The sequence below is a fragment of the Ictidomys tridecemlineatus genome, unplaced genomic scaffold, assembly GCF_052094955.1.
Source record: "Ictidomys tridecemlineatus isolate mIctTri1 unplaced genomic scaffold, mIctTri1.hap1 Scaffold_231, whole genome shotgun sequence".
Classification (NCBI taxonomy): Eukaryota; Metazoa; Chordata; class Mammalia; order Rodentia; family Sciuridae; genus Ictidomys; species Ictidomys tridecemlineatus.
Window position 1 is genome coordinate 310,827 of NW_027521991.1, and position 72,089 is coordinate 382,915.

General features: G+C 45.9%; 1 pseudogene; it reads right to left on the reverse strand.

The window, feature by feature from the left end:
- Positions 1–385: 385 nt before the first annotated feature.
- LOC144373093 (endothelin-converting enzyme 1-like) lies at positions 386–40,461 on the reverse strand (annotated as a pseudogene).
- Between the last annotated feature and the right edge of the window lie 31,628 nt (positions 40,462–72,089).

Consider the following 72,089-nt stretch of genomic DNA (forward strand, 5'->3'; position numbering starts at 1 on the left):
AGGAAGAACACATGTAAAAGCCAGCAGAGGCTGTTTTTTGGACCTCTTTGAATTTCCTGCCTGCCCTGCCCAAGCATCTGAGATCCAGAAACTCTTTTGCTCTGAGATAATGGAAAGATGATGTTGACCAGGGAGCCCCTTGGGCCCAGGCCATGAGATGCATCATTCTCACGGGTAGGGGGTGCACACAAGCCTGCCCATGAAGCCCGGCTGGCTGTGGGGGTGCCGGCTAGGTGGGTGCAGGCAGGAGGAAGCTCCAGCTGTTCCTCAGGGTCCAAAGCCTCTTCCTAGTGAGGCTAGGGTGGGCCGCTCTGGGCTGGCTGGGGCTTTCTTATGGTTCCAAAGGATGCACGGAACCCTGGAAGGACACTCAGACACAAGTGGCTCTCAATACAAGTACTTTATTTTAATTACAATAGTGACACACAAAACTACAGTAGCACGAAACATAATACAAAAAATAGATTCCCACCTCCAAACCCCACACCCATGTGCCCACAGAGAAGCAAGCCCGAGGCTCCCCTGGTCTTGGGAGTGTAGCTGCCCATCTCCCCTTGGCCTTGACACTGTGGAGGGGCAATGGGAGTGGGGATGCTGCCTCTGTGTGGGCCTGGACTTCTCCCCCTGCCCCGCACATCCTGACGGGGAGTGCCATCTCCATTCCCTCTGGCTAGACTCCAGCCCAAGACACTTGTATCTGGCTGGTAGTACTGACAGTTTCCTGGACCACCCTTCCTTGAGGAAGGCAGGAGGGTGGGGCAGTGTAGGCACAGGGAGGCGCAGGGACGGAAAAGGCCCAACTTCCAGGTGGCTGGCTCTAGCTCCTTCCCTGGTTCCTTCTTCTCTTTCTCCCAAAGAGCTCCCAGGCCTTGAACTTGTTTGTGAGGAACAGGGGCCTCACCTGGAGCCCACTCACAAGCCTCCTGCTGACCCGAGCTGTCTGTGCCTCTTGGACAAGGCTTCCTCAGTAAGGGGCGTGCCATGGGGCAGGGTCTGGTCTTTCACAGGAGCTGCTGTGCAGCTGCAGTTGGGTCCACCTACCTGGTGGAGCCTGAGCATCCGCTGTTGGGAGGAGCTGTGGCCTCTAGGAAGGGGTGACTTTCTTGGTCTCTTGACTCCACGGGCCAGACTGCGCTGAGGAACCCTTCCCTTAGCCTCCTGTCTAAGGAGGGGAGCCTGTCCAGCTGCAGGGGCCGTCCTGATCTAAACCAGGGGGCATTGATGGCTGGAGCCCAGGGCGAGGGCAGCGGCATCTACCTTCTACTACCCAGGGCCACAGTCCTGCAGGCCAGAGCTCCTGGGGGATGAGGGGTGGCCCTGTGAGCATCAGGAGTGGGAGTATGGCCTTGGGTTCCAATCAGGACACTTGGGGGCTCCACTGAGGAGGCCAGGGGCCGCTGGGGCAGGGGTCATCTCCTCAGCACGGCCCAGGCCACAGCCTCAGATAAGGCACTAGAGAACTGGTCTGGAACCTGACCAGGCTGGGGGCTGAGGACAGAGCTCAGGGGAGGATCTGGACCCTTCTGCAGACAAGAACGGCAGTCTCTTTCCTCTTTCCCTTGGGGGAGAGGGATCCTGCAAGGCAGAGCCCAGAATGGCTGGGGTGGGGGGTTGCTACAGAGAAGCAACAGGTCCCGCGGGGTGACCTGAAGAGGAAGGGCCAAAAGAGAAGGTCCATGGGCAGCTGCGTGCATCTGGTGCTGGAGGGCCCTGTGCTCCAGATCCAGGGCGCTTGGGTGCCCTCAGACTATGCTGGGGACTCTGACCTGGCTTCATCTGCCATAGCCATCAGTCCCCTGCTGTGACTGTGGGGATGAGATCTTCCTTGCTGGGGTTTCCATGGTTGAACTCTGGGGGGCAGGGGCAGCAAGCTGAGAGCAGCTGGCCATAAACTGGGCCTCTGCCTGGCTTCCACATTTCCTGTCTGTGGGTGGCCATGCAGTAGTCACCACAGTCAGAGGATTTGCTTAGTGGCCTGGGGCAGGTGTGTGTGTGTCCCTGCCTCAGCCCAGCCTTGCAGTGAGGGGGTAAATCAGTGGGACTTCCTTGTCCACAGGTTATTTAGGAAAAAAAAAAGAAAACATAATAAATATAACAATCCTTCCTGCAAAAAAAAAAAAAAGTGTTTTAAATGCATTTTTCCCTGAAGATTTCCAGTGTATTCCACAATGTTTAAAAAATAGTTCCCCCCAAAAATATATCTTAAAGCATTTGACACAGTGGTAATTGTGGTCTATGTGGTGCTGGATGTGGGTGAGGGGGCTGTGTCCCCTGGCCCTTGTTGCTGTGGGGCCCAGGCCTGGTGAGCCACCAGCCCAATACCCGAATGCCCACTGGAGCTGGTGCATGCTGGGACGCCGGTCTGCACAGGGGAGCAACTTGGGTATGCGGAGGACCCCCACCTGGCCCAGTGCTGGCTGCAAACCCTCCAGTTCGGGGAAGGGGCCCTGGGCGGCCAAGGGGCTGGAAGGAGGGGCGGACTCGGCAGCCTCCCCTTGGGGCTCGTCCTCAGCCCCTTCCTCTCCTCCGTCTTGGCTCTCTGTGCTCTGCCCTTTACCAGACTTCACATTTGTGACGAGGGTTCATGGGTGACCCAAGGGGGCAGTGGAAGTGTTCTGAGAACTCTTTGGAATTGGAGAGGGAGCCGATGACCCTGAAGCGGGAGGGGCTGTGGGGGTCGGTGATGAGGCCTTCGTGGGAGCTCTCGGGCGTACGGACAGAGCACCAGACCTGGGGGAGGGGACAAGGGGGAGAACAAGGGGGAGAAGCTGGGGTCACTGTGCAGGGGTGGAATAAACCCTCGCCTGGTGCTCACACCCCAAGGAGTCAGGAAGGCCCGTGGGTGGGTCGGAGGGGAGGCTGGTGTGCGCCTGTGCCCCTCTCTGACGCAGGTGTCACTGAGCTGTGTCTCTTCAGCCAGAGCCGGGTCTCTGTCTGATGCCAACGTACCAGGCTGGGATTCTGCCCAAACTCTACTTTACAAATCTTGGATTTAGTCCAGATCTCATCTTTCCTGGGCAGGACACTCTCTCGAGAAGCAGCTCTGGGAATCAACTGAAGGCCAACTCAAGTGCCGACCTGGTGGGTCTTGATTTCTTTCTCCCCTGTTTCTGGGGACTGAACCCAGGGCTGCTCTCTCACTGAGCTACATCCCAACCCTTTTCATTTTCTATTTTCAGATAGGGTCTTGCTAAGTTGCTGAGGCTGACCTCGAACTTGTGATCCTCCTGTCTCAGCTTCCCAAAGAGCTGGGATTATAGGCATGCATTACCGTGTCTGGCTATGTTAAGAAGTTTCTAGAACCCCAGAACCAGGAGGGGCCTACTCCACTACATATAGGATACTAGTATTCTTTCTTGGCCCTTCCTTGAATCTCTCTAATGACAGGAAGCTCACCTCCTCACAGGGTAATGACCTGAAGATGGTCTGATGAGTTAGGGAGCTGGTGATCGGAGGGGACCTGTACCTGTTCCCCTAATGAACTCACCTGTGCAAACCCCAGGAAGAAGAGCTGGTTATTGGTGAGACCCAGCGTGGGCAAGGTCTGCTCCTCCCCATTCTTCTTTACCCAGTTCTGGTAAGCCTGGGAGGAGAGAAGGCCAGAGGTTGAGGGCAGCCAAGACACAGGGGCGAGGGGCTAGTGTGCAGGCTGGGGCTGGTTTCTGGGGTTTGGGCTTCGGCTCAGCCTGGAGGATCCCTCCTCTTTCTCTGCTCCCTCCCTAAAGGGGAGTGCAATCTACCCCAAGGCCTAAAACGCCATACAATGCCCATGGCTCTCCAATGTGCACTTTGGCGCCAGCCTCTTCCCTGATCTGGATATTCAACTGCCTTAGCAGGACACCCAAGGTCACATCCAACTCAGCATGGCACAGAAGGAATAAGTCACATACACGTACCCTCACCAAACCTGCCACCATACGATGGCACCACCACCCTCCTAGTTACTCAGGCTCAAAACCCAGAGTGCCCCCCAACTCTTCCAGCCAAGCCAAACACTCAAATCTGACCCTCCTCACCCTTCCCCCTGTTCCACACGGTCTCTTGCCTGGGTAACCACACAACAGCTTCCAACGGGTCGCCCTGACTCAGAGGAATCAAGGACACAAGCCTGGTCCCCTCCTCATGTGGCAAACCATCTAGGGCAGGTGTTGGCAGACCTCCTCTGTGAGGGCCAGAGTAGATGTTCCAGCTTTGGGGCTACCGGTCCCTGTTGAACTATCCTCCTCAGCGTTCAGAGTGCAAAAGTAGCCACAGGCAACCTGTGGACACAGTGTGGCCAGGTCCCCCAAACCTACAGGGACAGGCTGGGGCTGGATTTGCCCACGGGCTGCGGGCTTGCAGACCTGCCTTAAAGAAGGATTTATATCATGTCTCTGGTTTGACCCTGTAGTGGCTCCCACTGTCACCAGAATAGAACCAAGCTCCTTTCTCAGTGACAGAGGCCCTTGCTCCCCACTCCTTCCACCACCCCTTGCCCCTGGCCCTTTTTCCTTGGTGAGTTGCCAGGCTGCCTCTCGGGCTGGGACCTGTATGAGATTCACTTGCTTTCACCTCTGGCCACCTGAGGGTGAAGGTCAGGGGCTCAGAGCCAAGCCAATGAGCTCAGATGGTAGCCACTTACTCTAGACTAGGATCAGAACCCAGAACTGGCTCTGTGCTCAGAGTCCTCCTGGGCCCTGCTGCCCTACCTGGCAATGGGTTCCCCCTCAAAGGTAAGAAGGGGCCAGTTCTGCAGGTGGACCCCACCCTGGCTCTCTCCCGGGTCTCTCAGGCAGGTGGTCTCCAAGCAGAAGGCCTTGGGCACCCGGCTCAGGCTCTGCATCCACAGTCAGTGCTCACGTCCTCCCCATCCCCACCGACAGATGAGGAAACTGAGGCACAGCACTCCTGAAGTTTGCCAGGCGTCTCTACGCTGACCTACTGATGAGGCATGTGGACAGATGTGGACCTGGACAGGTGCACAGGGGGAGCAGACCCACCTGATAGGCCGCCTTGAGGCCCCCATTGTCTGTGATGTTCTCCCCAAGGGTGTGGCGGCCGTTCTTGGGCTCCCCATTCATGCTGTAGCTGCTATACTGCTCCACCATGCACTCCGTCTGCTGCTTGAAGGCCTCCACAGAGGAGTTCTTCCACCAGGGCCGGAGGTTCCCGTCCTTGTCATACTTCCACCCTGTGGTTGGAGCGCAGGAGTGGCACCGGGGGACCTGTCCCTGCTATCGCTCTTCTTCCCTCCCAGTGACAAGTGGGTTCCTCTGTCTGACCCCCACCCTCCAGCCTGCACAGGGACAGGATGTCCATCAGAGGGCCAGAGGACGGGCCAGACCGAGTGGGAGAGGGTGGGGGAAAGTGGCCAGGCAGGCGGCCGAGCAGCTGTGCAAAGGCTCGAGGCGCGGGGTGGATCTCCACTGGCCAAGGGCCTCGGATCCCAAGGAATGGAGGCCAGCAAGGGGCCAGTGGAGTTGACAGAATCAGGAGCACATGACAGGCCTGGTCTCCAGGGTCTCTGCCACTTCCTTCTTCTCCCAAGCAGGGGGCAGTTGAGGAAGACCCTGGACATTAGCTACTGAGGAGGGTGTGACTTCCACGTCTCTGATTCCCACTGAGCACCGAGCACCCAGCACTCTGCAGAAGGTGCTCGCTATAGTCTTCACACGATCCTCTCCACCCCTACCTGGATCTGTTGCACCCATTTTGCAGATAAGGAGGCTTGGAGAATGACATAACTTGCCGAGTTGAGAGCATTTGGCAAGCGGCTGAGCCAGGGTTTAGACTCTGGTCCTTCTCTCAAAAGCTAAGTCCCAGGGAGCAGAGGCAGCAGGGCTAAGAAGCTGATGGGCTCTGTCTGGAGGGACCCCAAGGAAACTGTACCTTGATCATCAAAAGCGTGAGTCAGCTCATGGCCCACGACGACACCAATGCCACCAAAGTTTAAGGCCCTGGAGGGAAAAACACAAAGTGAGAGCAAGGCCTCTGGCTCCTGCCCTGTCATGTGGCCCTCACTTCTTGGGCCTGAGATGTAGCAGAGTCTCTCGGGGCTCTGTGGGACACAGCCCTGGAGACAGTGGGAGGCTGGGCAGTCTAAGGGAGCCAGCTGTGCCCTGTGGGTGATATGCACGTGCTGGACACTCTAGAGGATCACTGTCCCCTCCCACAGACTAGCAGTTAAGCTTTAAAGCAAACAAAGCCTGGGAATGGGCCAGCACCTCTTCCCAAGCTCCACACGGTCATCCCAGGAGTCCAGCTTCTAAGACAGCGCCCTTTCCTGCCAACTCCCTGGCTGTGACTGCTCTAAGCCACTGTCACAGCAATATTTCCCACATGGGGCTCTTGACTGCACAACTGTGCCACGTTCCCCAGTTGCAGGAGCTTTCGGCCCCAGAGACCCCTGGAGGGAAGGCAGGGGACGGGGGCTGCTGCATTCTGCACCCACGACGCTGCAATCCTAGGCCACCTGTCCACCGGGGCGCAGATGGCTCAGTAAGATGGCTGTCAGGGTCAGCTGCAGACACAGGGCTGGCTAAGGGGCAGGGGACCCATTGGGGCACCAGCACCAGAGATGGCCTACTTGGGCAAGGAGCGGGTGTAGAAGGGTGCCTGCAGGATCCCAGCTGGAAACACGATCTCGTTCTTGGTGGGTGAGTAGTAAGCGTTCACCATGGGTGGGGTCATGCTCCACCTGCAAGCAACAGGTGCGAGAGAGCCCAGGCGGTGGGCAGAGTGGAACTCCAGTGGGTTCTCCTTGACCCCAGGCCCAAGTAAACACAAGGACATCGGGCAGCACTGTTTCTGAGGGGGAAACTAGAAAACACCTGAATGTCTATAAATCAGAGATATCACCTCAGAGGATGCCACACCGAGGCGCTCACAGACAGCAAGAGGGACCATCAGATATTGAACTGAGGTTATTTTTGAGGCTTGAAATGTGTCTAGAAACTGTTTAAAGGTGTGGTCTGTGGACAGTCCCCAAGATCCTCTGGTTTATGATGTCAAAACTATCTTCATTATAACACTGAGACACTTTGCCTCTGCCACGTGTTGAGATGTGCATCATGGTACAAATGCAACTGTGGATGACACTGCTGCCGCCTAGGCAGGAAGCCAGGCAAGTCCTAGCGGCCACCTCTCCTTCCCCAGAAGGTGCTCCAACCAAAACAAACCAGCCAGTCATTTTCATTGACAACACCCAGGAAAAAGTAGCCTAACTATTAATTCCATTAAATCTCAGCTCCCAAGTACCAGTCTTTAATATCTCGTGTGACCAATGGGGGAATACCCACGTGGTGCTTCAGGCCTCTCTCATCCTCTTCGGATGACTGACCAGCCATGGAATTTTGGACTTGGGCAACTAGGCAGACATATTCTTGAAAATGAAAAGGGAAGCTTAGCACCTCAGGGGAAATAATTCACATTTTGTCATTTACTACCAATGATAAAAATCTGAGGTTTCAAAAAAACTAAAGTTTTAAAGAAAAATTAAAATTTTGGAAAAGTTGTATTGACCATCATGAATTTGATAGTACTTTAAGACTTTTCTCAGGAGGTCAACTATGTTAACTAATGTGAAAAAAAATTTTTTTGGGCTGCAGTATATGAGAGTGGGAAATCTGTAAATCTTAGTGGAACCACGATTTTTTTTCTTTTCTGTTTTTTTTTTTCATACTGGGGACTGAACCCAGGGTGTGTAACCACTGAGCCACATCCTCAGCCCTTTTTAATATAGTATTTAGAGACAGGGTCTTGCTGAGTTGCTTAGGGCCTTGGTAAGTTGCTGAGACTGGCTTTGAACTCATGATCCCTCTGACTCAGCCTCCTTAGCTGCTGTGATTGCAGGTGTGTGCTACCATGCCTGGCAAAATGCTATTTTCCAAAGGACCAATGCATGAGGCCATGATTATGTAAAAATCCAAAAAGTGCAAGACAGATCAATGATTTTAGTGTACAGGGTATGAAAAGTTCATGGATAAGTTTTCAGATTTTTCATATTGTATTTTTTGGAAGGGGGGGCAAGGAGGCTAATGGGGATTGACCTCAGGGCACATGACCACTGAGCCCCAGCCCAGCTATATATTGTATTGTATTTAGAGACAGGGTCTCACTGAGTTGCTTAGTACCTCACTTTTGCTGAGGCTGGCTTTGAACTTCTGCCCATGCCTCCTGAGCCACTGGGATTACAGGTGTGCACCACCACGACTGGTTTAGATTTTCCACACTGTATTAATCTTTCATTCCTTGGGGACTGAACCCAGGGGTGCTCTATCACTGGGCTTCATCCCTTGCCCTTATTTTTTACTTTGCTAAATTGCCTAGGCTGGCCTTGAACTTTGGCTCCTTCTGCCTCAGCCACCTGCGTAGCTTGGATTGTAGATAAATACTGCTGTGTCTGGCTAGAAGATAAGTTTAAGTGAAAAATTTTAATCTAAAATTTAAAAATCCGGGTAAATTGGCAGTAGTGTCTGTGCCATATTCTGAAGGTGAAGGCCCACCTACCTTCTTGTTTGTTAGGGGGACCCTGGTTGACAATAGAAAACTTGGAGGAAAAGGATGTTTGAACCTCCATTGCCCACAAGAGGGCGCCAGAGGCAAAGAGGACTTGTTCTGACTTTTGGTAAGATTTATCCTGTTTCAGGAGTGGAGGGAGTACTGGGCTGACTATATCTAACTTTCCTGGGGAGACCATTTTAAAAAGAAGGGTCTTTCTCCAGATTATTCTGACTTAAGATCTGGGGTAGAAGTTAGGCTATGGCCAGGTGCAGTGGTGCCCAACTGTAATCCAGCAATTTGGGAGGTAGAGGCAGGAGAATCACATGTTCAAGGCCAACTTCAGCAACCTAGTGAGGCTCTCAGCAACTTAGTCAAACCCTGTCTCAAGATAAAAAATAAAAAAGGGCTGGGAATTTAGCCCAGTGATAAAGCACTCCTGGGTTCAATCCCCAGGAACTCCCTACCCCCACTGCAAAAGCCCCCACAACCAAACACCACCATAACAACAACAACAAAAAAAACCATCAGGAGGCAACCCCTACACCCACACCCACATTTTTGGCAGTGCTGGGGAGGGAACCCAGGGTCTCAAGTACTAGGCTGTACTCTACCACTGAGCTACACCCTCATCCTAGGAGACTATTTTTGAAACTGCTCCCTAAGGAACACTGATGCACAGTGGGATTTGCAGTGTTCATGTGCTTGGTTATTAGCACCCATCTAGAACCTTCCCCAGCTCTCAAGGAGACAGTGGGAGAAACCACTGCTCCTGTTTGTGAGGAGTTATGGGACATTCACGCATGCGGAGGGCCTCCTCTCAGGGCCTGGCTCTCCCCAGTTCCCACACTGGATTGCTTTAATGACCCCAGAACCACTTCCCTTCCCATCTACTTCGAAGATAATGAAATGAAGGCTCTGAATGCGGAAGCCATGAAGCTGGGATGTGGTGCCAGGCCTCCTCGGCCTCAGAGGCCAGGTTCACTCTGCCAACAGGCTGGGCACTGCAGCACACAGACTGGGGCCAGGATGGGCTCTATTCTGGCTTTTTTTTGCAGAGGGTTCTGGGGATTTAACTCAGGGGCACTCGACCATTGGGCCACATCCCCAGGCCTCTTTTGTATTTTATTTAGAAACAGGGTCTCACTGAGTTGCTTAGCGCCTCGCCGTTGCTGAGGCTGGCTTTGAACTTGCGATCCCCTTGCCTCAGCCTCTTGAGCTGCTGGGATTACAGACATGGGCCACCGTACCCAGCGGCTTTTGGTTTCTTAATTTGAAAAGAGGGCCTCTGTGACAGTCATACCTGGCACCTGATAGTGGGTGGGGAAGGCAAGCTCAGCGGGGTGCATCCCCATGGTGGGGAACCAAGGCCTTCCTGGACGGGCCTGAGGGACTCACTGGTCTCTGTTGGGGGCTTTCCTGAGCTGGTCAGCGGTGACCCTCCATGAGAAGTTGAAAAATCGCATGGCGGTCTCAAAGTAGAGGTCTGGAACTGCCTTGTACTGAAGAAAGAAGCAGAGACACAGGATGGGAGCATGCCCAGAGGAAACTCAGAAACAGACCCCTCGAGGTGAAGGGATGGGTCAGCAGGCCCAGGGCCAGAGTGTGGGCTTGGAGCTGCAGGCTCTGCCCCTCCGGAGCCTCTAACCTGCTGGGCCCAGCAACAACTGTCTCCTTCAGGCGCCTGACAGTGTCACAGTGCTGCAGGATGCCCCAGTAGTGGTTCCCTTGGGCAAGAAGTATCTCCATCACTGTCCTGCAGGACTGTGACGATGGGTGTGTTCTCCGTGTATTCTATACCCACCCTGGCCAATATGGTAGACCCTGGTGACAGGTGGCTACCGAGCATCTCAAATGTGCTAGTGTAATTAAATTTTAATTAACTTAAGTTTTGATGAATTAAATAGCCCCCCCATGGCTGGTAGCTAACAAATTGGACAGCACAGTTTTAATGAACCACACTGGAATCTAGCTCTGAAATGTAAGGGGACAGGTGTTATCACACCCCCACCCCTGGGCAAGGCCTCTCAGCTCCTGACAGGTGCAAAGCCCTCCCCCAGGTCCACTCCAGATCTTTACGGTGTACCCAAGGGCTGCGATAAAACACTGTCCTGTGGGCCCTGCCTGAGCTATCTCCAGGAGACTCTGGGTCTTGCATCATGATGACCCTGGGGTGTCTGAAATTATTCTCAAGAAACATGGCTGTGGAATGAGTCTCCTATTCTCAGAAGTAATTTTAATAGTCTTAGGTTTTAAATAGAACCATGACGAGAGGTTATTATAATTTTAAAAATGCCTGAATTTCAGAAATTTCACTCATGAGAAGATAGGAAACTATCATTTGGGGCAAAATCACAACCCACTTAAAGGGGTGATGTGCCGAAGGTTCTGGCAGCATTCTGGCAGCAGGGAGGCAGCAATCCCCCTCCGCCTCAGTGGAGTGTCACCGTGCATTTGGGATGGCTGCCTCCTCGTTCCCATCCCCATCTCACGGTCAAAATTTGAGGTCCAAGTTTTCTCTGAGGAGGTCGGGGTACAACCCTGAAGACTGGTGGCCACTCTGGGGCAGGAGCGGGGTGTGAGGAGCTTCACTTTCTACCCACCCCATGGTGTTTTAGGGCCGAAATGCTGGCCAGCTGACCCCAGCCCTGTGGGCTCTGGGCTCAGGGTCAGGTGGTGCTGTACCTTTTAGGATCTGCTTCCCCAAGACCTTTTTTTTTTAAATTTTTAGTTGTAGATGGACATAATATCTTTATTTTCTTATTTATTTAATGTGGTTCTGAGGATCGAACCCAGGGCCTCACGTGTGTGAGGCAAGCACTCTGCCACTGAGCCAACCCCAGCCCCCCTGCCCCCAGTTTTATGTAGTGCTTGGGTTGAACCAGTTGGAGTCATGATGCAAGGCCAGCGTTCTCCCACTGAGCTAATCCCCTGATGGCTGTCATGATGCCAGGTCAGCCTCCCTGCCTCCAGAAGCCCTGGGCATCCCGCCCACCTTGGCCCCTCCCCAAGTGGGCACTTGGGATGGCAGGGCATAAGCCACTCACGTTGTTGAACACTTTGTCCAGTTCCTTGGGGTCCATAATGAAGTTGGGGTAGCCTATCATGTTGTAGATGGCGTCCACCTAGATGGGAGGGACACAGAACTGAGCACCTGCGATGCTGGCCAGCTGGCCCCAGCTCTGTGGGCTCTGGGCTCAGGGTCAGGTCAAGGGGCCGGGGATCAGGCACCTCCCCACTTAGGACTTTCACATCTCTTTTTGGAAACATTCCCTCCTTGCCTAACTTATCTTTTTTTAAAAAAATATTTATGTTTTAGTTATAGGTGGACACTATATCTTTTTTTTTTTTTTACTTTTATGTGGTGCTGAAGATCGAACCCAGTGTCTCACACAGGCGGGGCGAGTGCTCTACCGCTGAGCCACCACCCCAGCCCCCAGTTAATCTTTTGAGTTTCTGATTAAATGTTGCTTCCCCAAGGGAAGCTGCTATGGTCCAAATGTGTCCCCAAAATTCAAGGGTTGGAACCTTTGGCAGGTGATGAGGTTCTGAGGCTCCATCCCCCACTGCTGGGGAACTAGGAGCTGTGGAGTGAGCAGGCACCACAGTAGCTTGGTCCACCTCTCTTGCACGTGCTCTCCTGCCTGTCCACCCTCAGCCAAGAGATGTGTGACACTAGGATTCAGGCTGTGCCCCCAGCCTACTACAATGGTCACAAGGCAGGACAGCATCCATGCGTGCCCAGGGGACAGGCTAGTCTCTCCTGGCCCTGCTCTCTCTCTGCTGCTCTCGCCTGGTGCAGGAAGCCTGGGTGCCCGAGCCCCTGGGCGGCCTTACCTTCTCCTTGGCTGACTTCTGGGTGTCCTCATCCATTCACTTCAGCGTGCTCAGGCTCTCCTCAAAGGCCTTCTTGATCTCCAGGATTATCTCGCTGGCCTGAGGAGACAGATGTTGCACCCTCAGCTCTGGAGACTGTCCCCCTGGATGCAACCAGTGCCCCAGGCAGGATGACACTGGACCCGAGGTCAAACTGAGCCCACGCTCAAGGCCTCGGGTTCTGCAGAGCGGGCTAAGAGGGTGGCCACGCCTGTGCTTCCAGACCATGTTCCTAACATGGACATCCCGTGAGACAAGACGGGCTTTCCGCGCACTGGTCTCTGTGGTTGAATGAGCTTGGATGTGCCTTGGGGAAGCAGAAAGGTTCACAGCAGGACTTTTCAGAGCCTTTAGCATGGTGGAGTGCTCGTTTGGAGCCATCCAGAAGACATGGCCTCTCCCAGGCTGATGGGATCCTTTTTGATGGAATACAGCTTTAACACCCAGAGAACTTGATCTGAGGAGCACTCAGAAAGGCCACACTCAGGCGCAAATGGCAGCTGTTGAGGGTGACGGTGCACGGGCAGACCCAGGGGCCAAAGATAGAAGATGGAAGGATTCTGGGGAAGGGGAAGGCAAGAGCCGTGGGGTTGGGGCCAGACAGACCTGGATTCAGATTCTGCCTCAGCAGATGTGATAAACAATTGCTGCCACTGACTGTAGCTTATTTTGGGCCAGGTGTTCTTTACGTGTCGCATCTCATTTTGTTATGGCCAGGCTTTGTGGGCAATGACCACACAGACTCCATTTTGCCCTGAGACTCCACATCATGTAAGAAATGCTTCTCCCATGGAAAAGCTCCGCCTCTGCACCCATCAGCGAGCGGTTGCCTAGCATAGCATGTTAGGCGACACAGATGGCAATTCTTATACAATGTAAAAGTGTCCTCTCTTCAGTTCCCATTTTTCTTGGACAATCTACCCTGTCAGAGGTGGACTGTCTAGATGTTCGTAGCCATTCTTTAACTTGTCCTTGACTAGGGACGTTTTGGCCCACCCTCTTTACTGCTTATGATTTTAGATCTTATGATGTTTGTTTATGGTTTTGGGTCATAGCAACAGCCACTTATGCGTTAATATGGTTTTGGACTACAAAAGGTGTGCTCGAACCCTGGGAGGGGGTGGAAGGGTGTGGACTAGCAGCCTGGCCCTTGGCCTGTCTCTTGCTTTAAGATCGACTTGGTGATTTATTGCAATCTCACCTTAACAATTTAACACCCCTCTGCAGAAGGGACAGCCCTACTTTCATGTCCCAGGTGAGGGGAGAACACCGCTCAAGTCACCCAGCCAAGTGACAGAGCCAGAATCTGAGCTGGGGGCTGGCTGTCTCCCCAGCACTCAGACATGATGATCCTGTACCTGCCCGAATAATTCTGTCACCCTCAGAGTAAGAAAAATGTCACTTCCAGGTCAACATTACCTGGTGGGGTCCTTCACAGCCCCAGGAGGTGGAGATGGTTGTGGTAGCCTCGTGGGGTCACTGGGAAGATCAAATTAAATAACACAAACTGGCCTGGCGCTCAACCACGGAAGTCATTTAGTAAGTCATTCCCTGCAGCCTGAGAAGACGGCCTCTGAGTTAAAGAAGGCCCCAGGATCCTGTGGCCTGGAGTAGGAAAGGCCCAGGGCAGAGCAGAGTGTGGGCTGTCAGGCTGGCGGCAGGGTGGGGGGTGGTCCAGCAGATGTGATGCCCACTCTGTCCACAGGGGAGGTACTCACTATGTTCTTGCTGTCCTCGGCGAAGGTCGCTTTGACAAACATGGGGCCCGGGGCAAAGCCCAGGTTGTTTTCCGTGTCACTCATGCAAAACTTCCAGCAAGGAAGGCAGGTCTGGAAAACACGAGCGCAGAGGGTCACTGGGCCCAGTCCTCCTTCTCCCAAGGCCTGGCTGGGAGGTGGCGCCATAGGAGGCCTATGCTTTCCCCCAGAACTCCAGGGAGACAAACCTCTTCTGGCCACAGAAGTTACTTTAGGCCACAGACACCCCTCATGGCCACCATCTACTGTCTCCTGAGTACCAGCCTCTGTGCTTGGCAGTTCACGAAGGTCTGCCACTGAGCACCCCTAGCAGGCAGGGATGGGCCACTGGACAGACAGGAAGCAGAAATTCAGTAAGGGCAGTCACTGGTCCAGTAGGTGACAGTGGGTAGGGGTGCCACAGGGATGGGAACTCTGACATGCCTGGTCCTCCATCCGGGTCTCCCGCCAACTCCACCTGGTCCTGCCTCCTGGAGGACACAAAGAATCTTGGAGGCGCAGTACCTCGGGAAGCTGCCCGTCCACCTGAGCAACGGCAACCTTCCCAGAAGGCCAGGGGCCCAGCCCCATTTACAGCCTCCTAGAGAGAGAAGGCTACAGTGACATCACAAAACTTCAATGTCGGCTTTTTTTTTTTAATGTTCTAAGGATGCCAGGCAAGCGCCTCACCACTGAGCCGCATGCCCACTCCAACCCTAGCTCTTTCCTTATATTTTATTTTGAGATAGGGTCTCTCAATGCTCATTGCCCAGAATGGCCTTGAATTTGCAATCCTCCTGCCTCAGTCTCCCCAGCAGCTTGGATCACAGGTGTGTCACTGCGCCAGGCTTAATTTGGTTCTTCCTCAGTCTCACCCACAAGCAGTGCTAGCCCACAAGACACCTCAGTAGGAACCAGAAATGGTCCTTGAGCTGCAGCTCCCCAGAGCATGGGCTGATAAAGAGCACCGGGAGGGTTTCAGCCTCGCTGTCCCCCTGCCCGGCCATCCCTCCATGGACAGTGTGTATGACCAGGTGTGATGACCCTGCTTATGTAAACCGGTCCAGCTGCAGGGTCCTCTTAACCCTGAGGAACAGGCATGACAACCAGCTCGGGGCAGCCTGCTTCACACCAGCCCTACTTTGAACAACCCAAATGCCCATTGGCAGACAGATGGATAAACAAAATGTGGTGTTTTTCTACAGCGACATACTACCTGGCAGCACGGAGCACCAGCTACTCAGAGATGCCACAACATGACGAATTCCACAGACTCACTGAGACAGGCGGCCAGGCAGACAGTGTAGGACTCGGCTGCCCATCTGCAGCACCTCAGGGAGACATAGGAAGGGGCCCGAGGGCATGTGGGTAACTGGGTCCCGGAAACCTTGTTTGTCCTGACTGGGCTGGTGGTCACACACACGACTTCATTGTCACAAATCAACCAACTGTATCCTTCACCCACACTCTATGCACATGTGTGTGCATATTGTTTTTAAGTGCTGGGGGTTGAACCCAGGGCATCACACATGCTAGGCGGGCTTGCTTTCTTAATGGGGTGTTATAGATGGAACCCAGGGCCACACTAACACCACACTAAACTAGTCTATGTCTCAAATTTTTATTTTGAGACAGGGTCTCCCTGGAATTACCAGAGTGTGCCACCATGGCCAGGTATACTGAATACTGTATTGTATGTAAATTATGACTTAAAACATTTTTTTTTCTAGTCAAGAAGGAAGGAAGGCCATTCGAGTCTAAGTGTAGCCCCTGGATTCTGCTTAGCTGTCCCAACCTGTGTCCGTTTCAATGGCTGCTTTCGGCTCCCCCCTCCCTCCTGCCCGCCGCCCTGCCAGCCACTGGGCAGCCCACAGCTGGACACAGACTTGGCCTGGATATGTTGAGGCCAAGCACATACTGGGTCACAGCTAGGGAGTCTCCAACTTTGAGGCTGGGCAGAGGCTCTGATGGCTGGATCATGGGCAGATTCTTATTGTCTTCTGCCCAGCGTCTCTGGAGAAGCCCATTGACTTTACACACACGTATTTGTCCCCTGAGTGACTCCCCTGCTCTGCTCGGGGACTGTGCCAGGTCTCAGGAATTTAGAGCTGAATCAACGGCGGGCCTGCCCTTGAGGACTCTGTGAAAATGCCCAGAACATCCAGCAGGAGACAGAGGTGCAGTAATGATGTCAACAGCCGTGACAGCACCGAGTGCCTGAGAGCCCAGGGTGTGCAGCCCGCACACCTAGAATGCTCCAGGGAGACTAAGGGAGAGAAACGAGGCACAGAGAGGTTAAGTCACTGGCCCAAAGGGAGCACCCAGGGAGTAAGTGCTGCGGTGGGCTTGAGCCCAGAGAGTCTGGCTCCAGTGACTTCCCGCAAAAAGGCCACTCTGACTGCCTATGACAAAGGTTTTGGAATGAGGAGAAAACTCTTTGAAACAAGAAAGGGTCAGGCAGGTTCATCTGATGTGGGGGCCACCTCCGGGCAGAAAAGGAGGGGCCAACAGGCCCCTGAGTAGGCTGTGTGACCTGTAGCCTCTTCACCGTAACCTGAGGAGCACCAGCAGGGAGTGGAGAGGGGTCCCTCCTCCCCACCAAGATCTGCGGAGTGTAGGCAGGTAGCACGAGGACAGCTGGCCAGGCGTGCAGCAGAAGCTTCCGCCTTTGGAATCGACTTTACGGCCTGAGGAAACGGAGCCCAGGGATCACCTTTTCACAGACGGGAAGACCAAGTCCCTGCCCCATTTAAGTGACCCGCCCAAGGCTGTGTGGTAAGAAGCAGAACCTCCCATTCAAATCTCTGCCCAGCCTCCCCTGCTCTGCAGCCGGGGCACTCCCAGCCATTCTCTGAGCCTTAGGTACATGAGGGCAGGTCAGCCCTGGCACCTCCCAGGCAGGCAGGGCTCCTGGGCACAGATCCATCCCACCCATCTTGGTATTCCCACACTGGGCTTGGGGCCTGGCCCACAGTGACAGTGCAGGAGTAACTGTTTGTTGGATGCGTAAGTGAGATGGGGAGGCCTCATTCTTGGCATCAGAATTCTTGGCATCAGCTTCCCAGGCGAGAGGGAGGGAGGGAGGCCTGGAAGCCTCTTACAAAAGGAGCCGCAGAGGTTTGGGGGCACTTAAGATGGGTGGAACCTACTGGATCTGGGGCCTGGGACTCCTGCTCCCTGAGAGAACCTGGATCTGGACTGGGTTCCCCTGACCACAAACAGGGAGGATAAGAATCAGGGAACCCTCGTGAGCAGGTGTTTGATGTGTTTGATGCTTCTGGGGAAGAAGTCCCCACCTTTAGAGTCACAGTTACATAAGGAGAGCGCTGACATCTCCACGGGGAAGCAGCTGGAGGGACAGAACAGAAACTACCTTCTCTGCAAACCAGCTGAGTTGCTAAGACTCCTCTTTGTGCTTTGGCTTGGCATAACCACCTTCTTCCAGAAGCCTCTGCCCACCCTGGGGGCCTAAGTCCCCATCAGTGTTCCCATGACCCCAGATGGACCCTCAGTGGCCTCTTCATTCTCCTCCTAGACTCAACCCTCGTAAGTGCCACAGCCCTGAGGGTACAGTGGTCTTACCAGCCCCAGGGCAGAGCACACAGTAGGTGCTCAGCATGAACCCAGGAATCACTGTCGCCGCTCACCTTCTTGGTCCCATACATGACTTCCATAACTTCTTGTCGGCGTCCTGAAAGCTCTGGTCAAGGAAGGAGCTCGTTTTCCGCACCAGGTTCCAGATCATGTAGTTGTTCAGCAGGCTGGGGAACAGGACGCTGGCTCAGAAATGCCCAGGGCTCCCGAACAGCCTCACCCCGGCCTCCTTCCTAGCCTACCTGGGGCTCGGTTGGTGGCTGCCTTCCAAGCACATGGAATGTAACTCTCCGAGGAACGCCTGGTGCTCCGCCTAGAACCCCCCAGTGTCCGGTGCAATCACTTGCATACCAGCAGTGCTCAATACATGCTGCTGCTTAGCTGCTTTGTGTCTGAAGCTGTGAAGCTGCTGCCTAGAGACTTGCCTGGTGGTGTATGCTACAGTTGGGAGGAGGCTGCCATTCCCTGCTGAAGGCCAGACAAGAAGTAGAGGCCTTAGAGCAGCAGGGGCAGGAAAGGAAGCTCTGGCCAGCCAGGTTTCATGAAGACAATTCCCATGTTCCACCCACAGGGCACAGGGAACCTATCTGTGGCTGACCAACTGACCATGCTGAGTCAAGTTTGCAAAGATGTTACCTTAGTACAAAGATGTTCGCTATATTCAACATCTAGCCTCAACCGGAATCACCCTGAAAGTCTGACTACAGGGGAGGGTATGGCAAAGATTGCATGTACAGTTGATGGAATACTATGCAACTATAAAAATGATCCTCACAGAGGGTTTGGGATGGCACTGGGAAATATTCATAATGAAAGTCAAGGCAAGGCTTGGAGCGGTGGTGCATGTCTGTAATCCCAGTGGCTCGGGAGGCTAAGGCAGGAGGACAGTGAGTTCAAAGCCAGCCTCAGCAACAGCAAGGCCCTAAGCAACTCAGTGAGACCCTGTCTCTAAATAAAATACAAAAAGTTTGGGGATATGGCTCGGTGGTTAAGTGCCCCTGGGTTCAATCTTCAGTACTCCTCCTACTAAAATAAAAATGAAAAGTCAAGGGAAAAGTAGATTATCCATCTAGTCACATTAAGGAGAAAGAAGAACTATGGATTGGAATCCTCTCTTCCCTCACACCTTCTCTCCCTGATATGCACACACACACAAACACCCCCCAAAATGACCAAGAGTAGTATTTTGAATAATTTTACATTTTTCCTATTTTCTGTATTTTTCAACATTTCTATAAGCCTTTGAAATAAAAAAATAAAATAAAATAAAAATCCCATAAGTATTAATCAAAAAAGTGGTATTGGCAGCGTCCCGTTCCATGCTAGGAACGTGTTAAAACATGAATCATTTTGTGTGATTCTCACGAATCCCCTGCTTGGTAAGTGCTATCTGCATCTCCATCTTATGGGTGACAGTATGACCCCGACAAAGGACAAGGGACATGCCCACAGCTACACAGCTGGCTGAGGGCAGTAGGATTTGAAGCTGCCCAGGGGACCAGCAACCTCTGCTGCCTCTCGGGGAAGCCCACCAGGGTGTGGCGCCCTGTGTCCGGCCGCCCGGCCGCCCTGCCCCTCCTGCCCCTCCTGCCCCTCCTGCCCAGCAGGGCTGCCGGCCTCACCATCTGTCCATGGAGTTGATGAGGGCGGAGACCTGCTCCAGGTAGTCCTTGTCATAGACCACGATGGGCTCCGACGCGTTGATCTCCACGGGGTGGAAGATGGCGTTGAGGAAGGGCAGCCAGTTGATGGCCGGTGCCAAGGTCTGCAAGGGAAGGGGACAGCGTGCAGCTGGAGGGTGGCTTCTCCTCAGCCCCGTCTTCGGGTGTCCCTCAGAAGGCATCATTGTGCCTCTGCCCTGGGACCACGGTGCAGATGGAGCTCCAGGCAGAGGCTGGCTGGCTGGTGAGTGCTGCTGTGGACTACGTCCCCAGGAGCCAGAGGCAAACCACGTCTGAAGCGGAACCAGGGTGGGATGAGAGGCTGCAGCAGCAGCAGGCACAGCAGCCACCACCATCACCATGCCCTTCCCATGCGGCATGTGCCACTGCCCAACTGACCAAGCAGTGGCCATAATTATCCCCATTTACAGAGAAAGACATGGAGCCTCAGACCCCTAACTATTAAGAATCAGGAGATGGGCTAGGTAGCTTTCCTGGTGTAGCTTTCTTGCTTATGAGCTGTGCAACCTTTAATAAGTTAATGTGCCCATCTGTGCCTCAGCACCTCATGTGAAAAACAGGGATCATCATGACAACGAGTCCCGTATATCTGGTAACTGTGAGGGTCACACACAGAAGCCAGCACTGTCCAACTCAACAAGGGTGTGGAGAGAGAAGGGAAAGCATATGGAAATGGTAGGAGACCTTCAATAATACACAAAATTATAAGAGGTTATGAGGGGCAAGGGGGAGGGGAAAAAAGGGAGAGAATTGAACAACAGCAGAGGAGGTAGAGAGGGAAGATGGGAGGGAAGGGGGGAGGGGGGATAGTAGGGGATAGGAAAGGTAGCAGAATACAGCAGTCACTAATATGCCATTATGTAAAAATGTGAGTATGTAACAGATGTGATTCTGCAATTTGTATTTGGGGTAAAAATGGGAGTTCAAAACTCAATTGAGTCAAATGTATGAAAGATGATATATCATGAGCTCTGTAATGTTTTGAACAATCAATAAAAAAGGAAAATATGAAAAAAAAACAAGGGTGTCAGCAGCAGCAGTCTGCTGCAGAGGATCCAACATTCAGGAGGGCCAGTGTTGTGGGGTAAACTGTAGTCCACAGGTGAGGCTGCTGAGGGGGGAGCTGGGACAGCAAAGTCGGTGATGACTGCAGCAAAAAGGGAGAAGCCTGCAGCTCAGCCCTGCACACACCAAGCCCGCGGCTCTTTGTGCTTGTTTGTTTTGGGGAGTTATTGGGGTCTGAACTCAGGGCCACTTTACCACTGAACCACACTCCCAGCCCTTTTTATTTTGAGGCAGCTAAGTTGCTTGGGGCCTTACTAAGTTGCTGAGGCTGGCCTTGAACTCTTGATCCTCCTGCCTCATCTTCCCAAGCCTCTGGGATTATAGTAGGCATGCACCATCATGCCCAGCGGCAGCTCTGTTTTTTTTTTTAAGTATTTTTTTTTGGTGGACATGATGCCTTTATTTTTATTTATTTATCTTTATGTGATGCTGAGGATTGAATCCAGTGCCTCACCCCGTTAGGAGAGCGCTCCACCACTGAACCACAACCTCAGCCCCAGCAGCTCTGTTTTAAGGACCTAATATGAGAACCTGTACCCAGGGCTTTCCAAAGAGACACTTGGCTTTTCATAACTATCAGCTCCCAACAGATCTCACTTTCCCTTTGGCACCCCAAGGTACCCTGCTCAGAGGTGTGTCCCCCAACACCTCCACATCACGGCCAGCATCTCCTGCATCAGCAGCCTCCAGCCATGCGAGCTATCCCTCTTGAGGTGGCAGATTTTTGTTATGAAGTCCTACAACATTTTAAAAATAAATTGTGGTAAAATATGCTGCACATTTGTAATCCCAGAAACCCAGGAGGCTGAGGCAGGAGGATCTCAAATTAAGGCCAGCATCAGCAACCTAGTGGGACCCTGTCTCAAAATGAAAAATAAAAAGGGCTGGGGATGTGGCTCACCCAGCTGCAGATGACTTTTGCAAGACTTGAACTCTGTGCTTTCCACTTCCCACCCCCACCTGTCTCTGTGAGTCCGACGCTGGCCCGAGCGGCCCGGCTTAAGTGCAAACACAGAGATTCGGGCTTCAATGCTGGTGTGTGTCCCTTGGTGTCAGTTCCTCAAGCAGAGCTGCGCAATGTGTCTGCTCTGGCCCTGTATTCCCCACACGTTCAGTTATTTTTAGTGTGCAGTTTTACAGAACATGAGGCTTTGGGCTGCATATCTCGTCTTTTAGCAAAGACACCTCTACATGTCAATCACTTGGATGGGCATCTGACTTAGCCAGCAAATCCAGAAATTACGATCATCGCTTAAGACCTTCCAAAAGTGGCCCTGGGCCTGGCAGATTTCAAACTCCATTCTCTATTCTCTTGAAAGGGCAAAATGTAAGACAAATACGGGAAGTGAGAAATGCATTCCCTTCATACAGGAAAACCGTACCCATAAAGCCACCTAAGATCCATCCCCGCCTGCTGGGACAGGCAGTCAGTCACAAGACCCCCAATTCACAGAGGCTGAGTTTGCTGATCAGGGAAGGTGACTTTCCTGAGGTTATATGGTTTACTGTGGGGGTTAAATAAAACTCAGGGCACTCGTCTCTGGGTGTATTTGGCGGGGTGCTGGGGATTGAACTCAGGGCCTTGAGCAGGCTAAGCACAGGCTTTACCACTGGGCTCCACCCCAAGGCCATTGTTCCTGGGTTTATTTTTTTATATTTTTAAATTTTTTTTGGTTGTAGATGGACATAATACCTTCCCCTATTTATATGTGATGCTGAGACTTGAACCCAGTTCCTCACACGTGCAAGGCAAGTGCTCTACCATTGAGCCACAACCCCAGCCCCTGCTCCTGGGTTTAAGTGGACATCTAATCCATTGGGGAACAAACATCTCAAAGGACAGATGAGGCTGGGGATGGGGCGGGGGCAGCTCCCAAAGGCGGTATTGTGCTGGTACAAGTCATCGACCAGTTCTCAGTAGGGGGCTGACTGGCGTCATCCCTGGGTGAATGTTCCCACCAACACCGATGGCAAACCCTCACGAGGCTGGGAAGAGAAGAGCACAGTGGGCCCCGAGCCGGCAGGCACCAGCACAGCCCTGCGACATGAGCTGGGTGACATGAGCTGGTGACATTGAGCTGGGCGTGAGGAGGCCTATATCAGAGTCCCCAGCAGGAACCAGGGGCACTGTCTATCCTTTCCCTAAGATGGGGTCAGTGACCCTGCCCCCAGAGCTGACTGCCGCAGGCCTCTCAGCCTGGCCTCCCCCGTGGCCCAGAGCCTCCCCTCTCCCTGGCAGGAGACCCTCAGGCCAATCTCTACATTTTTGTGGCCACAGAATTCAGAGGTGTCTGATGAGACCTTCAAACTGGGTTCCACAATCAGGGTCACCTGAATGCATGGCCTGGTGGCAAAGACCCTGGGAAAGTGGGTTAGTTTACTGAATGTCACCAGTTACAGGGCTCACGAGAGCTTTATGAACTGAGGTGGCGGATCCCTGGTGCAGGGTGAGGCATCAGGTGGGGAAAACCCTACTACTCATCACAAACCTGCTCATTCCAGGAGAGCAGAGTCCTGACAGGGCAATTCTCACAACTCGGAGATAAAGAGCCTTATGCTGACAGCAGGACGTCCACATTTCAGTGTCTTGCTTTAGTGAACTCCTGAGACGCAGGTGCCGAGATCCATCTCCATGGATGTGGAAGTTTTGTTTGTTTGGTTGGTTGGTTGGTGCTGGGGAATTAAACTCAGGGTGCTCGACCACTGAGCCACACCCCCAGCCCTATTTTGTATTTTCTTTAGAGACAGGGTCTCACTGAGTTGCTTAGCACCTTGCTTTTTGCTGAGGCTGGCTTTGAACTCACTATCCTCCTGCCTCAGCCTCCCGAGCCACTGGGATTACAGGTGCGCCTGGCTAATGCAGCAGTTTTAATGGACTAGGACAGTCTGCCCTGACTCAAATCCCCTAGAGGCAGGCCCGAGAGCTGCTTCCCACACCCAGAGCCTAGGAGGACCGGTGGGCACCAACCAACTCAGGCCTGAGGAGTGGGAAAGATGAGGGTGCTTTTGGGCTTCATTTTTACAGGAGAAATGGCAGAGGATAGGGCCGAGGCCCAAACAGCCTGCGGGACGGGAGGTCCTAGAAAAGAATGAGAAGGCCCCCCTCCACCCCTAGAGCAGCAGAAGGTGGTCCGACTCATGGCTCTGAATCCGAACTCCACTTGGGGCTAGCCTGGAACACCATTCTGTTCCAGCAGGTCTAGCCTTGAACCACACGTAAGCCTGGAGTCCCTCTCCTCGATTCATCTTGAGTAGGAGAAGAAAACAAATCTCCAGCTACCAGAGAAGAAGACACTCTGTCCCAGGGTGGAATGATTCAAGTTAATTTAGTGATAGGGACCTGAGAAATATCACTGATCACAAAAGCACAGCACTACTGATATTGACTTCTGGGATGCTACTTTTCCACGGCGCATGCCAGTTTACAAAACAAAATCTCATCTTCTGCGTCATGTTATGTCCTCATAACCTGCGGGCAGGCCAGTCAGGTTTTGGGGGCATCCAGGACTTCTCTAAATGTTAGCCTGTGTGTTTTTTTCATGCACACATGTCCATTTTTCCTGGGTGACAGTCCGTAGTTTTTGAGTTGTTCTCAAAAGACTCCATGACTTAAGAGTTAAGAGCCACTGTCCCTGGTGAAGGCAGGGGCAGTGTCTCATTTGTCTCTGTTCCGGCACAGAACAGGTGTGAGCAGATGAGCAAGGGCTTTTTACCTGGAAGGAAACCAAGGCTCAGGGTGGGCTCCTCATCTGCCAAGGCCACACGGCTCAAGGTGTGACCCTCTGACTCCAGGCCCCCTGCAGGCACTGTGTGGTCTTCAGCCCCTGCTGAAGTTATGACCTTTCCTTTCTTCCATGAAACAAGAGAGTGAAAGCAATGGGGAGAGGCTGCCCCGGTGCAGAACCTGCTGGCCATGCCAGATTGATGTCCATTCTCTGAGCACCATGTCAGAGCCGTGAGGCGAGTGCTCAGGCCGGGCCCCCTGCAGCTGGGGGCGAACTGCATCTCCCTCCACCTCCCGGCCTCAGAGCGGAAAAACAGTGCCAGATGATGCCCAACACAGGCTGCCGATCACCATAACAAACCGCGCGAACCACTCACCCTGCCACCAACCTCCCTGGAGACCCGAGGGGCAGCTGTGCCACCAGAAGGCTGGGCTTTCTTGCCTCAGCCCAGGTCTTTGCATGGGCTGCACCTGTGCCTGGGAGACCCCACCCCCCGCAGCCCTCAGGATAAAGTGCGTCTCAAAGTCCAGGATCTGCTGCATCGGGGTCCAGGTGGTGCCCTAACCCCCGGGCCCAGCAGCCTCCCAGATGGACCATGTAGTGCAGGTATCCAGTCAGCCAGGGACTCAACACTCCCAAACTGCTGCCCATTAGGCCAGGGTGGAGCAGGGATGGCTGTAGCCCTGTGCCTGGGGCCAGAGGGACACACACTTCACCCAGGAAAACCAATGGAAGCACGACTTCCAGAATGAAGCCCACGAGGCCCTGCACACACCAAGGTCCCTGCAGGGCAGGTGTACACTCAGCTTCCCCAGCCCTTCCCCACCTGGCCTCAGTGCCCTGCTTCTCTCGCCCACAGCACTAGGAAGGGAGACTGGGATTGTTTCTTAGTGTCCCCACCAGACCAGAAGCACAGGAAAGCGGGGCCCAAGTGGCCCCTGATACATCTGTCAGATGGAGGAGGAAAAAAGGGAAGGAATTTCCTCCTCGAAGGAAGAGGGAAAGGATGGGAGAGAAGCTGGGAGAAGACCGACCGGCAGTGGAACCCACCGCAGGCGCAGTGTCCGCCCCAGCAGAACAGCAAGGGCCACCAGGCGCTCCTGCCTGAGGGCAAGGAACAGGGAGATCTGTGGGACCACTCTGCTCATTCCTCGGAGACCTCCAGGGCCCAGGACAAGCGGGTCAGCAACAGCACACGGGCCAGAAAGAAGGAAACAGTAGGAAGTCCACCCCAGGCCCTGGAGGCCTGAGCAGCCACCAGGGGGAAGCCTCGGCAAGGCTGACCTACGGAGGAGACAGCAGGTCTCCGTTGAGTCACACCAGTTTCACAGAAAGTACAGGTCTGACTCCCAGTTACACCTCTGGATATCGCCTAGGGACATGGTCAAAAGCTGAGCCAAGCCTGAGTCCCAGGGCCAGCACCCCTGCCCTCAGGAGCCTCCGGGCCCTGACCATGTCTCTTCATCTCCTGTTCACCAAAGGGAGAAGAAACGTCGGAATCCACACCCCACCTTTACTCAGTGCTCGGTGCTGGATGACTGGGAGCTGCTAGGGAAATGCTGTCACACGAAGCAGCCCGGCGAGGGAAGAAGCCTGGCTCTGGAGTCCCTTTGCACTCTGTGGCCACCAGCAGGTAATCTTACTTGTCTGAGCCCCAGTCTATCTGTAACCTGGGCATAAACACCTCCTTCCAAGGGTGGCTTTAAGGTCATGATGAAGTGGGTATGACCCCTCCCCCCAAGAGCCCTGTCCGACTCTGTGTACTCCAGTGGCCCTGCCCCTGCAGTAGCTGGCGCACAGGGTACCTGCAGCTCAGCGGCTGTCACTTTGTGGTAAATGAGCTCCTCATCCCGATGCTTCTCCTGGGGGATGGTGATATTGGCCAGCGCTGTCTCAAAGTCCAGGATCTGCTGCATCTGGGGCCGAATGGCGTCCTCATCCCCCCCGCCCAGCAGCTTCCCCAGCTGGACCATGTAGTTCAGGTATCCGGTCAGCACCTGTGGGACCCAGCAAGCACCCCAAAACTGTCTGTCAGTGGCTGCCACCTGCCGCCCAGTGGGCCAGGTGAGGCCAGCCCAGCTGCGGCCCTGTGCATGGGGCCCAGGAAACATGCTGGAAAACAGCTCTGGGGAGGAGTCTGGCGCTATGTGTATTCACTGGTGTCCATGGCGCTCCTGGTAAAGCCCACCGCCTCTGGGCACACACAGGTCCCTGAGGCTGGCCCCTGCTGCTCTGGCCCTGCATTCAGGGCTCGTCCTCAGCCATCTTCCTGTTCTGGAAATGCACCTTTTCTGAATCACCCTCTGCCACCATGTCCCTAGAGCTGAATCAAGTCCTTTCTTGACTCCCTCTGCCCTGATCACAATGTATACAGTTGGCATCTACTTGGGTGGTCAGTTAAGTAATGTCTCCCTCTCTTACTGGACCTTGAGCCCAGTAGACAGGAGAGTGAACCTCAGGTGGGCCGGGCAGGGGAAGGGAGAGCTGTGAGGGGTTGGAGGTGATCTGGTTGTGGCTCTGGATCTCCCCACTTACTGGCTGTGTGACCTTGAACAGGTCACTTCTGTCTCTGAGACTTATTTCTTCCTCTGTATAGGGCAAGGTAAAACAAATATCCATTTGACAGATAAAGCAAATGATGTTCAGAGAAGCTGAGTGACTTTGGGGTGACTGGGAGGGTTAGAGGTGAGGTATATAAAAGGTCTGAGACCCTCAAATGGTGGGGGCTGCTACTGCACCTCTTTACAATGGGGACAAATGACACCTAACCCCTGTCCTTTGTGCCCACAGTGCCTGCATATGAACTAGCGAGCCTGGGGGCATCCCTCCCCTGACTGGGCTGCCTGTTGCCCATCAGGAAAGTGATACCCCTGTGTTCCCCCAGCTTCTAAGACCTGCCCAGGTATGCTGTGGGGGACACGGTGGAAGAACCACTGCAAAGTCCCACTCACCTTCTCGTTTTCAGTCTTGTTCAGGTAGTAATCTCTGGAGGGCAAGCCCAGGCCAGACTGGTCCACCTAAAGAGGGAGGCAGAGTGAGAGGAAGGCCCTGCTGCAGGCTTGTGTGTCTCCTGCGGCCTCTGCCTGCCCCAGGACTTCTCACACCAGGCACTAAAGACCAGCTCAGGTCCCAGGAAGAGCACAAGCCGGTAGCCGAAGTCACAGATGGGATCACTCAGTGATAAGACAGACATGTTCCTGCCCACCTGTGGGGTCAGCTGCAGGGACCTGGGCCCTTCTGAGGGCTGGACAGAGCCTCCTTCCTCTTCAAACACCCCTTGCCTCAGCAATGCACTCTACTTCTCTAAACCCTTCCCAAGTGGCGAGGAGCCAACACAGTGACTTAATCTTAACCCAAGTTACTTAACCTTTCTGATCCCCAGGTTCCTCGCCCAGAAAGTTAGGGATAACACCTAACCTTCGGAGCTGGAATGAGGATTCAAGAGGACAGTGTCAGTACAAGGTTTCCTGAGAGTGGGGCAGGCAGAGGAGGGTCAATTCCTGATGGCTACCATTGGAACCTTCTGGCCACACCTTGACTCAACTTGGGTAGCTGCTATTATAGTTCATTAGGATGAAAAGGAAAGTGTAGCTCAGTGAGGGTGATGCTTGTTAAGGTCACACAGTGAGTGAGTGGTGCGGTTGGGCTGAGAACTAAGCCTTTATGACCCCTAATCTGGGGGCTCTCCTGGGTGTGCTGATCCTCAGCCTTGGGCAGTCTCTGGTGGGAGAGATGGACCAAAAGCATTCCAAGCAGCACCACAGAGCCAGAGGCTAAGGGAGGGGACAAAGAGGTGGCTACAGCTGTGCCCAGGAGTTGATATCACTTGTCATTTCTGTGGCCCATGATGAGCTGCCCACCGAGATGGCTAGTCTGCCCTCTCATAGTCTCTTGCCTGTAAAAATCTCACTGCTTGGGGCTGCCAGAAATAACCCCGGCTTAGAAACCAGAGCCTGCTGCCGCGGCCCAGGGCAGGTCTCCCTCCACCCCAGGAGGCCACACCCTTTGCTTCCCTGGCCCAGGCCTGCTCACCTGGATCACATTGCTATTGGAGTTCTTAGAGTCTGCACTGACATAGACGGAGAAGAAGGGTGAGGTTCGGTAGTGGGCAGTGACCACCTGCAGGGTGTCCTGGAAGTTGTCCTTGGCCCAGGGACTTGTGATATTCCAGCCTCTGAGCTGGGAGAAGGCAGAGCAGATAGGGAGGGGAAGGTGGTAAGGAGCCTGTATGCAAATTCTGGTTCTGCAGCTGACTTGCTCTGTGACCCTGGAGCAGTCATCTGACCTCTGGGAGCATCCAGAGCAAATGAAAGGGCTTCTGACCTGTGACCTGGAGACCCACAGAGGGAGCAAAGACTCATCCTTAACAACTGAGCTGTGAATCCCAGAGACTTTGCCCCCTGTGCTGTTCATTTGTTGGACAATCAATCACACGAACGTGATTACTATTAAGACATAAATCCAATTGTGACTATGGGAAATAAGGCTCTGTATTTTGAAAAAGGCTGATAAGCTAGGGTCTACCTTGGTCTCTCTCCAAGTTGGGACTTAAAAAAATTCTCTTTGGTCCTCCAGGATTGGCACACACTGGCACATGGGGCCTGTGCCAGAGAGGAGGGACTGGGAGAGTCCCCATGCCTGCAGCAATACCTTCCCCGAACTGAGATAGGATGGCGAGCCCTTGAGCAAGCAAAGGGTGGCCAGAAAAGCCGCAGCCATCTCTGTCTGTGCCAGGCAGCCTGGCCCGGAGGGAAGATTTCTCCTGGGCTCAGGAGCAAGGCGAGGCCTCCAGCCAGCACGTCTGGCTCTGTTGCTGGCCTAAGACTCCCTGTTGGTTTCTCTGGAATAACACACACCTCTCGCACACTCACACCCACCTCCTGAGGAAAGGGAAGTGGCAATCCAGAGGAAGAGATTCCCAGTGAATATCGTCCCCAAGGCCCACGCAGATGCACTGAGGCACTTGGATGTCCTCAACAGATGCTGACACACAACCCCACACATTACAACAGACAGTCCCCCCATGCACAGACGTGCATGCACACGCAGTGGCAGACAGACAGGCTGCGTGTTCCAGCTGGGTGCGGAGGCTGGAGGTGTGGGGTGGCTGAGCACCAGTGGGCCTGAGAGCTGCAGCCAGAGGGGCTGGCAGGAGGCGCGGCAGGAGGGAGGCCAGAGTGTGTCCCAGGGACTCACCTTCTCAATCAGCTCCATCAGGGGCTTGGCCCTGAGCTCCTCGATCCTGGTTTCATTCATACATGCGCGGTAGTATACTTGGGCCTTCCTTTCTGCCTCACTCGAGCTGGCTGTGGAATTTTCTAGAAGGATAAGAGATAGCAGATATTGAATAAGCCCCCATTTACCTGCTGGGGATCCCCAGGCAAGATTCTTTTGGAGCCTCGGTGCTCCCCACTGTGAAGCTGTCAGGGCAGCTGCTCTCAGGGAGCAGCCAGCCCCAGTGGGTATGAGTGCCCCCATCCTAGTTGGGTGCAGATCAGGAGGGCATGCCCTGTCTCTGCCCATCTGCTGATCAGGCCTGAGGACCTGTCCCTGGCATGCCAGCCCGGGCCCACCCAGCAGGACAGTCGGCATCCCTGCCAGCCAACATGTGGCAGGAACTCCCCTGCCTGGTGCTGGGACAAAGCCATGTCTTGGCTTCAGATCGCAGCTCACCTTCCTTGTGAGAAACACTGGGGTTGAGTGAAGCCTGAAAGGCCTCATTCACTGTGAATTGACTTTCCGCTTCCTCCTGGGGGGGGGGGCAGGCGCAGTCAACAGACCTGCGGACGACTCCAAGGGCTGTTTTCCCCGTCCCTCCCCAACTCAGGCCAGCAGCACCTCATCCTCTTTGGTTCCCAGACCCCCACCCACCCACCCGGAGACTCCCTTCCCATCCCCCCTGTCCTTAGCCCCTGGTCCAGAGCCGCCTGCTGAAGGCCACCCTCCTGTGTGAGCACAGCACGGAAGGTCCCCATCTGTACCTGGCGAGTTTGAGTACTCAGGTCCCCAGGACCTACTATGTGCTGGGGCTTCTGGGCCTGCATGTTTGTCTCAGAGCTCTACTCCAGACCACGTCAGATTCCTGGCCTCTGCGTCCATCTGTCCAGCTTGCTCCCACCCTGGGCTGGCCACTTGTCCTTCTCTCAGATTAGTTGCTCTCTGACTTTAAACCTCTTCCTTTGCTTTCTCCCAAGATCTCTCCAAACCCACCTCCTCCATAGGCACCTTTCTCGTGGGCCTCTATCGACCCATCCATCCATCCATCCATCCATGGGACGCAGAGCAAAGGGTTGCTCTCTGCCAGGTACTGTGGGTACTCTGGGGCCAGACAACAATGTCCTCAACCCCAGGAGGCTTCGGCATGGGACCCTGCTAAAACCCCACTTGCTTCCATCCTTTCTATTTTTTTTACTCAGAACCTCTCCTATGTTGCTCCTTCCAGAACATTCTCAGCACTCTGGTCACAAAATTAAGACCTGCTCTCTATCCCCAAAGAGCTTACAGTCTAGCGGGGACATACATGTGCCAAGGAAGGAACACAGCACACAAAAGTGCTTTAACACTGCAGAGGCTCTGGAACACAGAGAAGCACCCCTCTCTGGGGGTGGGGGGGCCTTAAGAGGAGGTTCTATTGGAGCTGGGTCTCAAAGAGAAACAAAGGCGGTCACCAGGTAGAAACAGGGCAAAGGGCACTGGGTGGAGGGAATGGATAGCGTGGGGCCAAGGAAGGAAGCAGGAAGGGCCTGCTGCTAGAAGAAAAGGAAAGTGTGTGGCATTCACTGGGTGCCAAGGGCACGAGTCACTTCCTGGCCAGTCTTTAATCAGCTTCTCCAGTTCTCAACCCAGAAGGCTCCCCATCCCTCCATTCTGGCATAAATAGCACCATGGCTATCACTGGTCAGAGGGCATCAAGCCCAGTCTAGCTGAGATCTGGGAGGTAGCCCCGGAAAGGGCACTCAGCGGGCTGGACTGAAGACAGGTCAGAGCCAAGAGAAGGCCCTGAATGAGATATGGAGGTTAGGGGCTTGAACAATGAGGGGCAAGCCCTGCCCAGGAGACCAAGGGCTGCTGCTGGGCTCTGGAGACACCTGTGTGAGGCTTCCTGGGGACAAAAGAGGGAAAGGGGGCCAAGCTAGGGTTGCTGCCACACCTCCGACTCAGGAAGCAGAGCATGGGGCGGCAGAGGGGAGTCCCTCACCCCAGTGGCCTCAGCTCTGTGGCAATGCTTTTCCCTTCCCAGCAGCTAGGCTCTTGGAAGGACAAGCAGGAGAACTGTCATCATTTGCCAGGCCCAGAAGCTGCACCTCACCATCCACATCTGGCTCCATTCATGACCCTGAATGCCAGGGCCACTGTTAGGGGAAGTGCTCTGTGCACAGGTAGAGGGCCTGGCATCTCCCTCCTCCAGAGCCCAAGGCCACCCAGATAAGAGGCCCATGGAAGGCTCACCAGGAACAGCCTGGCTGTGCTAATCACAGCACATTCTGAGTTCCAGCTTGAGGCTGCCTGGCCCTTCCTTCCCTAGCACTTGGAGGTCAAGGACACTGCCTTCAAACATGGCCTCCCTCTCTCCTTTGTTGAACGGCTCCCCAACCAAGCTCAAAGTTCCTCCAGCAACCTGGGATCCTACTCACTGGCTTTCCCACAGCTGTGGGTTTTTGGTGGCCACCAGGCTGGGTGTGGAGATGCACGGATCTGTCCGAGGAAGCTGGCAGCCCAGTAGTGAACAGATGGCAACTAAAGTCACAAGAGTGTTTGATTCCACACAGGGGAGTATGAAGAGAAGGTGCCAGAAGCCATGAGAGGATGGTGGGAGAGGCCTGGGAAAGTGGCCAGAGGAAGCCCTGCTTGGGCAGGAGGAGGCTGACGTGGAGCGGGATTGGGGCTGTGTGGGCTGCCTCGCCCCACATTGTGTCTTAGTCATCCCTGTGTCCCCAGAACCTGAACAGGCACAAAGTAGGCCTTCAGCAACATGTGCTCAAAGAAGGGAGCTCAGCGTCCGTGTTTAACAAGGCAGGATGTCACCTCAGGGGAGGAGGTTGATGGGGCTGGTGCCACCCAGGATTTGCATGGAGAGGAAATGCAGGTGTGTGCTGTGCTATGCCCCCTCCAGGGGCACCATGCCTGGACCCCGCTTCAGCTCTGGCTGGGGCAGGAGCCCTGGTGGAAGTTCAAGTTCCTCTTCCCACCTCTGCTTCCTGGAGCCCAGTGATTCTCCCACCCCTCTCCTTCCTCACTCAAGGGCTCCAAGGACAAGTGCTGAAGCAAGATGGCCAGGTGGAGGCCACTGGAGTAGATCAGGTGGGCCAAGATGGGGGCATGGGCCAGCAGAGGAGGGGTGAGAGTATCAGGAATGGTGCCAGGCTTCCTCAGCCTGGGCAAGCAGCTGCCTTTACCAGGATGTGGAGCCCGGGAACCAGTGGAAAGTGAAGAGCGTCGGTCTGAAGTTCAGGTTCAGACACCTGGGGATCTCTACCACACCCCCGAGTGGACCTCTGCCCTGAGCCTCAGCCACTGACTCGTGAGACCTCCAGTAAGTTACCCAACCTCTCACCTATAAATTGAGTGTGGTACTAGTAAGAGCCGCAGTGGGAACTGTTAGGATGAGATGTACACACACGGCCACACCCACACAGGGGTGGCTGGTCCCCAGAGAGGCTTAAGTGGCCTGGGTTCAAATTCCAGGAAGCCCAAGCCGCTGTGGGCTCTACTCTCCCAGGCAGGCGCCTCCCCTCCCCTCCCTGGGCCTAACCTTCTCCCTGTCTCTGATGCTGAATCCCCATGGGCTGTCCATGAGATCTCGGTGCAGGGCCTGGCCTGCAGTAGGCACCAGGAATGGCAAAAACACATGGTATCCTTATGTTTTTTCTCCTGCAGAACAAGGCACCTTCTTTATCAGCTCCTGCTTTCCCCAGCAGGATGGGGCTCCGGAGGCCTGACTGTTGGAACTGAGTCTGTGGTTTTTATCTAAAACAAACACAGGTCCTGCCCTGATGGCCAAGTGGGGGCCCCACATGTCCCTGGCCAGGCAGTCCTGCTGCAGCCAGGGAGACCATGAAATTCCCAGCCCCCATCCCGCAGCCTTCCTGGGTCACTGCTCTGCCCCCCTGGGTTACCGCTCTGCCTGCCTGGGCTCGTTCAGGCTCCTGAGGAGTGATGTGGGAAAGGGTGTTCCAATAAAAACTCCCAGAGGAAGAAGTGGACCGATTAAATGGGATGCTGTCCTTCCTCTCCGGGACTTTGGGGAAGTGACTGGGGAAGTTTCTGGAACTCAGGGCCCCAAGAAGAAAGTATCCAGGCAGTTGGAAACTCTGTGGTCTGGTCCCAGGCTGCCAAACAATTTCTATGCCCTTGGGACCCCAGAGTGGCCCTGTCTCTAGAATGTGTCCCGCACGGAGCTACCATTTCAGAGACACAGCCTGTCACAGAGGGGAGGAAGATGAAACAGCAAATGCGGGAAACATAAAAACAAAACCATGAGTGATGACACAGGGTAACCTGATTCGTTGCCAGATCAGTGACGTGGACACATCTCATGCTGCTGGAATAGTGTGCATGTGTAGATTGGTGTTTGGGATAGAAGGAAGGAGGCTGCAAACTTTTCCTTATCATCCCGGTATTGCTTGAATTGTTACAAGCTCGCATTATGTTTTTTTGTTATGCAAAATATATATGATATTGTAGATATTGTAGAATAAACCTGGCAGTACCACGATGTAGCTCAGGCCCTAAGAAGCCCTTGGAAGACTCAACAGAGGCAGTGGGTCGAAGGGGTCTTGAAGGGCCGGGTGGGGGCACTCTAGAGACTGGATCCAAGCACAGTGGGAAAGCCTCAGGCAAGGGCCAGGCTAAGGAGTGAGGGGCCTGTCTGTTGGCTTCCCCGATGATGTGAGGCCATACTTTTTTTTTTTTTTTTTTGGTACCTGGGACTGAACTCAGGGTCGCTTAACCACTGAGCCTCATCCGCAGCCAGCACGTGAGCTAGACGCCACTTCACAGGTGGAGAGCTGAGGCCTGAGAGGCTGGTGGCCCTCTGCAGTCACACAGCTTGTCAGGATGAAGTCCGGTTGGAACCCACCCCACCAAGAAGGGCGCCTATGCCCTGCTGAGCCTTTGGTGGGTGCCAGGCCCTGTGTGTGGCCCTCTGAACCACACGTGCCAGTCAGTGTCACAGCAGACTCACTCCCGGTGGCACTGGCTCCTCCATTTCACAGAGACTGGAGCTACGGTGGAGAGAAGCAGGTCACTTGGCAGCGGCCAAGCTCGCAGGCCAAGGCCACCAGACTTCGCAGCTCTCTGGTCTGCCTCCTGATACCATCAGCCCCTGGCCCTGGGGTCAAGGGTTTGATGGCCTGGTGCCGGCTGTTCTGTGCCCGGCTCAGAGCAGCTTTCCATGTACAACAGGACTCTCAGGGACACGGTGATGTAAGGCTACGGCCCAGGCCTGGAGGCCACTCCTCATGAGCCCTGCCAATGTACAGGGAACAGGACAGGATGGATCCAATCTACGCACAGGTCTAAGGTCCTCCCAGTAAGAATCAGCTCCAGGCCAGTGGGAGGCCAGCACCCTTGACCACAAAGCAAAAGGAGTGGTTCTGGGCCTAATTGCCCATCTTTCTTCCTCCCCCCCCTCGATGCTATCTGCCCCCCAGAGCACCAGCCCCACTCCATTCTGGAATGAAGGTATGTTCTTGGCAAAATTATTTCACATTTCTGAGCCTCAGTTTCCTCATCTGTAAAATGGGAACGATAATCCCTAAATTCCAGAATGTTAATGAGAATTAAAGAGGCAGTAGATATAAACAGCCTAAAACATAACAGACACTCAAAAACTGCCAGTGTCCTTCCCACTCTCCTTCAGCCCTCAGTGTTCTGTGCTCCCTTCAACACAGTGACAAGGGAGCTATGTCTGTCCCTTATACCTGAGGAGAGGGCATGGGACAGGGGAAAGGACACAGGACCAGGAATCAGGCCAACTATGAGACTATCTTGAGGACCTCTCTGAACCTCAGTTTTTTCATCTATCAAATGAGGTGAACGATACCTCCCCAGTTTCCACCCTACAGGATAAAATGGGATGACAGTTCAAAAGTGTTCTGTGAACCGTACAGTCCTGTGTGGGGATTAATGTGAGGAATGAGAGTACTATTACTGCAAACAGCAACCACCACGTGCAGACTGAGGAGAGCTCTTTACTCATATTTTCCCATTAAATTTTATAACCTGGAGGAGCGCGGTTGCCAGTGTGTCAATGAAAAATCAGGCTACGGAACTGGCCCAGACCCCGCAGTGAGAGTCAGCACTGAACCCAGCCCACCTCGCTACATGTCTGGACCACCCACTGCTTCGTTATGGTCCTGCCAAGGCCCTGTCTGTCAGAGACCAGCTCCAACAGGGGGTCTCAGGAGACGAACGGATGGTGAGGAGTCGGCGAAAGAGGGGGTGGAGAAACAACACAGACACCAAAGTGAAGGTGTTGATCCCAATCTTTACTTGTGAAGTTGATCATATATACTTTTCATTTTGGCAGGCTTACTTTACTTTGTGGTTACAAAACAGGAATCATTATTCAAACAAAACAAAATATTACGTAGCTACAATTAGAATAGAATAATGTATCTTGGCTTATGCATAAGCAAGCATTTGTACTTTCAGTTCGCGTTTTGCTTTGAGCAGTTTCTGCTTAGTTAACTTTTAATAATAGTTACAAATGTCCCAAACTATTGGCCTATACCTTGACTATTCTTTCTTGACTTACTGACTGGAACCAGTGCCATGGTTACGGCAAGGGGTTGATTTGTTATTACTTTTAATCAAACAAAAGTAAGAGCACAAACCATTGTACACAGGAACAAGAACAAGTTGCCCAGTACTAAGCACTAATCTATCTTCTTAACATTAATTTTTCTTCTCTAGATTTTAATTTAATTTCTCAAAAACTTCCTTGACAGGAATACAGGGAGTTTTTCTTTAGACATTAACAATTTACACTCCACAGCTGAATCATTGCATTTAGAGCAAACAGATCCATTCTTTAGAAGTAGTTGCATTAATTGGGAAAGTCATGATTTTTCCTTTATACTTAATGGTCATATGAGAAATCAAAACTATACTTATTAAAGGAATACAAAATCAAATCAGCCCATTCCCAGAAACATACTGCGCTCCTCCAGAGGATGGACGCCTTGTGCCATCCACCTCAGTAGGGCCTTGCCATTGCCTGAGTCAGGGGAGGGGCGCAGCACCTGGCTGTGTCACTGGGCTCTGGGGAAGGGACTGTCCTGAGTTGTAGCCTTGAAACCACAGACATATTTGCCACTTGAGCTTCCAGATCTGAAACAAAAGGCGGCACCCCCTTTGGAAGACACCTTTGGTGGCCTCAGATGGCCCGGGGCCATCTCAGGCTGGGACTTGGCCATCTTGGCCTGCAGATTCCTTCAATCCACGTTCAAGTACCACCCTGCTCCATCCCTGGGGGGCCAGCAGGAGGCTGTCGCTGCACTGGGTGCTGAGGGGCATCCCACCCAGGAAATGCCCAGGTCAAGGAGAAAGGACAGGCAGGTTTTACCTGGTGTCAGCTGTGCCGCAGCACGAGGCACGAGTGAGTCAAGGACTCCTTCACCTGTGTACATGTTCCCACCTTCACCAAGAGCCCCAGCTGCCTTGATTTCATAATTGTCAAATTAGAATCATTTCCTGTCTCGTAAGGAGATGACTGTCCTTTTGAGAAGATTTGTCCCCTCTCAGGTAGCTTCTTCATTTTACCTACCTTGGGTGTCTTGAGTGGTTTTCAAAAAGTTAATGAGTATTTGTCAAAGCCAAAGTCTGTCCAGCATGGCTGCATGGATTATTTTTTTTCATAATCTGGCCCTTCCCAGCATTTAGGGTCCCAGGACAGGGGATAGCAGGGGGCAGCAGTAAAAGGTCCCTACTGCCAAGGGGTTTGAGTCAGGAGTGGGGTGCAGCCTGGCTCTGCAACTCCCTCTGGGTTCCATGGGGCTGATGGGAATTCAACAACATGAACCAGAAGTCCAGCTGCACAAAGGCAGGCGGGGAATTGGAATCTGAGGATGAAACCATCAACCCCAAAGTCAAAAGTACTTTGGAGAGTCTGTGAGGCCACGGAAGACCCTGCCTACGTGGACAACTTAACTCTCCGATAAGCTGTTAGAACTTCCGTTGGGCCTTAAAGTCTGATGTGGTATGTCCAGCCTTGACTCCATTTGCTCACAGCTTTCAAAACTCAGTCAATGCTAGCCAAGGACGATGCTGCATCCTGAAGCCACAAAATAAAATGACCACAGCTATCAGCTCCTGTGTGCCTGGTATATGTCACAGACGAGCTGACGCATCACAGTGTGTTCTGTAGTGCTCAAAGCCCTGCATGATTGTAATCTCAACTACTTTGGAGGCTGAGGCAGGAGGATTGCAAATTTGAAGCCACCCTGGCCAATTTTGCAAGTACCCTGTTTCAAAACTTTGACAAAGCACCTGCCTAACATATGCAAGGCCCTGAGTTTGATTCCCAGCACCTCAAACAAAACAACTCTACAGTTTGATGTTATTAATGCTGTTACACAAAGAAACTGAGACTAGAGATGAATAACTCACACAGCAGGGCCCCACAGCGAGTGACAGGGCAAAGCCCCTCCTGTGACCAGGCCTGGCTGGCAGGTGCAGTAGGTGGCGTCCCCTGCAGCCCATTCCTTAGTGTCCCCATTGGTGCTTACCCAGCAGGTACTTGATGATGGCTTGATTGTGTTCCCAGAGGTTGCTGAAGGTCCCCCAGCGTGAGTGGCCATCAGGCACGGTGTTGGCCTTGATCCAGCCCCCACAGGCATAGCTGAAGAAGTCCTGGCAGGGGTCCACCGTGGGGTCCATGGAGTTCAAGATGGAGCTGGTCACTGAGATGCAGGCCTCGCTCAGGCACACTGGGGGTGTTCCTGGAGGGGTAAGGGAAAAAAGTCAGTTATGGGCAGGGAGGAGGGTTGGGGAGGGCAGCGCAGGTAGCCTAGGGCCCCCAGCACACAAGCTCCACCCTTGCCCTGACCGAACAGACTAGGAACTGGATGGTCACTAGACCCCGAACAAGAAAGGGTTCAGCAGCTTCATGATCTTCTGGTTTGTGAAATAAGACTTCTGCCCGTTGCCTAAAGTCCCTTCTGTGGCTTAAAAGAACCTAGAGCCCAGGTGCTTTTTTCTCTTTCTAGGGATTGAATCCAGGGGCTCTTCACCACGGAGCTATATCCCCAGCCTTTTTACTTTGAGACAGTTTTGCTAACCGACATAATCTGGGATTACAGGAGGGCACCAGCACACCCAGGGGTGCTTTTCCCTTAATCAGCTCTTCCTCCACAAAGATTCTCTAACTTCTTATTATTCCCTGACGCTCAACACACTTATCCACTCATTCACGCACTCAGCTACTCCACAAAATCAATACTGAGGCCCTTTGCCGAGTACAGAGTGTGTGTGAGGCGGGGAGACAGGAGGCAGTCTTTCCCTTCAGGAGCCGACCCTTTTCTGTTGGGGACATACATGTTACATAAGCAAAGTCAAAACACACCAGGAGAAACTGCCACTTATTTACAAAACTAAACTGAACGTTGACTAGGAGCCAACTGGGAGATGCGGACATATGGTACTAGGACTCAGGGACAGGGAAAGGAAATGGAGAAGCCATTCCCTCACCAGGCAGGAGAACTGCTTGTCCCAATTGAGGGGGGGGTGGGTCGGTGGCTGAACAACCCTAAACCAAAACAATAAATAAATAAACAGAAACAACCTGAGAGGCTGGTTTGCTAAAGGCGTGAGCAAGGGCTGGACCCTGCCTCAAGGCTGTCTGATGAGGTCTTGCAAGGGACCAATCTGGCAGGTCCCCAGAGGCTCATGGCCTGCCCACAGGAGCCACCCAGGCCACAGGGGGGACTGCTTCCTGAACAGGCTGGGCACCAGGACCACCACCCACGTTCACGGTCTTTCAACCCTTGCTCCAGCGTCAGATACGGATGGGATATCCCTGAGGAATCTGAGGCTCTGAGAGAGCGACCAGATCAAGGTCATCCAGCCGCACAGGAGAGCTGAGAGCCAATGCTGGCCTGTCCTGGCCCAGCAGCCCCAAGGCCGTGTTTTCCTGCTGTCCATTTCCTCTTTGGTGGCCACAGCAGGGGCTGAAGTGGCCTGATTGGCAGGATTGGTTCTTTCATCACACAGGGAGGCAGTGAGGCTGAGTAGCTTTGGAGACTGGTAGATCTGGGTTCAAATCTGGTGCAGAGACCTCCTGTACGAGCCTGGGTTGGGGGCGCAGCTCGGCAGTATGCATCTGCCACCGAAGGCTGAAGCTAACCCAGTGGGCAATCTACCTACTCCCATAGCGTCCTTGAAATGCCCTTGGCGGCAGCAACATTTGGAGGCTTTCGCTTGGCCTACAGCCAACAGGGAACAGCTCAGGGGGCTTCAGAGTCTCCCCCAATTTACAGCTAGAGTCAACAGAATTGAGCTGACTCCTGAGAGCAGAGTAGCCACCCAGGGCTGCAGCCAAGAACTCCAGGACTGACCTGTGGTGGACTCCCAGCTGCTAGCCATAGACGTCCTCAGCGGGCGCCCCCTGGCGGCTGCGCGGCGCTCCCACAGCCCTGAGCGGCGCTCCCAGGGTCCTCTGCTGCTCACAGGAAAGGCTGTGCACGCATGGCGCGCGGGGCGGAACCTCTTGCAGCAAGATGGAGGGCCGAGTGCCGGGCTTCTTAGTAGCCTTCCAGGCGAAGGGCTGACCGGAGGCGGTGAGGACGCGGGTGCAGGAGCAGGACTTACGGCAGTGCGGCCTGACAGGTAAGTGGGCTGCAGGAGAAGGGCCGCCCAGACGCGCCACCTGGTGCACACCAGGTTTTCGTGAGCCGAGTCTCGCGAAAGGAGGTTTCCCCGCGTGCCGGTGCTTCCCCTCCGCCGGTAGGGGGTGGGTGGAGCTCGGCGCGAGGCACTTCCGGGTAGCCGGGCGGTGGGCGAGGAAACGTGCCAAGTGGGGCGCGAATCCCGGGTCCAGGCGCTCCGGCTGTGGGGGTGATGCTGGTCGGACTCGGAAGACGCACCGCCTCTTTGACTCTCCTGACGGAGCCTGCACAGGGCCGCAGGTGGCTGGCCGCTGGGTGGTTCTCCCCGCGGCGTTCGGGCCACTCACGCTCGCGCCGTCCTGCGCTGTCAGTCGGGGTCCGTCCTGCCCTGGGGAGCCACCGCAGCGACCCTCACCGGCCTCCCCCGCCCCGTTCCTCGCGGGAGCCCGGGACCGTCGCGGCGCCCGTGGGAGGCGGAGTCGTCGTCAGTCGTCTCGCGGAAGCGCTGGTGGAGCGCGGGGGGCGTGGGCGAGGGCAGGACTGGGGGGGGGGCTCGCCGGAGGTTCCCGCCCGGAGAGCGGCCGTCTTAGTGGAGAGCGCTCGGCCCGCCCCTGACTGTGGGGTCCCACCCGCGGTTCAGTGGCTCTCGGGAAACGAGGCTCCGCCGGCTTCCCTCAGAGGGTGGTGGGCGGGTGGAGAGGGGCCTGTGTGCGCGGCTGGTCCGCCGCAGTGACCCGGAGAGACTGCAGGGGACTGCGGAGGTGGCGGGTCGCCGGGGAAGCCTTGGGAAGAGCAGTCGGGGTGTAAACTACCAGGCAGTGCAGGGAAGAGGGGGAACACCGGACCCAAGGGTAGCGACTGGTCATCCTGTTTGTTAAAGTAAATGGATATTTTGGGAAACTGTTTGTGAGCTAAGATTTTTCTTTTCCTGATTCCAGCAGTCGTGTGTGTTCTTTGTAAAACATTTGGGGAAATAGCCTATGCCTTTGGTGGGTTCCTGGATTCCTGGTCCTGGAGGTAGATACCACCGTCATGAGCCAGTTCTGTGATGGTTATCCAGCAGTTGCCCTTCCTACAAAAAACTTTATGGTGACCTAATTCCCTATATTAAATCCTTTTCTGTTTAACTTCTTTTTGGATATTTTTTTTTTTAGTTTTGCAGTCATCTTCTAAGTATTAAATATTGTTATCTTTGTATAGTTTCATATCATTTTAATTAAACATGTTATTATATACTAATTATAGATTCACATGCAGTTTAAAAAAAAGAGATCCCATGGAACCTTCCTCAGTTTCCCCAGTGATAATATCTTGCAAAACTTCTGTAGAATATCATAGCCCAGACATTGACTGGAGTTTTAGAACAGAGGTCTGACTTTGGAGAGCCAACAGATCATTTAGAACAAGAGGAAGCTTCAAACTGCAAGGCATCCTGATCTCACAAGAGGGGAAGGTTAATCATGGCAAGGTCTTTTGGGCGTGAGTACCTGGACTGCCTCATTATAGTCACCTCCTCCTAATCACATATGGTAAAGGGTGAGTGATTAGATAATGACAAGTATCATCACCATTGCATCACACATAATTAATCCTCTCCTAAAATTCCACTATGCCTGCTGTCCATCCCTCCCCAGTCTCCTTCACCCTGACAAACACTGTGTCTTTTCACTGTCCTGAGGGTGGTCTTTTCCAGAGTGTCATGTAGTTAGAATCATGCAGCATGTAGCCTTCTCAAATTGCTTTTCATCACTGAATATCTGCCCTTGAGTTTCCTCCATGTATTTTTATATAGCTTATAGCTCACTTTTTATCACTGACTAATGTACACCTTCAGATGACACAGTTTGTTTTTCAAATCAGTTTCAAAAAGACATCCTTCTTGATTCTGAGTTTTGACCAGTGTGAATAAGGCTTTTATAAACACTCCTGGGCGGAAAATTGTGTGCATGTAACTTACCAATATTTTAGAAAAATTACCAGTGATCACTGGATCATGTGGCAAACATATATTGGCTTTGTGAGACCCGGCCTGCCTCTTTCCAGCAGCTGTCCCCTTTCAGCCATATAGAGAGAGCCCTCCTGTCATGCTGCCCTCTCACTGACACTTGGTCTTACTAGTGTTCTGGATTTTGGCCACTTTGGCAGGTGTGCAGTGGTATTCATTGTTTCAATTTGGATTTTTCTGGTGATATGGGGTGTGGAACAGCTTTTCTGGGGCTTTTTTGCTGTCTGAATATCTTTTTGTTGAGGCATCTCTTCAGGTCTTTTGCCCAACTTGTAACTGGGTTGTTTGTTTTATTGTGGAGAAGTTTGAAGTGTTCTTTGTATATTTTTAATTCCATTCTTTTATCATGAGTTTTGTAAAAAATTTTTTTGAGGGTGTAGTTTGTATTTTCATTCTCTTCATAGTGTCTTTCACAGTTTAAGTTTTAATTTTAATGAAGTTTACCTGTGCATCTTATATATCATGGACTTGATTATGGACCGTGGATTTGGAACCCAAAGCAAACTAGTTATGTTATCTCGTTTATGTGAAAAGAACCAAAATAGACCTCTGAAATTTCGCCACATGTACCTGTCAAGCAGGAGTGTTCTCAATGACCTAAGCTGAAACTTGCCTTATACGAGTCCTGTAGTGCAACTGGAGAACCAAGCAGCAATCTTTTATGAAGGAAAGAACCTATGCTATCTTCTAGTCTTATAGTTTTGAATTTTCCATTTAGTCCTATGATCCTACATATTTATGATCCCCTGCTGAGTTGAGTTTGGTGAAGAGTTTTGGTTCTGCATGTGTATTTTTGAGGGGATGCACAGTTCATGCTGGTAGTAAAAAATCTATTTTTTTTCTGAATTCCAGGAGGTAATATTATTATAATTGCCATCACCTCTGTCATTATGAATATCTTGTTTACAGGAAGTCAGCTCTTACCTCACAGGATTCTGCTGGTTTTTTTTTTTTTTACCAGTTTTGAAGTTAACTGCATTTTGGACTATGCCTGTAGTGTGGATGTGAATGGCCTGACATGGCAGATTCCTGAGGCTTGAATCTCAAAGGCACATTAGCTGGGGTTTCCTAAAGACTGGGCACCTGGTTCTGCCATCTATTGCTTACCTGGTCAGTAGATTCTAAAGTGGGTCAAAGAATCCACATTAACTGTGGAGATGCCTGGAGATGCTCCCCTTTGCAGCACAGGTCTAGTTGTTTGAGCACTAACAAAAAATTCTAAGGAATTAGCTAAGGTTACACAAGTTCTAGTCTCCACCTTCTTTTTAGTGGTTGAATCCTAATTCTAGAACCAAAGTTCTAGACAGAATATGTTGGAATCCCAGCTTTTACTAAAAAGATCAAAAACAATTTTTGTATAGGCTTCCTAAAATCGCATTTGGTATGTATACTTTCTAGCATGGAAAACATTAATAAGTTTATAATGAAAATGAAATTTTAGACCTCAATATTTTCAGATCACCTGGTTATATAAAAGTGCTGCTTATGGTTATTGTAAACATTATCAAAAAATTCAAGTTATATGGTCACTTTCCCTTCTATTTTGTATCCTTTCTTCACACTCAAGCAACAAATTAAAATGCCATGTGTAAAAAATATACACATGAAAATAATACTAAAATTATAAATAAGAATAAATCATGACAAAAAGTTCATTTCTAGGAAGAAACTGAAGATCTTAGCTTATTCATTGTATTGTTTATTATGTATTGCAAAACTTCAATACATAGATAATAAACTATATATACTATTATAAACATTCAAATTGATAATGAAATAATTCAAATACTTCAAGTTATAGTAAAGATGAAAACTTTTCTAACCTCTCCGTCTCTGAAAAGTTGAGTCTAAATTGTTAAATATTTTTCTCTGAGGTTGGAAGGCAAAAGGGACAGAAAATCCATGTTCTATTCTTGATTTACATTTGTATTCTAACTGCTCAGATTCTAAGTGTGTAAGAATTGGCTTGGAGACTGGATCCTGGCCAATAAACCCACCATGTACTTTGGCTGAATACTGAAAAGAAGATTGGCCTCAGAAAGAATACTGTAGAAACATCTGCTTGCTTTCACTAAAAGAGAGCCCCAGGCCCTAAGATCTTCAACAAAGAAGTTTTAAATCAGTTATTTGGGATGCATAACTTGGTGCTGAGGAATCAGCAAAGAAAGGAAGAAAGTATTCTAAATGTATTTATTTTAAAAAATAGGGAGCAGGAAAGAGTGATAAATACTGGAAAAATAATGCAGCTCAGAAATCAATAAAGACATTACAAGAAACTGCATGACTTTTCAGTATTTTAAATGATATTACAGATATCATGTATTAATGCTGTATAAATGTACCATGCACTAAAGAGCTCTGCACCATGAAATAAGTTATTAGGCCTAGAAAACATCATCTTTACTTTATCTCTATTTCCATTTTCAGTTTTAGGAAGTTAAAGATATTAGAATCATAGCTATTCATTTCCACAATGTAGGAATATATATGTAGTGACTTAAACTCCTTAGTGGAATATTCTAAAAAAAAGGTGGATTCTTGCCATATGTCACAATTTTGAGATGGCTCTTCCAAGTTCTCCTAGAAACGTACTCTAAGAGAGACACAATAAAATAAAATTATCGATGCAAATACAATTCTAATGTGACTAATCATAAGTTTATTTTGATTTACTTTTTAAAGGATAACTTGCATATCTACTCTCCAAAAATTCTTCCTGAGCCCTCTGGCAATTTGCATCAGTGTTTGTCCTTTGTCAGCTGGACAACAGTTTATCCCATACTTCTGGTAGACCTAACCTTTACTCAAATCCTTTGACCTTCTATGATCTTGGTTGTCAATCTTCTGTTCTTGGGATCTTACCCAGAAGTGTCATGTATATGCCCTCACTGTACCTGATCTCTACAGTGCAGGTGCCAGCTCAGTGGTAATCTTTTGTTGATTTTTTTCATTGGCTTGGTTGACATTCTGTACTGTAATCTTGGGAGCAAGCCCAGAGGGGATTTATGTGTCTCCTTAGGAGTTATACACTAAATCTTTGGTAAATACAAGCAGTCATAATTGCAAATGCATACCTTAAAAAATAATCACTGGCTATCACTGGACAACTTGAACCAAAGCAGCAAATAAAGAGTTTTGCTATTGTGGTAGCTTAAAGGTGATAGAATAAAGTAAAATCTAGTATCTTTTGATTTTTTGTCATTCTGTAGGTTGTCTTTTCTTCTAAATTAAGCCAATTTGCTAATTAGAAAACTGAAATTAGTCCATTTTTTTATTTTGTTTTTTAAAAGAATTTTAAAAGTTAAAAACTAAGCTATTACTCTTTAAAAAAGCTACTGGGTGATGGCATACAACATTCATTCTATTAATTCAGAGAGTACATTCTCAACTATGAGTATTCCAGTGACCTAAACACAGTCCAAAGGCTGTTTTTTCATTCTCTAAAGCAAAATTTGAAGTCAGCACTCTATCCTTGAAATAAAACATATACTTCTTAGCATAGCATGGAAGTCTGAGAGATCACCAGAAGTATGTAATAAGTAAGCAGATTGCTCAATTTTTCCATCTTTTTTCTTGACTGTCCCTCTCTCAATCCATTCCTCAAGATTTACTAAATCACCTACAACTTCCAGAAAATTCCAAATGTCCTTTATCTTGTCCCTTACACAAGCCCCTAGTCCATTCCTGTCCATTTGAATTGACAATTCCCTTTACTCCTTGAGATTATTGCATAGACCTCCTTTTTTCTAGGGTTGTCCAAAATTCTTGGAGAACCCTTACCTAAGAGTCTGTACCAAGGTCTCATCCCACGGGGTTGCTTCTCACCCACGACTTACCTTACTAAGTCATGTGTCTGGAAAAGTTCCCTACACATCAAGGCACCAGTCAGACACCTGACCTGATGAATGAACAAAGGAACCTTCATACACAGGGAATTCTAAAACTCCCCTAAACAAGCATTAGACTCACCTGCTTTTGCATCACAACTATAGCCTGCATAATGTAGCCAGGAGGCAGCCCATGGCTCCTGGGTAGAATGATGGCTTGCTACAGTGTCACACTCAGGGTGCACCTGTGTGCCAAGGCAAGAGGAAGTGAGAACCCACTGGTTTCTAAAACATTCTTCCAGACAGTGTGAACTCTTGATTACAAGATCAGAAATCCACCAAAATCAAAGGGCTAGACAATGAACCACAGATTTCTCTATCCAGAATACCTGAAAACATGTTATAGAGTCACAACTAAGAATTCAAAATTGAAGCAAACCTATAATGAGTTGTTTGCAAAAGAGCTCCTCCAAAGGCGATTAAATAACTTTATAATTAACTATTATTTTTATTGATATTTTATGCAACTTATAAGAAATGAATTTGTAATGTTTATCATTCATTTCTACATATAGATAGTTATTGCAATTCAATGCATGCACAAATATCTTAGAAAAATAAGCAGTGAAATTCACTGTTTCACTAAGGTCAAGTTTGATTTTTAAAAAATTATTTTTTGGACCCAATCTAAAACATTATTTTTAAAAATTTAAAAGAAATTTAAATTAGTTATATGGAAATATAATGCAAAAATAGCCCCAAGAAATGTCTCCTAATCAGAAGTGAGGGTACTGGTCAGCATTTGTTCTTTTCCTCCCACTTAAGCCTTTTTTTATACCTTTCCACCTTTTCTCCATAGCACCCATTAAAGCCCATGTTTAGTTGTTGGTATTTTTAGGTACTGGCCTCTGGATTGTTTAGGGTTATTTTTGTATACACCTTCAAAAATATGCTCATTAATTTGAGATGTTTTTCCTAAAATTTGTATTAGTGGATTTTATTTCCTTTCTTGACTTGTTGATAGTTTGATTATAGTCTTTTCTCCACTCTGGCACTGACCCCTGTATGGTTTGGTATCCTACTCATAGATTTTTCCAGATCAGTCCAGATTATCTTCTATAAATAACAGTAATAAACAACAAATAGCAGGGGAATTGCTTCTGTGTGAGGAATATCTAACTCCTTATCCTTGGTTATGAGGCTGTAACACAAAAAGTCCAATACATTTGGTATATTTTGATACTGATAAGTTGAGAAAAAGAGAGATTTAAAACATTACTGTTTAAATACAAGAATCTGACCATATATATATATATACAAAAAAAATTCTAAGAAGAAACAATGTTAAGTTTATTGATTGCTCAATGACTTGAAAGGTATCATTCATCATTCCTCATTACCATTATGGAGAATTCTTTGGAAAACCTTAAATAATGAACTTCTCATTGTGCACGATGTTCACGAATATTTAGTGTATGAGTCTTATAGAAATGCATATTGTTTTCTGTGCATATTCTGCAGAAGAACCCATGCTGATGAAGACCAAGCAGAGTAACTGACAGTTCAAGTTTAAGAAATCAATTTTCTACAAAGCATTTAATTGCCTGCCTACTCAACAGACCGTAACCTTTTTCTCTTCTGTAAGGTCTCCTCTACTGCAACTTTAAATCTTTATTGATCCTAACATTTCAATCAATAATGCTCATTACACTAGCTGAATGATACTAAGGACAAAAATCTTTACCTTTTTCTAATCATACTGAAACACATCTGTGCTTTCCTGGTAAAACGTGACTCACCCTACTCTACTTTTAACAAACATACATTATCAGGGTATTTTAACAGACAGCCTATAATTTTTATCCTTTCTCTTAATCCTTTCAAAATGATCTATTCCTCCCTTCCTCAAGCTGCAGTAAACAGCAGTACAGCAGCAAATTATCTGCAAGAGACTAAAAAGATTTTACTATGATCAGAAAATCAATATGGCCAGTAACATGGTCCTTGACAGAGTACCTCAAAGTTTTCACTGCTTTAGAACCAAAGCACATCACCTCCCAGAAAAATCTACCATCAAATGGATACATATATTTTCCTTCCAAAATATCCAAAATGAATAGCTGCACCTACATTTGTTCTTTGATATTAAATACTGTGTATATCCAATTAGGCCCCAAGATTGTCTTGAAGTTTTTAAAAAATGTGAAAGTGACAAAAATGTAAATGTTGGAAATATTTTCTGTATTTGATTCAGGATTGCTTAGTATTTTCACACAAAGCATCACAAAAATTCTATCATCTTAAATTAAGCACACAAATAAAAGCCTAGCAGTAATCCATAGATTTGCTGTCAATAGATCATTATTTGCCTCATAACCTTTTATCTTTTTTCAACTGTATCCATCTGAATGCCTAGAAGAAGAAAAAATCAGCATTTGCAAGACATATTTTGATTCTGGTGTTCTTTAAAAGCCTCTAGACCCAAAAAATGGCACATGGCTTTTCAATGTCACTTAAATGTATACTCAAGAGTCTGGTTTTATAAGGCATCATTTGATTTTATACGTTTTTTAAATTACCAGAGTGTCTGATCTAGCAACCTTGGGCAAGAGTGTGAAAGGAACATTCTGAAGGCCAGGAACTCTAAGCAAATCCCATTCAATACGAAGTTTGTTACCTGACCAGCCAATTTCCTTTCTATTATTATCCCTAGTTTCATATTAGACAGTTAAATTAAAATTCAAGTAAAGTTATATTTTTATATCATCTGGAAAAGACATTCAAAATTTTCAGCTCCCTCTAGCTGCTATGTCAGTAAAAAAAAAAAAAAAAAAAAACTCCTTTCCTAGATGTTGCAAAAATAATAAATGTCACAGGCTAGCATTTATTCTTCCTAAAAAGACATACATATTCACTGAGAAAAGTTTTCCCATAATGTCCGTAATAAGACATTCTAAGTACTGGCTCAGCCCTGTACTTGTGAGTGGGTGCACTTGATGGAATGATAAAACTGCACAGAAATTGTTCATTTCCCCACAGAAAGGAAAAGAGTCAATGTATCTGTGCTTCTCATTAATATATTTTCTTGACATATTTTATATTGAGAATAGTGCCCAAATCACTCAGAGTTAACATAGTTTAATATGATAGATAAAATCTAGAGTTAATGGGTTCAATTAAATGTAAAACACCTCAATTCACCAATTCTATGAAAGAAAAACAAAGAAGTACTTTCTTATTCATTTAACAATTTATATATATATATAAATTTATGTCCATGTGTATATATATATTTTCTGTATTTGCTTTCCTGATAAAACATGACATACATACACACACACACTATATATATATATATATATAAATTTATGTCCGTGTGTATATATATTTTCTGTATTTGCTTTCCTTATAAAACATGACATACATACACACACACTATATATATATGTGTATATATATATATGTATATATAATATGAATATATATATATATAAATATAATATGAATACATATATATATATAATATGAATATATATATATATATATATATATATATTCCCCCCCCCTTGGAGTCTACTTTGTACCTACAAATACCTTTAGGTGCTGGCAGAAGTGAATTCACAGCAAAGCTAAAAATGCTTGGTTTTTAGAGCCCCTTACTTGCAGAGATCTTTTTTCAAGGTTCTTGTAGGGGCCTTGAAGTAAACTCTCAGTCACATGCAAAATTTGCAAAAGCAAAATGATTTAACTGCAAGGTTATAATTGCTGTCTTCTTTGCATCCTAGCATCTTTCTATCCTGATGTGTAGTGTTTAAATGGATCTTGGTTATTTCTGGAACTGAGCTAAGAGAAGTTGAGTTAGGGATGCACTGAGGATAGGTTTATTGGGGCTTATTTATGTGATTTACAGTTACTTCTGTTTATAGTTAGGTTATTGTATCCTGGTATAGGAATTGCTTCCAAAACACTCCTACTGCTCACTACACAAAGTTATCCCATTTAATAGTGAAATATAGGGTCAGAGGTTTTGCCTATGTACTAGGGCCACCAGGACTAGGAAGTGTGTGTGGTGGAGAAGAAGCAGGTTGGAAATGCATAAAGCCAGAAACTATTCTCTGCAATAATCTTTCAAACATTATGGCTCAAATGCTAAGGAACTTCAGAGATTTTTCTTTTTAAATTTTTTTTGTAGTTGCATATGGATAGCATGCCTTTATTTTATTTATTGATTTTTATGCGGTGCCAAGGATCAAACACAGTGTCTCACACATACTAGGCCAGAGCTCTGCCACTGAGCTATAGCCTAGCACCAAATTTTTCTTTTTGTATTTCACCATAATTTAAAATTTACAAGACATTAGCAATAATGCATTTTGATGTTGAAAGGCTTTCTAAACTCTCAGTAATTTAAATTCAATCCTCCATGCTAGTAAAAAGAATAATTTTGTATTCTCTTTATAGAAAATTATAGGACAAAATGGTTATGAGAGTCAATCAGAAACAATGTTACTAAAAATTGTGGGAGGAAAAGGGATAGGAGTGGGTCAGGCAGTAAAATAATAAAATATTATTTTTCTAGATTTTGTAATGATTATACTTACAATGCTTATATTTAAACTTTACAATGAAGTTTTTCAAGCATTCTGAGTAAATATTAATTTTCATTTCTATTCTGTTTGGTAACTTTCTATTCTTTTTCTTAAAGAGGGCACTTAATTTTAGACCCCCAACATCTCCATTATTCCAGCGAGTCTTCGGTATAACAATGAACAAAGTCAAGTTCCATTCCTTTTGGTAACCAAACTTTAGTAAGACAAAAGAAAACAAAGAAGCCAACAGTATCAGATGGGAATAATCCAGAAAATAATTTTATAGCAAACAACAGACTATAAAGTAAAATGGCACTAATAGAGTTTGGGAGGGCAGAGGGAGGTGCTGTTTTGGGGAAAACGAATTCAAGAAGAATAAATGCGTAGGCTCTAAGGTTAATACCTATTTGGTCTCCTCATAAATAAGCATGATATTCCCTATATACTAGTGAACATACAAAGACAAAGGCAATTAGGTTAGGGAAACAGCCTAGGCCCAAACATGCCAGGACTTGGGGGTCAGAGTTTATCAGTAAGTGGGCTTTTTATTTACTTCTTTGGTTGACATGGAAAGAATTGCAATATTCACATTATGGAATATAAGAAAACAATTTGTTAAGCAAATTTTCAAACTGATTCAGTAAGTGTCTAACCTTAATATCATGTCAATACTGAATTCCAGACATCTTCAATTGCTACCCAATGGCAACATTTGCAAAATAAAAGCTCTTCATTCTGATGTTTAAGGTTTCCTACCAACTGCCTGACCATCTTTCACCCCAACTCCCAGTATAGCATGCTTACTCCAACCAACCAATGACTTCTGTTTATAGACCATGTCTTGGCACCATTACAGAAAACTTGCTCCAATCTGGAATGTTTGTCCAATTTTATTTGTCTTTCAGGACTTTCAAAATATCTTGGAGTGTCTTCCCAAAAATAGAATGGCAGTTGGCAATAGGAGTCTCACATTCAGAGGCCCTGGGATGTTGGGAAAATCTTGTGGGGACCTGGACAGTTAATTCTACTCTCTCAGTTTCCATTCCTCATCTGTAAGAAGAAAACAGGCATAGTATCTTTATGAAGTCTGTAAGGAAGACATGTAGCGCTGTGTGTGGTCACTCAGCACTACCTATAGTGAGTTCATTTCTGTCTCTCTTTGCTACTAAATGCATATTGAATTATATCACATAAGCCTCCTCATTATGGGCATTATTTTGAAAATCTGAGGAACATGAGCTTTTGTAAATTCCACTTTCACAAGTCTTATCATATTTACCTATTTTTAAAAAGTTTATGCTCTTTATTTTAAAAAGAGATGCTCGCTAAAGGCAACTTAGAGTAAATTATGGTGGGATTATGATAATTTCATAAAACTAATGACAAAGTTCCACTAACATCTTCTCTATAAATTGGCATTTAGTTAGAGTTCACCTGACCATAATCTGGTGCTTGCTGATAGAACTGATGAGATTATTTATGATTTTTTTTGTTCATGAGTTTGTCTCAATTGATGTTAGACATAAGGTTTCAACTTTATATGCCCAACTGCAGATGCAAAGGTAAGGGTCAGGAAAAGCATGTGAAATAGTCTCCTGTTCACCAGATGTGAGGGGTACAAATGATGGAGGTACACTCTCCCATTCCTGTCTTTCCTCAACTAAGCCTCACTACTGAGATAAACCTTAGTTTCCTAAATTGGCTTACAAGTAAAATATTCTCCTTCAACCATTTATTAATGCATACCTACTATGCTATATTTGTTCACTTTTTAATACTTCACATCTTACTTGAAGCAACTTTTTATACATGTTAATCCTTCTCCTTTTGAAAATCCATGACATTTTAATAATATTCTCAAAAAGTAAGGACCTTCTATATATTTGTGATTTACCATGATCACATACCAAAATATCATTACAATTTTGACTATATTCTGAGACCTCCAGAGGTCTACTGATTCATGTGCTATTGATCCAAATTGCAATATCCCAAGGTTTAAAATGCATTAAACAGTACACTTGGGGAGATATAGTACCTCTTTTGGGCCACAAGGGTGATGCAGAACTCACATCAAAACTGACAGGAACCAGAACAATATGAGGGTTATGGCTTTAAATTTTGTTTCCTCCAGTGGATTTATTTGCAGGACCTGTGATGCTTTACTTAGTAGCTAATCATCACAGTGCTATCTCTTGGGGGCAATCACAAAGGATTTTATTACTAGTGGAGGAGGATTATTCTGGTTCTTGTTATAACCTGGCACAATAAAACATGAAAAACTGGAGTGATAATGATTTTTAAATTTGTAGCCACAATTTGTCATAAACTGATATTATACAGATGTTGAGGTGAAAAAAAAAAACTTTCTAAAGTAACCAAAGGTAGAAAACGCAATCTTTAATAAAAAATTGCTTCGTTTATTTATTTTCCCACATTTAGAAAATCTACAGTGGGACTGAACATTAGTTTGAAATTTCAATTGTTCATCTCAATAAGGTTACATAGTTGGCTGCCACTAAAAACTATTCTTTAAATGGGATCTTTTGGGCATGAATTTAGTATTAGCAGACTAATCTACCGTTAGAAAAGCATGGCATTTGGGGCCCTGAGATTAATCCCCAGTGCGGAAAAATAATTATTAATAATAAAAATGATATTTGATAAACTACACATATTCAAAGTCTAAAAGGCACATGTCAGGGTTTTCTGAGTTGAAGGGACCATGTAGTTCTGACTATGGAAATACACTGGACACAAAGGGCCCATAACAATTGAGATAAACTGGTTAATCAAGAAACCCAAATTTGCCCCTTGCACCAATAAACAGGTTAATTTGATTTTGTACTTGGCAATATAAATAAACATTTGAAATCAGTGAGTTCTGCCCTGGTGTAGGATACCCTCATTATTCACAAGCTGATTTTGAGTTTTGGCTCTGGACTTTCACATGTGCTGACTAATTTTCACCACCCTTTGGAACTATAGTGCTGCTTTTCAGTGACAGAAATGAGAGGGAGAAAATTCCCTTAGGGCACACGCTGCAGAACCTATGTAGAAGGACAGCCTGAGGAACTCATCATTTTGATAATATCCTTCACATGAATTATGTCTTTATATAGTTATTAATTTTATATTTAGAATCTTATAGATCCAGACTTTAAAACATGAAATTTCCCCTACCCTCTGAGAATCTTCTTTATTTCTCCTTTAATTAAAAGTCAGTTCATTATCTTTGTTCAAGTGAGTATTGTGAACCAGTTATTAGGAATCTAATCAACTGTGGTTCTCTGTGATACTTTATTCATTCGAATTGTGGAGAAGAATGATGACTACCTATTTCAACATCAGGAGAATGATGGGGGTGTAATAAGCTGGATGTCCACAGCTCTCCCTGCTCTTTCACACCACTCTTTGAAACACAGATGCTTCTCATGACAGAGGCAAGGGAATCACAATTGATTTTACTCATCCCAGGGCACCATCTGAACTTCTGTCCTGGGAAGTATAAGGCAGATTAGTTCCAACGATTTTTTTTCAAGCCACACATACATTTCTACCCACCAAAGTTTGGGGCATGCAGCAATAAAACTGAACCAAGATTGTTGCTAGACCCCAAACAGTCAATACAGCCTTTGGAATCTTTTTTCATAGGATAAGCTATAAGGAAAAAGACACATATGAAAAAATTAAAAATTAATTTTTAATATTTTGAAATTTTATACTATATTTCAAGATGGGTCATTTATTTCTCCTATGTAATCTAATCTCATTTTTTTGCCCCTTAATATTCATTGAAATCAATTATTCTCTTGATATTCCAAACTTCAAGGAAATATTGGACCCAAATGTCTCTTGCCACAATAAAACAAGTGGTAGCTGAACTCATTGTTACAGGTGGGTTCAGCTGTAATGCAAATGCTGGTGACCCTAATAGTTCCAGCCCTGGGACACTCTGCCAATCTTAGCCACTGCCTTGGAGAAACAGTGAAGACTTGGAAAAACACATTCCTTCCACTGCCCCAAATTATCTAGCATGAAAAATTTATTAACTAAAAAAGAGTTTAGGCCATCTTGCTTAATATAATCTTTACAACAATTCTCTGAGAGAACCAGAGAGATACAAGGAGGTAGAGGAAAGTCAGGGAGGAGAACCTCTGATTTGTAGCATATGCTAATTTCTGGGATATAAACAGTCTCATTCTGGGCAATTTCAAACTACCAACTTACAGTTACTAACACATAGTTAATTATAAGTGTCCCACTGTTACAGCACATTTCCACCACACAAAAATAATAACTTCAATAATAAATACCCTCAAGAATATAGGTAACAATAAAATGAAGTGGAATAGATAGAAAGTGTTTAACTTTCAAGAATGTATCACCTTTGCTTATAATATAACTTGTGTAAATGTTTATATAGTGTTAACATTAATAATAATTATTCTTAACAACCAACCAGCTTGCAAAATATTTTTAATTTAATTATCAGCTCTCAGGAGCTTGTATAAGCCAACTTCAGCACACTAGAGGATTTAACAAATGGATCTCTGAATTCTCATGTAAGAATTTTACTATAAATTCTAGAGTCAAACAAGATGAATATTAACAGCATACCATGGAAAAAGCATATGCTACCTGAAAACAAGAACTCCCATTCTAGCAAGCTATTGCAGCTGATGATAGTCTCAACAATATTTGTAAAGGGAATAATAGCAATAACAGTCAATTTTTTAAACTTTCTCTCTTATCATAGATGGTTCATTCAACTTTAATTTAGGGATTCTATTTTCACTAAAATGCACCTGGAACTACATACAAATGAATCTACCACATTTGCCTCATAACTTCCATCTAATAGAATTACTCTATTAGTGTGAAATTGCTTCATATGTTCTTTTACCCCCAGTTTGGGGTAATCAGAAACTTTAAAAAAATTTCTCATGATAAAAATTCAGAATACCAAATGTGACAGTACAACTGGTCAAATCCTAATAATAGTAAAAGCCCTGGCCACTAAAATCAAATTTTAACCAATGTTGCATGTAATGTATGAGGCTCTGGGTTCAATCTCTAGCATGGATAGATAGATAGATAGATAGATAGATAGATAGATAGATAGATAGATACATTAATCTATTTATTTATTTATTTATTTTAAAAACACAGTACGGGGCTGGGGATGTGGCTCAGTGGTAGAGCACTCTCCTAGCACATCTGAAACCCTGGGTTTGATCCTCACTACCATATAAAAACTAAATAAAATAAAGGCATTTTGTCCAACTACAACTAAAAAATAAAAACAAACAACAACAACATAAAGAAAACATAGTATTATCTCTCTCCAAGAATTAATCACATTATAGATACCATTGCATTCTCATAATTTAGATACTTGAAGGGTTATTGCATATGAAATTTCAAAATTAGTTTTTATTCAAAATGACTTGATTTCAAAATGTATTATTGAAGAAAGTGGTGCCTGGTGTAGGACGGATAATTTGATCAAGACTAAAGTTTGTTTTAACTGTATTTTGTATTAATTTGTAATTAATTTACAACCTAAATAAATGTAACAAATAGAACATACTACAGTTAGAACTTGCCATCTCTTACTCCATAATCCCACATAACCTACCCATATCACTACTCCTGCCTATGTGGTGGCTGTTCATTTTAAGGTTAACAATGCTTTCACCATAAACCCACATCACCATCAACCCATACTCACTATTCTACACATATTAGGTATTGCCAATGCTGAGGAAAATGATTAGTTTCCTATAACATAGAAAATTACAAACTAAATTTATCGGTAAGATTAAGAGACAGGCAATTTGTAAATATGTAAGTTAAATAAGTAATTAAATTAAAAAAATATAATCACCATGGAGGATAATTCCATTTTCTAATAATGCTTTTCCCAAGGGAACACCTTCTTCCGGTCTATGAATTTCTCCAATTTCCAACAACCAGGACACAAATTCACTGCAACAGAAAGCCAATAATAAAAGTAGAACAGTTCATTTCCCTCCCCTGGAAATCTATCTGTACCATGCAGTCATGAAACAACCATGAAAGGAGTCTCAAAGTATAAAGGGATATTGGCAATGCCATTCAGCAGATATTTTTTCACATGTAAGACCTGCAAGTCATAGAATGTGGACTTTATTCTAGAAAACCTATGTCCACACATTGAGACTCTCCTTAAACTATTCAAATTCTTGAGATCTCTCATAAACCCAAAGTGAAAATCTTAGCATAGCCTTAATTACAAGAGTACTGTCCACAAAAAGGTAAATGGTCATGCGCTATCCTTAAAAGAACATTAATTACACAAACATTTTACAAATAAAAATATTCTCATAGGCTTTTTTAAAAAAAACAAACTAACATTAAAACTTTGACATACTAGTGAATTTGTTTTGGACTTTTAAATTTTTGTTTTTGTTACACAGAGACCAGAGAATCAAACCTACAGACAGCATCAGGAAACTATTTTTCATTTATTTCTAAACCAAAGGCAACACAAAATGCTTCAAAGACTCTAGATATTAAATTCTAAAAATGAATTGTCTAGTCTAAGAATCATATTTTAAGGCAGAAAAAGTTGTTAAAGTGCTTCCAATTCACTTATTAAATAAGAACCATCCAAAAGAAAGACCACACATTTTTAAAAAAGGAAGGAATAGAAGAAATAAAAGAAAAAAAATAAAGATATGAGAGGGTAAAATAAAATATAATGGTTGAGATCATGTATTTTGCAATAGGACAAGCTGAATTTAAATCCTATTTCTTCTACCAGCTATGTGATCTTGGGCTAGTCAATTAGCCCTCAGCCTCAAGAATATCAATGTGATTGTGCTGTCAAGTTATAAAATGAGATGGTGCTTATTGACACAGTGCCTGGACACAGTACATGCTTATCAGTGATTGACAAGTAAGCTGAGATGGTTGATATGCAGCTAACTTGTAATTCTCTATCCAGATGTCACCAGATCCTGAAAATGTCAAATTCAAAGTTGAGAAAGAGCCCATTTAAATACTGTTATAAATTGGGAATACTGTTTTTAGAAATGGGATAGGAGGTCAGAAAGACAGTTAAGGGATGGCTTTATCATGGGACCTACTCAGAACCAAGAAGATTCCAACAACACTCTAAGGAATCATGGTTCACTCAGGAGAGATCTGCAACTTGGCTGCATTGGATTGCTTTCAGAGAGAAAAGACATAGTTAACTTTTCCTAAGCCTGTCCTGTGCATCAGATGGTGAGAAATGTTTCACATATCATCACAACTGTTACCAGCAATACATCTATATGAGATAGTATGGGTTAAGGGTCAGCAAAATGCTTTCTCCTGCAATAAAACCAAATTTTATCTGGGATAACTTTCTAGCTTTGTCCCCCTAGACACCTGCTCACCTGGTGAAATTACAGTGTCAGCACTGCTATGGTAAAAATGACTCCTAATGGTTCAATCGCATGCCTCTAAAGAAAAGACATAATATGAAGTGAGTGTCTTTCAAGAGGGCATATCCATTTGGGGACACTGGAAGTTATACCCATGGAGTTGTTACAAGAGACACTGTCCTTTTGCTGCACTGGGCTTCTATGTCAAGCTGATTCACATCTGTTCTGCTCTTTGCATTAGAGTTATCACCTGGAGGGATGACAACAGAGTATGGAAGCCAGATGCTATGCCACAGGGGTCAGCTGTACGGCAGCTCTGAGGGCCATTCCCCCTGAAGAAGAAAGTCCAGGATTCTCTGTAGGAAGGGAGTTTCCTGGCCTACATATTCCTGAGTTGGGGGTGAGGAACAGTTATGGCCTATGTTGTTCTGTAAGTCCCCAAAGTTAGTTTAAAAGACATGCTGATGGGCACTGTAGGTAAGCACTACAATCATCTCTGTTTCCAGAAGAAACAGAAACTTAACTTTCCTAAATACCATGACTAGCTAGTGACTGCACCAAGATTTGAACTGAAAAAGCAAGAGAGCAGTCCATGCTTTGAAGTACTGTTTCAGTCTACTTTAATAGACTCAACATTGAGAAACTATATAAACTTTTAAAGATTCCTGATCCATAATTTCTGCATTTTTAAAAAACAATAAAGGCATTTAACCCCCAGGTATGTATTAGTCTATTGGAAATTATGTACAGAGAAAGAGGCAAGCACAGAGTCTAGCCTAAGGAGAGCTACTGATGCAGATACCCTTCTCACTGCTTTTGCACTGATTAAACCAGAGAATTCCACTTATCACTCTCTGCGGAAAACAAATGAGACATCATCCATGGTGCCTGGCCCCTCACAGGACTCACTAGTTTAGACTATTTGTCTATTCCCCTTCCCCCTGAACTCAGCTGTCTAAATTCCAGATTAATTGGGAGTTTGGACTGTTTGCCCTTAGCTTTCCAGTATTCCCTAATCTGAATCCACCGTCAACTCTGACTTTCAGGCCCTATGTGCATTTCCATGTCAGACCCATAATTCTGTCCCCTACAAATACATCAGCTTTCAGACCACTCCTGCCTCGCCCCAACCTTCACTTCACACTCACAACTTAGTAGATCAAATACTATTGAAGTCATAGATGAAGGAAAGGATGCTTTAAGTTATCTATAGGATCCTGGCTCTCTTTTCCATTCCCTCATCTGGCCATGGCCCAGAAAATGTAGATCATAAAGAAGTATTCAAAAATACTTAAGTAATATTTTTAAAATAGAAAAAATAAGTATGTGAGCCACTGGTGTGTGTGCATCTTCTGGCTGTACTATAGGAATATTTTAATTCACTGGGAACATGCATTCTTGATAATATTTTAGTAGTAAAAATCTGTTAATGAAACAAGCTTGGTGTATACTGTTGCTGTTTCATTTTAAATTGAGCATTAAGGGAATGAATTGTTTTAGTTGTAACTCTGCCAATATGTCTATATAGAGGCCTGTTGCCATTTCTGTCTTCAGTGAATTTTTTGTCCCCAAGAAAGGATAACAGATTGAGTTGGTGCAGTGTATTCTTGGTTATCAGAAAATACTCATGTAGCTTTGGAATTTTGAATTGGTGAATATTCATGATGTGTGGAAAAGCATAATACACACCACAATCTTAATCAAAATGGGATATTGTGTATATATGCACACAACCTAGAGGGACAAGTCCAACTAAGCTTCTTTTGATCGGATGACTTTGTTCTTTGCTTGTGTTTTTTTTTCCTGTAATGTACGATTTACTTTTAAAAAATAAAAAAAAATTTTTAAAAACTATAAAAAAATAATTAAAGTTAACATGTGAGAGGGTAAACATAAAGAAGTATATGCACCCAGATTACCAACCCTACCTTCCAAGGAAGCATTTAGGGAACATATTCAATTTCCTTTATCTGTCTTTCATCAGATTTCCTTGTTTGCACATCATTTTATAAAGTTTCTCACCCTGTTCAGAGATCATTACTCAGGTGTCTTGCTCCATTCCTAGTTTTAGACCTATCAAAAATGAGACAAAGGACATGTAATTGAAAAAAATCTCTTCATTCATTAGATTATGCTTTCATTAAAGAAGCATTTATTATGTGTCTACTATGGGCCAGAGGGTATAGATACAGAGCTCTTATGATTAGGCATGGTTTTCAAGAAGTTCATGATATGCTAGATAGATAATCAGGACAAGATTCCCAGAGAACAGAGCGCCTTTGTACAATCATACCCTAAATGAACACAGTTTAGCCAGTGGAGTGAGAGCAACAGATAAGAGGAGCATTACCAGCATGGTGGTCCTAGGCATCCTTGTGAAGGGAAAGTTTGGTAAAATAAAGAAATATTCAGGGTACCACATCTCTACCTGGAAAATGTTGAGAAATCTTTCACAGTAGGGCCATATTTAAGAGCACCACTACAAATAGGTATTTTTACACAAAGGATTTGCAAAAGCTAACTAAAGTCAAGCAACACAGAGGCCTTAGAGTCCTAGGTTTTACGCAAGAAGGCAGGAGATGTGCTGGTGGGTTAGGGAGGGTGCTTATGGTTTCAAGTTAGAAGAGGGGGAAACATCTGGAAAGAAAAGGCAGTATAGCATAGGAAAGAAAGTTCTGTTGTTTTGAAAACAAAGTTCAGAGGACAATGTGGAGAAAAAACTGAAGGGGGTTAGGATTTACAAAGTGGAAGAATGTTATATGACTTAAATCTGGACTCCTGCAAAGCACCATGTGTTCAAAGCATGTTCCCCAATGCAGCAAGATGCAGAGATGGGAATTTTAAGAAAAGGCTGGATCATGACAGCTGTAACCTCATCAGTGGATTAACTCAGTTGATGGATTCATAATATGAATGAACTACTGGGTGGTAACTATACACAGGGGCCATTGCTGGAGGAAGTAGGTCATTGAGGTTGTTGCCCTCAAAGCCTATAACTTATCTTTGATTCTTCAGTTCTGTCTCTGTCTGATTCTCATTCATTCATATTCATTCTCATTCTCTCTCTCTCTTTCTCTTTCTCTCTCTCTCTCTCTCTCTCTCTCTCTCTCTCTCTCTCCCTCCCTCTCTCCCCCCCTCCTTCCAGCTAACATGAGCTGAGCAACTTTCCTCTGCTACACCTTTTCACCATGATAGTCTGCCTCACTTTAGGCTGAAAGCAACAGAACTGGCTGACCATGGACTGAATCTCTGAAACCATGAGCCCAAAATAAATTTTTTCTCTTCTTCAAGTTGTTCTTGTAGGGTATTTTGGTCATGGCTAAAAAAAGCTGACTAATACAGATACCATTTGGTGGAAACTGTGAAAGTTTAAGCAATAACAAGACCCTGCAAACAATAAGGGTTCTAGGGCAAGAAAGATGAAATAGAGAATTAGATGGGGGGGTGGTCATGATAGGTCACAGCAACTGATCAAATGCAGGTGAAAGGAGAGAGAAGAAATCAGGATATTCCAGGGTTTGATGAGAGGAAGTAGATGGGGATGCTTCTGGCCAGAAACACGCAAGCAATAAGGATCCATCAGTGCTAGAGTGTTGAGTGGAATCTGGGGTCAACAGAATGCACAAGTACAAAGTTTGGGACAGAGGACAAAGGCTGGACATGAAAATTGGGAAATTGGCAGTGTAATGTGGAAGTTAATCTACTTGGAATAGATAACCCAAGGAAAAAATCTATTTAGAAGCTAGTGCCAAAGATAAAATGTTGGGACCAGCAACACTTAATCAGCAGACAGGCCAGAGGAAGGACTGTAATAAGAAATATTTCAATTATTTTTAGTCTTCTAAGCTACAAAAATTTCTACTAAAATTTATTTTTTTCCAATACAGGAGCCTTTAACAATTACCAAAAATCATGAATAATACCACAAGATCAGAGCCTGGAAAATTGTACAATTTCCCTATTTTATAAAATGTGCTTTTTATTTTTTTTCACTCTTTTGCTTTCAATATTTTATCTTGGGTATCTTAAGACAAAGTTTTTCCTAAAAAAATTTAAAGTTTCAACATAATGAGAAATTCAGTTCTCCTTTGAATTTATTTGCTTTTCTACTTGAAAAAATTGCTAGATTGAACAAAGTGCTAGATTCAACAAATCTTAGGAGTCAGTTATGCATCTATAACTTATAAATTTTTCTGTCAGATTCTTCATCCGTGATCAATCAAAGTAATAAGGGCTTAAAAATGCTTTGCAAATTCTTATACAGATGTAAACTACAAATATCTTAAAGTTGAAACTTTGTATATTCAAGGGGAAACACCTGAAGATTGAAGAAAGCTCTTTTGTCTTAAAATTTCATTACCAAGAGTAGTTTTGTTCCCAAATCTTAAGGAAGGGTAATCAGCAGTGCCATGATTGCTAAGAATTAAGAAATAAATTGGTAAAAATACAAGTATTTCTATTTCTGAGCTGAATTGCACATGTTTGCTTGTCAATAAGCTTCACATGAGTGGATGTTGCCAGGTCAAATATCTTTTGAAAATCTTTCTAAAAGCATAAACAAATTTTACCTAGAACAACTAATTGAACAAATTTTTTACTGGTTACATTCACTGATATTCAATGACATGCTGAGAATATCTCAAATTTATACACACACACACACACACACACACACACACACACGGACTCAATTTACAACTAGAAAACTAACATGTTTGATCAAAGGATTTTCATTACACTATTAAATATACAGAGAGGTCCTAAATATGCAGAAAGATCCTATGACACTACTACATATCTCTTTCTATATTTCTTTTTATCTATACATATAAATAAAGTATCTATATCTATGTACTTTTTTTTTTAAATTCTGGGGATCAAACCCATGATCTCACACATGTTAGGCAAGTGCTCTAACACTCAGTCAGCTACATCCACAGCCCTCACTATGATACATTAATGAAGTCTGCTTAAAGGAAGACTTTTTGTTCTGCTTTTGGAGGCAGCAAGAACAATGTGCCCAGTAACATAATAACTGTTAAAATAAGTGAAACTAAAACATTGTCAGTATTGTGAAACATTGTCATCTATAATTATTTTGCTAACTTTATAAAAAGTTTCCCTTTTGTATATTTAACAATAATATTTTAGGGTAGACCTTATATCACACAGCAAATCAAAGTGAATATTATTTGTCAGTCCACATTCTCATAACTTTTTCCTGTTATCTGCTCTAGTGCCAAGTTACAATCTTCACACAAACAAACAAACAAAAAATCACAGGGCCTAATTCATATACTCACCTTTTTGTCGTTCTCTTTCTTTCAAAATAGCTTCAAACTTCTCATGCTTTTCTTCAGGTGTTTTTGCCATGCACACAAACCACTTATTTTTTGCTGTATTATGTATCTTCCAACCGTTAACAACAATGTGTTCCCAGAACAACAATGTGTCAACTGCTATGGAAGTCAGCTGGAAATTAATGGGCAAAGGCCAATAAGCAAAATATAAAGTATAATATCATATCAAGATGATCATTCAATTCATGAAAGTTTCAAGACCACAAAATTCTTCAAGATATTTTTGCTTTTGTAAAAAGAATTGAAAAACTAAAGAAACAGCTCTATGTTGGATATAGTCAGTGCTCAATTATGTAACTTTTCTAACTCATAACATATTAAATGAAATCAAACACTACAAACTTATTAACGTTCATTTGCTCTATGTCCAAAAATATTGTTAAAGTTTCTAAAGTAATAAACGTTTTTAGGGACAATTTGTACCCACAGAACAATCCTCTATTATTTAATAAACAGCACAGTAATAATGAGAATAAGTCAATAAAACACAAAACAAGTGGATATACCAAAGATGCCATAAAATGAGGAAACAGAAATATCAAACCATTATCATGACATGTAGTTAAAACACATTCTTTGAAATTATCTCATATAATTCTCATGAATAAAGATTCACAAAATAATTTCCTTGAAGATGAGTGCACATCAAATTGTTTCTAGTTGTTATCACAATTTTGTCTAAACCATGAAGATGGATTTATGAATGTCCCCAGGAAGCCCTTTATGGCCACTCTCTGACCAACAGGTAGATTACTGTGACAAAACTTGTAAGAAAACTTTACTGGCCAAGTCAGTGCAGACCACTCTGAAACAAAGGTTCCAAGACAGAATAATAGAGTTCAGAGGACTGTGTCAGTGTCTATAGCAACTGAAGTGAGTGTTAGGTTTTAAATGTAGTGTCCTCCAAAAGCTCACATGTGAGATAATGCAACAAGCTTTGGAGGAGTAATGACAGGATTATAGCCTCAGCCTAATCAGTGAGTTAACGATGGGATTAACTAAAGTGGTAAGGTGTGGCTGGAGAAGGTGTGAATTGGAGTGAGGCTTTGGTGTATATATTTGTATCTAGAGGGTGGAGTCTCTCTCTGCTTCTTGATCGTCAGGATGTAAACTGCTTCTTTCTGCCACACACTTCTCCATGATGTTAACCTCATTTCAAGCTCAAAGAAATAGAGCCAGCCTTCTGTGGACTGAGACCTCTGAGACCGTAAGCCCTCAAATAAACTTTTCTCCTTACAGCTGTTCTAGTCAGATCTTTTAATCACAGCAGTGAAAAATCTGACTCAAACAGTGACTGTTTTTATTTGTCTCCGCTAAAATTTATTGAGTAGCCATGGCCATAGATAAGAGTGAAGCCAGAAAAAGGTTAAAGGTGGCTTAGAGAGTGACTCTATATAGCACTTAACACTGGCTTGGTGAGTCCTCTCTCAAATGATTGATTTTGCTTGGTAAGTTTTGAACAGAAGCAGAGGTTCTTGGCACTCAGTTTCTGATAATATGCTTTCTTTCATTCGTACCCAAATGTCACCACGCATTACCTGCTCTTAGACTATTAATTCCCAAAATTCACTATCAAATGATGTTGTAGAGTTGTGGGTCTTTCAAACTCCCAGGTTGCATTTGGTTTAGAATAGAATTATATCAGACATTATAATTTTTGTACTTTTCTTCTTCCTTTTACATATTTGATTTACGTTCACATTCTGTTCAAAGTAGCAGAACCTCATAATGCATGTCATTTTAAGTACTAATGGGCAGAGGGAAAATAAAAGTTATTTATTTCATAATTATACTCTGAGCCCTCCTTAATAGCTACAAAAATAAACAAGTAAGAGATTATAATAAACTGGTAGAAAAAAATTGTTCAAAAAAATTTCAGATTATACATGTTAACCCCTCCGCCCACACACAACTTGTTTCCCTACAATACCAGTATCTGTGATTAGCTAAGTGAACCTTGCACTGCACTTTAAAAGATCCTACATTCCACTACGTTTATTACCATTTAAGCAATAACTCTAGATGAAGAAAACCAAAGTAGCCACATGTAGCTTATGTACTAAACATTGCACTTTATTGTTTGTGTGTGTGTGTGTGGGGGGGGGTACAGGGAATTCAATCCAATGGTGTTTAAACAGTGAGCCACATCTACAGCCCTTTTTTTTTATTTTCAGACAGGGTCTCACAAAATTGCCAAGATTGACTTTTAATTTATAATCCTCCAGCCCCAGCCTCCTCAGAAGCTAGAATTATAGGCATTACACTGGAATTACTGGAATTACACTGCACCTGCCTGGACTTACTTTAAAATCAGCACAACAAATTCCTCCCACAGAGCCCAAAAGACAACGAGTTCACACCCCAAAGTCATCAAGGTAATGCTACTGACATGCACAGGTGTATGCCCTGGGCCTACCACCTCTAGAACCCGGCTCTTTCTTCCTTTCCCTCCTGGGTTACTCAAGTCACATCACTGCCCTCTTCTCACCCTGCTGGCTCTTACTTTACTATTTTTTTTCATCATGCCTCATTTAGCTCAAAAGGCTTTGGTGTTTAGCCACTGAATCAAGTCAAAATATGTAGATTTATTCTATGCCTGAAGCTCAGCATTGATGGAAATATTGATCATTGTTCTTGAAAATTGCAGAACTGGAAACCAGCTGGGAACACTACTAGGATCAGGTAGATATGCATCATCTGGCACACCAACTCTGAAAAGGTGCCTACCATTCTGGCAATACCCACTAAGTGTCGAAATAAACCACTCCTGAATTAGTTTCCCAGAAAGATGGACTTTGAGTAAGAAACTTCTATCTTCTTAACCAACTAGCTTTTCAAATAAAGTCTCCTTCCTTGACTATATATCTTATCTCCCATTTGGGCCATGAGCAACTAAACGGGCCCTGTAATATCCCTGCTCATTTACCTGAGGATTTTTTCCACAATGTTGTAATGTTCCCACCACTCTGGTTTTGTCTACTGCTTTCCTGCTTGTCCTGTGACTACTGATGCATTCTCCAGGATGGGGTTCTCATCGAGCCACCCCACTCTCCTCTGTTGCACAGATTCTTTCTTCTTTTAGTGTGTGAACCCAACTCTTCCATGAAGAGAACCTGACTACTCAAGCCTGTGCAATCAAACTTTCTTGGAAATAATACAGCTGAACTGAGGACCAGACTCAAAATGTAGTCCACCTACTTCATAATGCTATCATAATTATGAATTATTTTATAAAATAAGTAGATGCTTCTTGTTTACTTCAAAAGATATAGTGATGTATGGGCTGAGTTTGTGGCTCTATGGTACAGTGCTCGCCTAACACATATGAAGCCCTGAGTTCAATCCTCAGTACCATATAAAGATAAATAAATAAAGGTATTGTGTCCAACTACAACTAAAGAATAAATTTTTAAAAAAGGATATAGTGATGTATATAGCTTTATGATTTTAATCATAGCATATTTTTCAATATACTCACAACAAGAGTTAACCTTCTCTATAAAGAACACTCAAAGATTAAGGAAAAGCCCAACAGTGCTTTTTCCTTAGTAGAATTTTTTAAAAATAAAATCATAGTTAAATAATAAATATTATCTGAAATGAAAAACAGAAATTCCAAGTTTCAGTAGATTAAAAATATTAATTTTATAGAAAATATCAAAAAATGAATTAAAATTAATTAAATGTGGAGTATCTCAGTTTAATAGTTTCTAAAGTCACTGATTTTTTTTCCAGAATCAGAAAACTCCAAGGATCAGAGTTGAACATGTGATTATTGCTCAAAGCTATACAATTTGTGAATTCTCACTCTTAATTCAACTCTCTTTCATTTAATGAGATAAGGTTTATCCAAAACTAATATACTAGAAATCTCAGTGGACATGCTGGTACCTGTCAATATTTTTGGAAGAATAAGATAGATAATATCCAAGTATTATATACACTGATAAAGATTAACAGAAGAAGATGTTAAAATATTTATTTTAAACAAGTAACTGGTGTCTACATAATGTAGTCAGTCCTCATTCTGGTAATCAATAGTACAAATATATAAATTTCAAAAGTAAACCTTTAAAATTATAATTTATTCATAAGTAGAATATTTAATGTTATATAACATATTTTTGTAATAATTCCTTGATTTTTATCAAATAATAGCAGACATTTTTCTGGCATTCAAATTAATAGAGGACATTATTTATTGCAGCAATAAATACATTAAAAACAAACTGACTTTTTATTATAATGCTAAAATGTAGCTCAATCCTCAAACTTTTTGTATTCTTAAATAATTCCCTTCAATTAATAATGTTCAAATTTTAAGTGTATCAGAAGTAACTATTATGCTCTTCGTCCTCTTTTCAACATTGTAAATTTATTATTTTTTAATTACAAATATATTTGATATAGCATATGAGCTAATGTTATAATTGCTAAGGTAATTTTGGTTTACTCAATTAAACATTAGGCACCAATTTAAAACTATGCTTATTTGGCAATAAAACATGAAGTTAAAGAAAATCAGTAAGATAACACTTTAATGAAAAAGGACAAAAAAATTACACAGCTCATGGTCTTACACAGTTTAAAACCTACACATGAAAAGAAAAATTGAAAAAATATTTTAAAAATATGATTTAGAAACCATATTTAATTTTATACACAATATGTCTAATATCTTAAACATAATTTAAAAATGAAAAGTGGAATTTTTCTTTAAAAAAAATCTTACTTTTAAAAAACATCTTAAGAATAAGAAAATGACGAGGATAGTGACAAAATGGCGAAGTAGAGGGTTTGCTTCCATGGTGGCTCTCTGGTTTGAACCAAGAAAGGCAAACTGGCACCTTTTAAGCAAAGTGGGTGAATGATCAAGAATTTGGGGAGACTTTACTGGAATTTAATACTGGACACTCAAAACAGCAAGGCACATGGGCAAGAGTGGCCAAAGCACCCCATCCCCATCAGTTGCCCTCCCAGGACAGTCCCTGGCCCCAGTAATGAAGGAGCTTGGGGGAGGAGGGATGTTGCTGTGCAGTTCCGGCCCAGACCATTCTCCTCTCCAATTTTGGAACAAGGTTGGGGGGGCTCCTGGCACAGGTCCAGAAGTCTTCTGCCACCGAAACCCTTGTGGTTGAGTCATGTGTAATTTGATTGGGGACCCAGGAGAGCAGATATAATAAACAAGAAAATCTCCAGCCCCAGAGCCTCGGTAGGGGAGCGGCTGGAAGCAAGAGCCAGAGCAGACCTTGCATGAACACAGTAAAGCAATAAAGGAATTAAAGAAACTCTCATTCTCAGGAAGACTGAGGTGAGTTTGGGTACACAGAGTTTAGAGATCAGAGTCACTGCCTGAAACAACAGTAAGCTGTGCTGCGCGATATCCATGAGCAGGAAGGAAGTAGCCATTTTTCCCTTGCTATGCAGAGAAGCATTGTGTTGCAGCCCAGGCAGTGCGGCACTATGTGGACAGCTACTAAAGCCAAGTGCTGGCAGAGCCCAGTCTGGCCCAGAAAACAAGCCCAGCAAACCCACACTGCATGACAGAGAGTGTGCCTAAGTGACCAGGAGAAAATCAAGCATAGAGAGAGGTTTACACAGGAAGAATAATGGTCATGGAAATGCACCTGGCTTCCTCCTCCGCTTCCAATATGGCTGCTTCCAGGACCAGAGAGAGAAGCACCTGACCGAGAATTCCAAAGGCAGGAATAAGGAGAGATTGAGCTCTGAAACTGAATCAGAAAACAGGAATTCTCAGGTCCACGGGTGAAGCAGTGTACTATGAACAGGCTCCTACACCACCCAAGCGGAATCCAAAGAGGATTCCTGACTGCAGTCTTGCAATATATACCTGCAACAGTTGGGCCCTGGAGGTATGATGAGGTAAAATCTCCAGCCAATTGGCACCCAGCAAAGAGATCAAACCATACTTAAGCCTACACCTTGCCTCCAGTGGTTCCACCTCCATGATGAACCCTCTCACCCTAGCAATCCCACCCATCCTGAAGGTGGAGCTAGCATCATATACCAGACAACCTCATGTATATGTTGAGAAGGTAATCTGAGAAACTTTTGATCTCCAATAGAAACAAATTTTTGATTTTTTTCATAGAGATTATTTTTACATTTCTTTTTCTTTTTTTCTTTCACATTTCTACCATTTTTGAAACTAATATATTTTATATTTTTTCATACATCAGTTTATTGAAGACTGGGGGTGTATGAATACTGTATTACCATTTTGTTGGGTAGTCTTTAATTTTTACTTTTTCTTTCTATTTTTAATTTTTTCAGATCATCTATATTTTTCCTCTTACATTTCCCTGGATTCTCTTTACTCTTGCTAACAGCCAACATCTATTAATCCCTCTTTCACTCCTCCTAAACTTCTTTTTTCCTTTTTAGTCATAAACATCAAATCCTACACCACTTCTGTTCTCTTTGTCCACCATTTGAAATTGTAAATCCTTTTGCAAATGTACTTTATATACTACAGACAAAAATTGATCACATAATTTATTATTATTACAATAAAACTGTAGACTCCTTCATAGGCGCTGTTTGATTTAAGGGTATATTTTTTTTGCATTGTGTGCTGTTATAGGTGGTGTCAGTGCACATCACAGAGCTGCATCCTTAAACAGGCTGCCCATGGCAACTGCATGGCCTGCCCTCACTGCCTCATCTCTGAAAGTGGTAGTGTCCATAGTGGATTACCTCTGCAGCTGCTATCAACATCTTTAGTAAGAGCAGCTTCCATCTTGGGACACTGGCCAGGGCCTGGAAATGCAACATGAAGGTACCTACGGGTTGCCTCTGCCACTGCTGCCAGTGTGAGTTCATGCTTTCATCTAGGGATAACAGCCAGGGCATGGAAGACCATCACCAAGTTCCCTGCAGGCTTGGTTACACCTGAGTTCTCCTTGCTAGGAGTGCTAATAGCCACAAACTTGCTGTAGAGGTCTTAGCCCCTTACATTGCCTGTGGACCTACAATTCCTGATCTATAATCTCTAAACTGTCTCTCCCACCCTGAATCTTTGACTTCCCAGTCAGTAACCTCTCTCTCTGGAAGTCCGAGGGCTGAGCATCAGGATCCTGTGTAACTGCCAGGGAGAGCTGTTCTGTACTGTGTAGATCAGGATCAGGCATCAAGAGCTTCAGACTACTGAAGACTGGAATGTCTGAATAGTATACTACAGTTTGTAGTACATACAGTTTGTATACTACAGTTGTATGTTCTTTTATTTCATGTTTTTTTTTCTTTTTAATGTTTTCCAATTTTTTTATTTTTAATTTTTAATTAATTAATTAATTTTACTCTTTCTCTATATTTTCCTCTCAGTTATCTGTTTACCCTAGTCTCTCTTTTCTCTTGCTAACAGCCAACCACTTTTGATTCCTCTATCATTCTTCCTATAATCTAATACCTCTATATTCTCACTGCCTACCTCAAAAACACCACATCCTACCTCCCCCCAATTCTCTCTTTGTCCATCATTAGTAACTGTAGACCCTTTTGCAAACCTACTGTTTATATTGTCGATAATAATCAAACACATAATTTCTGTTTATTGCTAAACTGTAAACATCTTAATACAAGTTATCTGGCTTAAGGCTGCATAGTGTTTGCATGGGGTGCTATTAATATTGATCTCCTCCTAAAAGGCAAGGTATTGGAAACCTTCAGAGACACTGTAAGTCTATAGGATAGACTGCTAGAAATCAAGAAAAATGAACAAAATGAAAAAAAAAAAAAACAAGAGAAAAAGTGCCCCAAACAAACCAAGATGCTACAATAATAGAATCCACTGACAGCACAATAGAAGAAATGTCAGAGAAGGAGTTCAGAATGTACATAGTTCAAATGATCTGCAAAGTAAAGGATGATATAAGAGAGCAAATGTAGGCAGCAAAAGATTACTCCAATAAAGAGGCAGAGATTCTGGGGAAAAAAAAACCTGAAATCCTTGAAAATGAATAATAAACCAAATTCAATAGAAAGTATCACTAACAGATTAAATCACTTCAAAGACAGAACCTCAAACAATAAAGACAAAATATATAATCTTGAAAATAAAGGCCTCAAACAATGAAGACAAAATATATAATCTTGAAAATAAAGGCAACCACGCAGTGAAGATGTTAAGAAACCATGAAAAGAAATTCCAAGAATTATGGGATAACATGAAAAGACCAAATTTATGATTTATTAAGATAGATGAAATCACGGAGGTACAAAGCAAAAGAATGCACAATCTTTTCAAAGAAATAATGTCAGAAAATTTCCCAAACCTGAAGAATGAAATGTAAAATCAAATACAAGAGGCTCACAGGACACACAATGTACAAAATTACAACATATCCACACCAAGGCACATTATAGTGAAAATGCTTAGCATACAGAATAAGAATAGAATTTTAAAGACCCCAAAAGAAAAGTATCGATTACATATAGAGGGAAACCAATTTGGATCTCAGCAGATTTTTTCAACCCAGACCCTCCAAGCTAGGAGGTCCTAGAACAACATATACCAAGCTCTGAAATAAAAGAGATGCCAACCAAGAATACCATATCCAGCAAAATTAAGCTTCAGATTTAACAAGGAAATAAAAGCCTTCCCAGGTAAACAAAAATTAAAAGAATTTGCAACCAGAAAACCAACACTTCAGAATATTCTCAACAAAATATTCCATGAAGATGAAATAAAAAAAGAAAACCAGAGAAGGGAGGAACTAAAGGAATAGCTGATCAAAGAAGAAACTAATTCAAATTAAAAACTAGAAATAAATCAAAATGACCGGGAACACAAATAATATCTCAATAATAACCTTGAACATTAATGAGTTAAACTTATCAATCAAAAGACATAAACTAGCAGATTGGATTAAAAAACAAGACCCAACAATA